General features: G+C 45.0%; 1 protein-coding gene across 1 annotated transcript; it reads left to right on the top strand.

The window, feature by feature from the left end:
* Window positions 1-30175: 30175 nt before the first annotated feature.
* pleca (plectin a) lies at window positions 30176-69823 on the top strand. Its single transcript, XM_061093022.1, has 34 exons — window positions 30176-30281; window positions 36570-36631; window positions 38880-38969; window positions 40606-40683; window positions 40777-40869; window positions 43975-44141; window positions 45975-46090; window positions 46325-46431; window positions 46679-46798; window positions 46885-46980; window positions 48426-48553; window positions 49080-49173; window positions 49328-49482; window positions 49790-50168; window positions 50257-50334; window positions 50422-50583; window positions 50676-50780; window positions 51292-51387; window positions 51523-51648; window positions 51841-51993; window positions 52273-52427; window positions 52509-52635; window positions 53226-53409; window positions 53542-53562; window positions 54071-54228; window positions 54446-54624; window positions 54723-54861; window positions 54943-55299; window positions 55546-55629; window positions 55727-55831; window positions 56091-56189; window positions 57891-61238; window positions 61815-68812; window positions 68908-69823. The coding sequence occupies exons 1-33, from the start codon at window positions 30197-30199 to the stop codon at window positions 68070-68072; spliced, it is 13704 nt and encodes a 4567-aa protein (XP_060949005.1). The 5' UTR covers window positions 30176-30196; the 3' UTR covers window positions 68073-68812; window positions 68908-69823.
* The last annotated feature ends 2266 nt before the right edge of the window (window positions 69824-72089 follow it).

Here is a 72089-nt window from a genome sequence, read left to right as displayed (position 1 = left end):
GATTCCTCATTCCAGTTTAATGGAAAAGGAAACGTTAAGTTTTCTCTTTGAAAACCTTACAAAATCCGGGTCCAGGTTTGCAGTTCTGTCACTGTGGTTGTGTTCATACATAATTCATTAATACAAGCTTGTGCGTGTGTGTGAACTCCGGTTTCTGTTTGTCTGCTTCACTGAACGCAGCTCGTGAAGTCAAACGAGTCGTAACTTTAATTCTAAATGAGCTGTCGTCTCGCTGTGAGCTGTCAATCATCTGGTTATTAGTAAACCTAAAACGAATCAGACAAATGAATCTGTTAAACACAGAATGTGTGATTTGAAGTTGTAGTTTTCTCTTTTATTCATTGATTCTTGAGTCTCTCTGAGCTGCAGTTGGATGGTAAACTGTGTGTGTGTGTCTGTGTGTATCTGTGTGTTTGTGTGTTTGTGTGTGTGTGTGTGTGTGTGTGTGGCTCCAGAGGAAAGTTTCAGTCATGGAATATAATGAATAAATGGACTGAGACATGAACAGAGTGTTGTTATAGAGAGGAAACTTGTTCCCTGAAGGTGTCTCGTGTTTTCTGAATGAAGACATCATATTTTTTAATCACGAGGGTTTTCATGGTTAAATCAAAACGACTCAAATCCACACAGGCCTTAAGGTAATTTACAGTCTGTGTTATTTGAGGGTCTCTGTGTGTGTGAGGGTCTCTCAGTGAGTCTGAGGTTCTCTCAGTGTGTGTGATGGTCCCTGGGTGTGTGTGAGGTTCTCTTGGTGTGTGTGAGGTTCTCTTGGTGTGTCTGAGGTTCTCTCGATATGTGTGAGGGTTTCTCAGTGTGTGTGAGGTTCTCTCAGTGTGTGTGAGGTTCTCTCAGTGTGTGTGAGGTTCTCTCAGTGTGTGTGAGGGTCTCTCATTGTGTCTGAGGGTCTCTCGGTGTGTGTGAGGTTCTCTCGATATGTGTGAGGGTCTCTCGGTGTGTCTGAGGGTTTCTCTGTGTCTCGGAGGTTCTCTTGGCTGTGTGAGGGTCTCTCGGTGTGTGTGAGGGTCTCTCGATGTGTGTGAGGGTCTCTGGGTGTGTGTGAGGTTCTCTCGATATGTGTGAGGGTCTCTCGGTGTGTGTGAGGGTCTCTCAGTGTCTCTGAGGGTCTCTCGGTGAGTCTGAAGGTCTCTCATTGTGTCTGAGGTTCTCTCTCCTCTCGGTGTGATGACCACTCGGTGTGATGACCTCCACTGACAGAGGACACGCTCATTTATTATCTCCACATATGTTCATACCTTCCCTCTGTCCCACAGTTCACTGCCAACAGGACTTTGTACTGAACAGGATCCAAACCTCTCACCTGTCTGCTACCTCACAGGAGTCTGTCAGACGACCTCTGTTTGTTCACATGTGCACCTGAAACATACTGAGTGCATGCTGTGTGTGTCTGTGTGTGTGTGTGTGTGTGGGTGTGTGTGTGTGTGTGTGTGTAAAAATACCTTAATTTGATAAGAAAGAAAAACAAAGCAGCAAATGTGCCCATTAGAGAAGTTGTGATCAGTAATTTCAACTTGTTAACATTGAACCTGTTTTATCAGGATCCTTAGTTTCTGTCAGATGAGTTGATGAAGGTCACATGACTCGTCTCCTCCTGATGAAATCCTCAGATTCGGCTCCGACCTCCAGCTCCGTGTCCACTGGTCAGACGAGTCCACATTCCTCCACCGAGTCCAAATCCCCTGTGAGGATAAACGATGTAGTCGGTGTCTCAGGCGTCTTGTGAGAAACTGTTTCGACTCTAGAGAACTTTTTAATTAATCAGAATGAACCAGTGACTCTGCTGCAGTCTGAACTGGCCGGAGACGACCCAGTGGAGACGACCCAGTGGAGACGACCCAGTGGAGACGACCCAGTGGAGACGACCCAGTGGTGATGCTGTAACTGAGATGGGATTCGAGCTCGAGCAGAGGATTAGTGTCGAGAGCAGCTGACGTTAATTATGTCACGACACTGCAAAGTATTCACTCTACTGAGGGATTTAATCTAAACTGGATCTAAAGAGCTTATTACCATTCATTTGTCATTGTTCAGACGTGTAAGTTATTTGACATCTGATGAAATCAATAGATAGATTGATAACAAATACCCTAATGTAGTAATAATAATAGTGACATTCCCTCATTGTCCGGATGCTCTTGTTCCTCCAGCTGAAACAGTTTAATTATAGGTAAAAATATATATTTTTATTAGATTAATGAAGGTGAGTTACATCCTGAGTGTTTACTTTCCCACAGTGTCCAGAGATCACAGAGTTCTCAGCTTGTCCAGCAGGATATTGACTGATTGCAGTGACACTATGAGGATGTGTTTGTGATGAGTCTGTGAGGATGATGTCACCTGCAGAGATTTCAGTCTCTGGGATTCAGTCCAATAGAAACTGTCCCTTTATCCCACCTGACTTTGTCGACCTATCAACGAGCTGCAGACAGGTCGACATGTCCATGTCTGCACTAACAACAGCACTAACACCCGGGTCCTAGCTGCAGTGAGCCACGCTAAATACCAGGAATGTGAGCGGTGAGCCGGTGGGCACAGTCTGGTTTTCAGGAGGGTTCGAGAAGTGACATTTTTCACGTACCCAGACCCACCTCTGCTGATGCTCCCACTCTTTACTAAAACTCACAGAGGAACGAGCTTGAAACAATAAACAAGGACTGATCTAATAAAAATATTAATAAAAATGTAAACGATATTAAGTGTTGGGAGGAATCTTTTTAAAGTAGCCCCAGGGATTAAGACAATAAACTAAAAATATTGTAATGTAAGACGTAAACATAAACGTAAGCCTTTTCCAGTTTTCATATCTCTCACACAGTCCAATAAATAAGGCCTAGTTTTTAGTTCACGTGATATATTAAATACCTTATATGCAAAATACTGTACATGTTAATATCCTGGTGTCATGGTCGTCTGTCCACAGTGTGTCGTTGATAAACTCTTCTTCTCTCGGCCTCGGAGCTTCTCAAGGATCAGCTCCTCTCAAAAACAAAAAAAAGAAACGTCCTGAATGCGTCTGAGATCTGGAGGAGTAGCGGCCTCACGGAGCATTTTTCATCATGACACTATAACAACTATAAAACACTATTTTATTATCTGTGTAATAAGTACTCTGCAAGTATTCATAACAACCAGAGCTTAAATCTCTAGTTTCAAATCCTCTTCATGTTCATTTTTTATATTTTGTTCCCATTCAGAGTCAAATAAAGGATAAATAGTATATGCATTGGGGCGTGGTTTCCATGTGATTGGCAGCTATCATCAACCAATGGTAGCAGGTGGCAGGTGGAAGTGGGCGTGCAGTGTCGTGCAGTGGCTCCACCCCTCGCTCGTCCAAATATGGTTACTTCTGTTTTGCAGCTGATAAACTGATGTGTGAGAGCCGGCTGCTTGAATCTGTGAGGATCAGTTTTCTGATGTTTCTCCAACACGATGGTTTGGTAACAGGTTATTTTTATCTCTGAACAGCTGAGGTTTGTTGTTTATGTGCAGATGAGCTCGAACAACTGCACATGGAGTTTGATATCACTTTAATTAATATGGACAGCCCTCACCGCATTCACCCTCCTCCGGTGTGTGAGAGCCCCCCCTCCCCATCAGCCTCGGTCCTGGTCCCAGTCCAACTTCTGAATATCTGAGTTCCACCGGTGGGACAAGCACATCCCAGAGAGGGGTGGAGCGGGGGTGTATCAGGTCCTCCACCTCCGATTAAGAGGGACGTGAGACGTTGGTGTTGACACTGTAGCTCCGAGCAGCTGAACAGAAACATCAGCTCGGCGGGGGGGGGAGGAGTCAGGTGGCTCCCGACGCCACGTGATGACATTTAACAAGAAAACCTAATTTTCTGCATTTCTGAAACTCTTGTGGCTTTGGGAGGAACGTGTGTATTTCTGGAGTCAATTCCTGTGTAAAAAGCATCTGAATGTTAAATTGAATTGAGCAGCTTCCTGGTTGTGTAACAGTGAGACTGAGACATGAATCATTTCTTGCAGTGTAACTCGTATATTTCTCACTTGTGTACCAGGGCGAGCCGGGAATTCTTCAGGTGTTATGTAAGACTTGGTTTTTGCACAGAGACTGAGGTTCATGTGTCTTCTCTTCTATCAGGAAATTAGAAACACTGAAAGGTTGTTTTGTGCATTTTAAATTAACTAAAGACACATTTATAATAGAGCTGTCCATGTGCTGTTGTTCTGTCTCCTTATAGACGGTGATATCTTTATTAAGGTGACGTGTTGATCTCCTGTCATCACCACAGGATTCATTCCTCCTCTCTGACTTCTGAGTGCTGAGGCGTCTGGATCCTCACGAGCCGAGTTTAATGAACGGACTTTAGTAAAGTGATAACCTGATAAATCTTCTTCAGCCTTCATGATGGCGGAGGAGTCGGGTTCGTACAGTTCTCAGTCAGCGCACGTTTGTTACGTTATGAAGGTTGTAGCTTCCACAAGAGGCCTGATGGGAGGGGGCGGGGTTTATCGGTTGTAGCCTTCTGGCTTTTCCAGGATCACCAACCTCAGCTTTAATGAGGCTGTGGGTTCCAGGACTGTGGGATAATGTGATGTTATTGATCCACGGCCACGGCTCCAACACACAGATTCATCACGAGTGACATTTGTCAGATTGTCAGATGCGAAGAAGTCTCGTGATTTATGAGAATTACATGCGTTACCTACTTTGATTATTGCTAAAGCAGCGTTCAACGATGTTTACTGCCCACTCATGAAATGCTCTGAGCTCACGGTCTCTATGTTTGGAGCATTATTGGATTTAGAATCTGAGGAGACAGGATTTGATCCGAGAGGAAGCACGTCTCCTCTTTGAGACAAAACAACGAGAAATATTAGATTAAGATGAAAAGAAAGAGATTAAGGAGAAACTGGACGTTATCTTGAATGATGAATGGCTGCGTTACATAAAGAAGCTTCTCAGCCTATGAAAAGAGAATATTTAACTAATTTAATAGACTTTGATCCAATGTTACATTTTGTTTTTCTGTGTCAAGTTTTAAATATTCGCCCATCCCTCTTTACTCTTCCTCCATGTTTATCTCCTCACTGCTGATGTGGCTGAAACTGGATCTGATTCCTTCAAGAATCCATTGATTACATATTGATTGGCAGAGAAGGGTCGTTACAGCCATCCTGAATCACTTCCTGCCCCCCCCACGACATTACAATGCCATTCCTTATGTTCTCCGCTTCTGTTTTCTCACTCTTGACCTGATTATTCCGCAGCTCAGCCCCAGGAACAGGAAGGAGGATCTGTGTGTGAGGGAGTTGAAGGTCAGAGGTGTTGAATTCAACATCTCAGTGTGAGGAGAGACAGGAGAGCCGACTTTTCCCTTTTTGATTTTACATGATCTGCTCATCCCTGAATGATTTTCCTGTTCGTATCTGACTGATTTCTTACTTCAACCTCAGTTGTTTAGCGTAATTTATTTCTCGTGTTTTTCTGACTTGCGTCACAAAGGGAGCTTGTTTTGTCTCGGAACATTTCTAAATTCTGTTATCGTGATTAAGCGTCTGTGCCGGGTTTGAAGGCAATGTGAAATATTTCAGCCGTTTGTATCACGTTATAAAAAGCAGCTGTCAAAAATATGCCCTTTGGATCAGTGGAGCGTTTCAGACCTGCAGCACGGAGAACGTTTTAAACAGGATTGAACTGTAAAAGGTGCTTTTAACCATTGGACACTTGTTTAAGTGTATTTTGACATTAGTCTCGTTATGTAGACATGTATACGTCTTAATCTATTGTAGATTTGAAGCTTTTGCATTTGACTATTTCAGTTTCGGGTTTTAAATTCCAGGTTGTAACATCCGACGTGAGGTTGACATGAGTCATAATCAGACAAAGTAAAAGCCGATTAGCAAAACAATGGCTTCACTGACTCAGTGCATTGTGAGGTGGATGATCTGTGCTGTGGAGATTCTTGTATTGTGTGTTTCAGTGAGTCGTGGAATTCACCTGTTGCTGATCCAGCTTTTCTCGTAATCTTTCCCAGACTCTTGTCACCTTGCGTCAGCTTCAACGAGCCGAGCAGAAAGAAACTGTAACACAATGAAGGTGTTAGAAATCTTCCTCTTTTTTAAACTCGATTGTCTTCATCTGTTGACATTTTCCCATCTTTGGAAAACGAAAATATCAATTTACAAAATCTGCTACTTTGCAGCAATGCAGAAATCTGAGACGAGATAAAACAATGTGTGCACGATAATCATTATGTCATCAACGCTTTAAACAACCGTTATTATTTTGTATGTCTAAATCGGAGAAGACAAAATACAAATTTGATCCATTCTGGCTGGAAAAATTCCATTTCTGCACAAAGTGTTATCGATGGATTCACTTCCCGTCACTCTGCTCGTAGGAAAACTAGCTTTGTCTGTTCTGCTGACTTCAGCCACGACGAAGCAGAGAAGCATCAGACAGCCACTGGAGCCTTGAGGAAACTGCTGAGTCAGAGTCAGTACAACCTTGACTGTGATCTAATATAAAGCAGTCCAGGCTCTAACAGTATAAACCCTTTATGAGACTTGTTTTATTTACAATATTCACTTAGAAGTAAATGGATCGGGCTCTTTTCTTAATATCTTATATGCATCGTCTCGTCCTGTCTCTTAGAAATTATGTTTAAATATTCATCTGAGCTGCAGAATATTTAAAGAGTGAAGCACAGTGTTTCTGAGCAGGAGCAGAGTCCATTGTCCCTTCTGAGGGAAAAACCATAACCACAGTACAGTGGTTACGGTTAAAGAAAGACTGAGGTTTTGGGTAAATATAAATATCTTCACTGTGGAACGAACACCAGACCTAATGTAAGAGTCTGGATATACAAACGTTTGATATCGCAGGTTCAGCTGCCTGCAGAGGTCGGTAAAAACATTATGGATGTTTTAAAGGAACACCGACACAGACTGCTGATTCACAGTCTGCCTCTGACAGACAGGTCCGTGTGTGTGTGTGTGTGTGTGTGTGTGTGTGTGTGTGTGTGTGTGTGCATCATTCTTTTCATTCTTATCAATATTTTTTGCAAACTGTCAAATATGTAAATAAAAGAAAGATAATATTCAAATTTAATTTTCTTTTGATGTTTGGTGACACAGACAGGTTTTTTCCTGGGAAACATGTTTGTCTGCAGTTCCTCTGAATACAAATGGAGGCTCCTCTTGTGCAGCGGCAGTGATGGAGCAGTTTAGGACATAACGCTGAGTCACTCTCGTCCTGATGGAGTTTTCTTTGACTCCCAAAATCAGAGCATTTAAACCTTTATTTAGACAAAACGTGTGCGACTTCACGCTCCCGGTGTCGGTTGCTTGAATCCAGTGATGTGCTGTGTTGTGATGTGACGGGTGAGCGTGACTGTTACGGGTCCGGGCGCCTCCCCGTGAATCACCAGGAGGACGAGACGGGTCGACATCAGGGAGGGGACGGAGGTGGAAGGGGAGGGAGGTGGGTTTTTCTTTCCTTTTATTTCCTCTGCTGACAGGATTGTGTGTGCGAGCTGGCAGCGGAAAGAAAGAAAGAGAGAGAGAGAGGAAAAGAGGGAGAGAGAGAGAGGGAGTGAACAAAAACACTGAGCTGCCAACTCCTGTGGCAGAGCAGAGAGAGAGGGAGGGATAGACAGAGGCTGCTGGTAGAGAGAGAGAGAGAGAGAGAGAGAGAGAGAGAGAGAGAGAGAGAGAGAGAGAGAGAGAGAGAGAGAGAGAGAGAGAGGTTTGCATCCTCCAGCGTTGTGCTGCTGAGCTGAACCGACCTTGCAGAGCTCTGACTCCACCGAGCCTCGGGCAGGAGAGCAGACCGGGAGCATGGATCCTGGGAGGTCCATCCAGCACGAGATCAGCTCTCTCAAAGGTACTCCTCTCCTCTTTTCTCTGATTCTGCCTCCTCACGCTCCTGTCATCATCACCATCATCATCTGCTTCTCAGGACCGCCCTTGTTTTCCCACAATGCCTCCCTGGCGAGGACTTCCTCATCCTATCGATGCAGGCAGGGAGAGAAAGTTCAGCTTTGAGGAATTGTAATCCTCGGTGCTCGCTCGCCCGCTGCATGTTTCTGTGGATAAGAGGGATGAAAAGCTTTTGTTTCCCTTTGTGTCCGGAGGGGGGGCACGGGGTCAGTCCAGGGGTCGGGGGGGTGATGGTTGTGCTGAGATGCTCTGTTTTTATGAGGTGCAGTGGGAGGCTTCTGCTGCTGCTGCTGCTGCTGCTGCTGCTGCTGCTGCTGCTGCTGCTGCTGCATGCGGCAAGGGTAAATGCGTCTGCGCCGGGAGATGCAGGACGGCTGCTGCATCGCCGCGGTAACAGCGGTGATAAAGTGGTGATACAGCTAAGTGTTGCCCTGCCCATCAGTCAGGGATGGGATGGTATTGGATGGGATGGTATTGGATGGGATGGGACTGCTGCTGAAAGCCTGAGTCTCTGTGTGTGACGTGAAAACATGTCTGTGTGGTCTGTGCTGCTGCAGCGTGGTTCCATGTTTGCTTACATTAGTGTTTACATCAGCAAAGTTAGTCCCCCCCCCCCCGTCTTCCCTTAAAGGAATCTCGCCACTTTGCTCCAGCGTCACAGAAACCCAACGACTCTTCTCCTGCAGTTTCAAATCTCAGGGCTGTTTTGGTTCAGAGCATCGAAAACCTTTTGATTCATAATCCTTAGTACCTATTTTATTTTTATCAGTTTTCAGTGATTCATCCCTTTTTTTAATACTATATAATGACATGTATAGCACAAATTCTTAATTTCTTTACCAGAAAAAGGCCTTCATATCATTTCATCAATATTTAGTCAAATAAAAATCAATTAAATATTTTGTTTTGGTATTTTAAAGATTGGTTTTCAAGTATTGATGCAAGTTTGTCATGTTGGTGCTGGAACTAAACTTTACTCAGTGCTAGGTTAGCGTCTTACCTCTTTAAAGAAAGTGACAAATGTCCCCTTGTTTATCCAGATCTGCTCCAAAGGTCAACGAGGTCAACTTCAGACCAAACTCCATCCTTCATCCTAGATTTTGCATAATCCTGCAAACAAACAGGCAAATGGCAATAAATCCAGCTTCCTTGCCAGAGGTAAACTGCATTATTACTTTTATTTAAAGCTCCACTTGCCAATTCAAACATCCTTTAGGCTTTTCATGAAGACTTTAGTTAGACAAACTAAGTTGGGTGCATTTGCATTCCCTTAATTATTCTGTATCCAATAGACATCTTCATATATTCTACTTTGCCACCCGCAGGTATCACAGTCTGCACGGTGGGTGTAGATTCATGTTTTCAGGCCATGGAGAACGAGTTGCTTTCACTCTCATCTTCTCTTTATCAATGTTCTCCATCTGAACTGCACTGAGGAAAGGATTAAAGCGGCCTGACAGACATCTATATGGACAGAAAGCTTTAAATCTGCAGAGAGCAATGAAACTGACTCAGAGACCTTTTTAAAAGAAGCTCCTCTGATTTGTCTGGAGGATTCTGGCTGGGACAGAATGTGGTCACAGGTCGGAGAAGTGTCTAACTGATCCTGGATCTGAAGGAGTCCTGCCCACTCAGAGAGGCTGAGAACGTTTCCCGTCTCGGCTGCGGAGACAAAAGCTCCCTCGCCTCACTGAACGCTCCCTATGGAGTGACTTAATACCTCGGCCCTGCTGCAGACTCAGTTCCTTTGTGAGCCCGTCGTCACCTCGACACCACTGATCCCATTGTCCAACTCCTCAGCTATGTTCAGGCACTCGGTGCAGAATCAGCTCTGGAGCCCGGCAGCCTCCTCCTGAACGTGTTGAGACGTGTGAAGCTTCTGTAGATCTGTGACATGTCGCTGGCTGACGTGAACTTCATGTTCCTGCTCAGGGACCTGACCCAGATAGACTGAGCTCCTTTCAGGCTGGGGCACTTTTCTGAAAAAGCTTTTAGGGAGAATTGGGAAAACATCCAAGAAGCTGCATTTGGCTGCTGAACATTTGGATCAGAAGTATTTCACTGGCAGACGATGATGAAACTCTGCTTCTGGTTCTGTTTGCTCCCCTCTCAGTTTGTTTGTTTTCTTGCTTGTCAGCAGGATTATGCAAAAAATACTCAATTTATTTCTTCAGAACTTGGTGGAAGGATGGAACATGAGCCAAGAAAGAACCATTTACACTTTGGTTTCTTTAACATAGTGAGATCGGGCTTTTTCAAGGATTTCTCGGAGAATACTTCTTGAATGTTGATGAAAGAACTCGTGCAAATTAAGGAGATTAATATACGAGAATGTGTAATTTAGTGCGATGGGTCCAAGCTCTGTTGTTTTCAAGATGCCACAGTGATGTGTCTCTTACTAATTGTGGATCTCAGATGGTGGAATGTTCTATTCTGGACCCGGATATGAATATTTCATCGCAACGTGCGACATTACACTCAACAAGCAGATGGTAAAAGTTGCACTTCACTGTTGCCAGTCACATTCTTCATTTAGTTTCCTTTGTATCGGCCTTTTGCTTCGATTCGGTTTAACTCTTCTGCTGCTGATGAACTCATCCATCGATAACAAAGTTTTCAGCCTCAGCAGGAAGATGAATAAAAGTTACACAATCACCAAAACAACATGAAAACACAGTCGAACCCCCGTTAACCTTCAGCCTTTGTGTAAATCTGTTATTTATTGTGTGTTTGGAGTCCCCCCCCCTACACCTCCCTCCTCTCCAGGGTTTTTCTGTTTAGCCCTCATCAGACTGTTTTTCACCAAAACACTGTCTGCTGTCTGAAGGTTGTGTGCTGGTGAGAGGAAACGTGTCGTGACCTTTTCAGCTGAGCAGCAAAGCTGTGACATCCAGTTCAAAAGCAGCTGAGGTCAGAGGTCGCTGCACTTGACCCCTCGGAGGTTTTTCATTTTGCAGAGAGATGCAAAGTAGCTTCAGCTCTTATTTTAGATTGTAAGGAAAAAAAACTGTATTTTGTATATAAGTATATTTTACTTTTAATGTAAAGACACTGCAAAACATATTCACATTATAAGTGATCAGTTAAACACGTGTAAACCAGGAATCTGTAATGAATGCCGATGCAGATTCTGATAAAGCAAATGAATGAATGTATTAAATACTGTAGGTTTGGGAAATCTCCATGTTTGTGGTCTGTATTTCTCTTCTGTTATAAGTATCAAGTGTCGTCATTCAGCTGGTGTGTGTGTCTGTCTGTGTGTGTGTGTCTGTGTGCATGTCTGTGTGTGATGTTGCTGATGCACACATCCTGTGTCTATATTTCATACTGGGAGATGATCGGCTCATGTGTCGCTCTCCCAGTCTCTGCAGCAGCAGAACATATCCAGTAGCTCTCAGATGCTTCAGCTGCTATTTGAGCCGCAGGAATCGGTCGATGACTGAGCTTCACATTCCTCACCTGTTTCTTCCCACTCCCTCCAGATGGGACCAGTCAAAGTGGGTTCAACCCCATGCAGAGACAGAAACGTCCCCCGTGATACAGTTTAAGGCATTATCTCTACATTAACTCCGGATCACGTGGCTGCTTGTGTGTGTGTAACGAGTGTCTCATCCGGACAAACTCATTGTTTTTGATGGGATTTGAATGTTTTGGTTCACTCGTGTTATCAGTGTTGTTTTCAGCCGCAGCAGACGGCCTCATGTCATCATGTCTTCATGTCATCACGTCCTGCAGGATCACACCATGATAGCAAGTAGAATTTAGCAGCTTGAGAGCCACTTATAAGCAACCAGGAGTTAATTAACACCAAAATCACAGCAAAGTGAGAGTGAACAGACGTATGTGCAGCAGATGGAAGGAAATATATCTTCAAATCTTTACTGTCCTACTAAAATAAGGGAAGATTCACATTTGAGAACATGAAACCATAACAAAAGATGATTAGCTGATAATCACCACAGCTCCTCCTGATTGATTTGTGATGAGGAGTTTTTATGTGATGAATAATTCAGTCTGAGGACGTCTGTTTGGCTTGGAGTGTGTGTTTGTCAGTATTAGTTGTTGTAATCCTGTCAGGGAGGCTGTCACTCTGCTGCTGGATGAGTCCGACCTGAGCCGCCTCCGGACTGATGTGATTACATGATGTCATTAACCTCCGGGTTCCTGTAATTCAGGAGGGCGAGCGCCTCCCTAATTTGACACATCCTCGGTAATCGTCGTCCTGCTGAGATGTGATCACACGTTTGTTTTGTCAGGAGGAATCAGTGGAATCTTAAATCACTTGAAAGTTTAAAACCAGTTTCAGTTGGAGCTCTCCCTCCAGCGGCCAGTAGGTGGCACTGGTAGTGAAGCCACTGCGGTCTGAGAGAAATGAGCAGAATTGAGTCTTAATAAGATCGACTGAGAAGGAAAGTTCTTTCCACAGTTTTTACCATTAAACGGAGCTTTTTTTGGACTTTATTGAATTCTTCAAAAAGTCCTGTGGTCGACAAAAGAAATACAATTAGAGGCATTTTCTCAAATGACTCCTGTTCTGTTCAATCTATTAACAAACGCTGCTGTTCTTGTTTGTGTATCAACTTCGCTCCAGCTTTTTAAATGTTGTTCTTTCCATCTTTACTGCCAATTAAATTGTAAAGCCTGTTTTTGAAATGGTGTTTAATTCTCTTTGGAACAAACTTCATCTTCACTAACTGTTCGTTCTCCTTTCTCTTGTGCTTTTCTCCTTCCAGGTAAGTGGCTGTTGGTGACGTCAGTTCTGTTTGTGGGTTTGAGTTGATGAGGTCCAGCCGAGGCCGTCAGGTGCCACGGGACAGGGTGAGCTCCTCCTGAGGGATCAGACCCGGTTCAGACCTGGTTTTAACCTCCGTCCTGAGGTGGTCAGCGCCAGGTTCAGAGTCCTGAGACTCACACGTGTCCTGGGCTTCATGTGACGGACCACTGACCTGACAAATTAGTCAAATTCATTTTCTTTACGGCCACAATATCAACGCTGAGCAACACATAATGATTCATACTTTTCTTGCACATGGGATTCACATAGCTCATCCCAACACACACACACACACACACACACACACACACACACACACACACACACACACACACACACATACACAATCATCCTCATTCTGTCTTCATGAACAGAAATGACGAACATGGTTATTTGCATGTAGAGCGGCGGAGTGAGATCTGATCACATGTGGTCACAGGAGAGGAACTGTATTTTAAAACCGGGTCTGAACAGAGCGGCCATCTGCTCCTCTTCCTCTCTGTGTTTTACTGTTGAGTCGTGTGGTTCCAGTGAATCCAGTGGTTTTCCTCAGACAACAGAGTTTGATGTTGGTTCGTGTCCTTGTTTGATCTCTAAACCTTTCTGATGACACACACCACTACTTGTTACCCGTCGGCTTTGTGTTTGACCTGAATTGAAATGAATGCAGCCTCTTATCTGACACAATAATGATAATAACTGGTGAGACTGGGCTGCTGTTGTCTGGGGCTAGCGGCTGTGGGATGATTGTCTTCGCTCTGAAGTGAATCAAATGGTCGTGATCTGGAGCTCGAGGCTTCGTCTGCGCCTCTTCTTCTCCGCTGCTTGTTAACCCCTGGATGACGAGAACACCAGTCGGGGGCCGCATCCTTCCGAGGCTGCATTTGAAGACCGATTGTGTCATAGTGGCTTGATGAGATTCGAAAGGTCCTTCCTATCCCATGATACACTGCGTTTCAGTGATGAGGTGTTCTCAGCATGCAAGGGCACACATGTTAATTAAAAACATATTTTCAGAGTTTTTAAATTAAACTGAAGAACTTCCTCATCTGTAGCTCTGTTGCTAGGCGACGGCTGTAAGGGACTCAGTCTTTACACTGTCTTCTATAATTTTCCTAACTTACCAGTGGTTATATTCGAGCAGCAGAACTATATTCATCTCATACTCTTATCCTTTTTTTAAACCCTCCCACTGACATTTAGGCTTGTCAGTAATTGTAACTTTCTAAACCCTCTCTCGCCCCTTGTGCCGTTTCCAGAGTTTCCTCGGCCTGAAGTTATATGAAGTTTTAAAAGCTGCAGCGGCTGTTTGTTCGCCAGAGCTCGCCGCAAACAAACAGCCAACGACAGCCAGCGAGACGCCGTGTGGGAAAAGAAAGAAACTGCTCGGGACACTTGGTCGTTGCCCTCGTGCATTTTTCTCTCATGGTGGTAAAACGTGTGATGTGGAAGAGGCCGGACGAGATTCACGATCACTCGTCAGAGGGTTTATTTTAAAGCTCTTTCACACTGTCAGCGTCGGGTTTACGAGGAGGCCCCCCCGACGTACATCACTCTGACAAAGTGGCCTCGGGGTCTTTCCTGAACCCGGCGCTGCTTCAGGACTTTCCCAAAGTGCCTCTAACTGTTGTTACATTACATTACATTACATTTCATTTAGCTGACGCTTTTATCCAAAGCGAATTACAATGAGTGCATCAACCCCGAGGGTACAAACCAAGAACAACAAGAATCAAGAAAGTACAAGTTCTTCAAAAATAAAGCAAAACTACAAAATGCTATAAGTAAGTGCCATTTAAGTGCTACTAAATTGTTAGTTTCAAAAATTGTTATTTTTTTTTAATTTATTTATTTTATTCAAGGTATAGTCTGAAGAGGTGTGTTTTTAGTGTGCGGCGGAAGATGTGTAAACTTTCTGATGTCCGGATGTTGATTGGGAGCTCATTCCACCGTTTAGGAGCCAGAACAGCAAACAGTCGTGATTTTGATGAGTGTTTAGCAGTGAAGGAGCAACATTGTTCTCTGGCAGTCCAACACTCTGTTGTTGCACCACGGTGGAGAAACGACCTCACAGGGACAACGTCTCCTATTCATCTGGTAGATAGTGAGCGACTGTGAAGACAGTGAGTTAGGTCTGACAGTTAGGGAACTTTAATGAGCCGTCCCTGACTCCCCAACAGAGGAGCTGGCTCACTGAAGCCCTGAGACCTCCGCGGAGGAGAAGTCACTCCAGTGTGATTGTGTGAGCTGCTGTCAGACACCAGAAGCTCAGATGAGGACGCACATCTGGGTTTATACGAGAGGAGCGAGGGGATTTCAAAAGGAGCAGGATCTTACGGCTCTGTTTCTGAAGGAGCCGGAGAAAAGAACAGTTCATTCATTCTTTTCTCTTTTCCCTCAGGGGGCGGGAGGATAATGATATGATGGAGTAAAGATTTGGATCAGAATCAAACTTTGACATCCAACTTATATGTTCGTGCACGTGTAGATTGGATTTAACAGCACAAATTACTTTTTATTGCAAGACTTAATTGTATCTTTAGACATAATCTCTATAATATCTGCATCATAACTTTCTAGATAATTATAACAATTCTAAAAATAATGATAGCAAAACTTTATTTCTATAGCACTTATCTAAAGGTTTCAAAGGGCTTTACAAACAGATGGGAAAAAATGTATTATTTATAAGAGGATGTTAAAATTGAAAAACACAGATACGTAGCTGAAGGGCCTCGGGGTCCTGAAGGCATAAAGCTGGACACCTCTAAGTTATCAGCCAGTAAAGATTTATTTTGTGTAAATAGTGCATTACAGTAGTCCAGGCTTAACTAGATCAGGTTAAGACAGAGCTGATTTGATTTGTGTTGTATTTCTTAGGGGAAAGTAAAGATTTAATAAGGTTTTTGACAAGATTTTGCCGTGAATCCAATGTGATTTGGAGAGTTTTTTTGGGGTGTGGATTTAAACGTATTAAAGGGCACCAAAACATTCATATAAATTCCTCATACCACTCCCGCAGAATATTCCCCTTTATCTGCTGTCGACTGGAATGTTCAGTATGTTGTCAACAATCCTTCCTTTGCCAAGAAATCCCAAAACAACGTAACCTCCAGTGAAGCTTGAGAAGAGCTCGATGCAGAAGTCGTTTGTTTTCATACAGATCAGCAGCAGATTCTTTGGGATTTATCTGTAATTGTTCAGTTTGATGTGTTCTCACGCTCAGGAATGAGTTCAGGTTTTATAGACTGAAGATGAAGATGTTGAAAAACCCGCCTGTGCTCTCTTCATCCTGCCAGTTCCACAGTCTTCATCATGCTTTCACCATCTGAGAGCCTCTGAAGGTCAGTCCGGGTCACGTTGGTTCTTCACCATAAATCTGAAAAATGATTTAATCACCGTGATAAAAATCATTTTTGAAGTTCCGGAGGTCGGTTGTGTGTGTGTGGTGATGAGCCGCAGAGTGACTCTCACTTCCTGGAAGCTTCTCTGTGTTTCGCGTGTTGCCAGGAGCGATGATAAGGCCTCTGACCACTGATCTTAATACTCATATTTCTATGGTGTGTCATGTTACTATGGTTACCGGGCATTCCGGGCCGGCCCCACCCTGCCGCTGGCTTCTGATGAGTCACACTCAGACAGTAACCATCCTCTCTTTCTTCCTCTTCTATTGCCACGGCGCAGTTCCTCTTAATCACATGATGCCCGTCTGATCCGATTTGGCAAACCGGCAAATGCAAAGTGGCAAAGTGAAGTCAGATATCAGACTTCAGCCATTTTAGATTCAGGAACCATCCGGGACAAAAATAGGTTCTATTGCATTTTCACCCGAGCAGCTTTTCAACTCCTGTTCTGTTGACGCCGCGGCTGCTTTTCTCATATAACAGCTTTTAGATCTGGTTTTGCCGAATCATGGTGAGCAGCCTCGGGGGGGGGGGGGGGGGATCCGTTAGAGTGTCGGCCATTTCAGCTCAGGACAGCTCATGTTCCAGGGATTTTGTATTGAACATTTTTAGCGTGAGTGTGGTTTGTGCAACTGGAACTTTTGTCCCTTTGTGCTGCTTTGCTTCTTCAGGTCCAACTTTCTTACTTTAAAGATTAAGTTTGGGACAAATCTCCCTAAAGCCCAAAGCAAAAACATGTCACTAGTGTTGCAGATTAAAACTAGAATGTCTGTGAGTAGAGTTCAGACTGCACCTCTGGCCTTGTGTGGCACGTTGGAGATAGGGACAAAATAATAATTTTTGCAGATCTATACTAAGATAGAATGTCTTCTCTCCTGGCCGATGTCTCGTCCCTCCACCGAGTTTCATGGATTCCATTCAGTAGATCTTGCGTAATTCTGCTGAAAAATAAAATATGGCATTCAGTAAAATGCATGTGTCCGTGCACACAGAGGAGTTCTCACGACAGAGCCAGAGCTGCATTGAATCCTGGCTTCAGTTGTGTATTGAGCCACATTCTGGATGTTTGCGTGTGAGAGTTTATCACCATGTGTGTGTTTGTGTTGAAGCAATACTCCCTCCAGGATCTTTCCCCCCCCAACGCCTTGTTTCCAAAGACGCAGAGTTGCGTTTAACAGTTTGGAAGACGACCATTTAGCTTAAATTACTGTCTATAAAAGTAAGTCCTGGAATCCAGGGAACACTTCATCTGCCAGCAGAGCTGAATGGGTTTGTGTAACAGCAGCCACCATCACCTTGGGTTGTGCACATTCTCTCGTGTTCTGCCACCTCCACCGTGGAGATGAGCTTTCAGAGAGGGACACACACACACACACACACAACTCATTTTGTGTATATCCGGACCAAGGCTGAGGAAGCAGGCTGTGATTCATGGAGACTCACGGTCACAGAGGAGCTGCTCAGAATAGCTGAGGGTGATTGGAGGCTCCGGACTCTTTGTAGAAAGGTTTCTCTGCAGGTTCATGTTGTTTCATATCTGGTTGTGTTTTGGTGATAGCACCTAACAATCCTCTGCTGCTGCGGCTGTTCCTGGTTTGATGAGGAGCCACAGGACAGGTAATGGAGAGCACATGCTGATAACTTCTCTGCAGCCAGTGAACCAGCGCAACACAGACATCAAGGTTTCACATGAATATATATAAAAATGAAGAAAACACTGGATTCTTTTGTTGCGGGAGAGGTTCAGTTCTCCCACATGTGATTTTTATCTGCAGTCGTACATCAAATTCGTTATTGCTCCACAGGCAGGAGTTTAACCATGTTTATGATTTGTGATTCCGTCTCCAAGATAATCTTCTCTTACCGCGGCAGTCGATCATTTCCACTGGTATCATGACAGGCCGTGAACATACCAGGGAGCTGGCAGCACATCGTTGTGCTGGTGAGATCTGCAGCGGATCGGGGATTGTTCCCACGTTGCCGGGCCGCAGAAGGGTGGGGCGATCCATCAAGTTGTCAATCACAGAAAGAGAGAATGTTAAAGGAGACTTATTATGCCCATTTTACCACATTTGATATGGTTCATTGGGGACTTAATGAAATGTCTGTAACATATTTTGGTCAAAATACCACAAGGATCATTTAAAACAGCCCTCCTCATATTGACCTGTTTTGAGTGCATGATGGTGACCCCCCACCATCATCTCACCGGCTCCGGTGGTGATGATGGTCCAAGGCCATGTAGCGAGACTCTTTACATAAGCATGGTTTCGAAAATGACGTGTATATCGCTCGTAATCCCATTGGACGCAGTCTAGCGTACCGTTTCTGACAGAGAGGAACCACAACAAATCGCGGGAGTTGTTTTTTTTTCCAGAGTTTTTGGGACGGTAGACATGCCAGATACCCACATTAACGTGTATAAGCACTACAAAAGTGGAATTTCATAATATGTCCCCTTTAAAGCACTTTCAAATACATCTTATTTATAGCCTGTTAAAAAAAAAGATGGACTTCTTACAACTACCCAGAAATTGAGCTAAATACCTCGGACACGAACGGCACCATCTTGCGCTGCTTGGAGCCTTGAAGGAGGCGGGGTTTAATAATGACCTATATGTTAGCCAGCCAGCAGGTGGCGATCAAAACGTGTTGGCTTCACTTTTGGGGACCTAGCATGTCGTCCATCTTTATATACACACTATGATCTTACTGTATTCATGCACAGGGGTATGATGCAGTCGAAAGAACCAATGAAACTATGAATTATTTACCTTAATCCCCTTTAACCCAGACATGCAGGAGTCGTTACCCAACCTCCGGCCTCCTCTGGATTCTGCTCCTCCTCCTCCTCCTCCTCCTCCTCCTCCTCCTCCACCTCCTCCTCCTCCTCCTCCTCTTCCTCCTATCTCTAATAAAATACTGCTCCCACCAGAGAAGGAATCTGCTTCACATTCATCCTGTTGACAAAGGGAGCGACAAGTAAACAGGCCAGAGGTGATACTAGTGTAGAGGATTTAGAAATGTTATGTGGGATGAATTACTGCAGCCGTGTCAGATAGAAACAGACGAGCGACACCAGATGTTTCCCACATTTGAGAAACACGTGTGAGATTAATCCTGGTAATAAAGTTAAAGGGTGCAGCTGTCATATTCTCCACCGTCCCCTGCAAACAGTTTCCAGATCTCCTGTTTGTAGTTTCACCCGCTCTGTCGGGCGTGGCCGTCCCAGACTCCTCTCGCTTCCCAGTGTCGCTCGGTTGAGCAACAGAGACTCGAACACAGAAACAGTTGTCTTCTCTCAGAGGAAAGAAATGACTCGATGGCTTTTCCATTGACGGATGCTGAGTTGGCCGGTTGGAGATGTTGGACTCGTCAGTTCTCTCCCAGTCGCCAACCATTAAGTTTGGTGTTTTCAAACCAAATATACAAAAGCACTCAGGCATCCCAGTCGTGACTTTGACAGTTTCTAACGACTTCAGTAGTTTAACATACAGATAATCATGTAAAACGCTATGAACACGTGGTCAATTCAGCAGGATCACGTCTGTTTGGACGATCTGCTTCATCTCAGTCAAGCTCCAGAGATCAATGTGTAGCCTCTGGAATCCATCAGGACGTTTACTGCTGGCTCTGTTTACTGTAGTGTTGTGAAATATGTTATCATTTATTTTGCACCAAATTTCAGTGAAGCTAAATATATATTAATATGGTCGTGAGGGCTTTGTTGAATTTAGCTTTTTTTTTACTGCATATTTTATATTTTTGATTGATCCATACAGACTTTATGAGACTTTTTCAGGGAATAAAAAATTGAAGAATATCTAAAATACTTCTGCCTACCCAAATGGAATCAATCTTTCCCTTTAGCATTGTGCTGCTCTTCCAGTGAAGAAACTATTGTTGCATATGTTTCTCGTATTTGTCGCCTCCGTGGATTTAGGTTGTGTTTCCCTTAATGTTTGTGCATTTTCTTTAGTGGACACTCTAGCTAAATTTGTAAATGTTTTAATCTTTTGAAATATTGTACACTGCAAATACAAGTAGATATATTTATATTTGCATTTAAATGGCAGATGCAGGTAATTCTGCCATCTGCTGGGTAAAATATACGTTATTTAAATGCTCATCCTGCTTGTGAGGATGCAGAACTCCCTGGTTTTGTCCGTGTTACAGAACATGCAGCACATTTATAATATGAGACGTCAGCTCGGTGAAGATCTGTGCGTCTGTCCTCATATTAAACTGTCAGGTTTGAACCTTAATTCACATCCTGACTGAAAACTTTTCCGTCTTCGAGGCTAAGATGTGACTAAGCAGTGGAAGGGAAATGTGAGTCCCATTAAGCCACACTCAGCTTTTCCTGAGGGCGAAGCTCCGAGCCGTCCAGAGCAGAGCCCGGTGCCACCTTTCATCTGCCCTCCAGTGTTTCAGCCCAGCCTGCAGTGAGCATAAAGACCACACTTCTGTTTGAATGGAAAAGCCTCAGCAGCTCCCAGAGCAACCGACCTGCTGCCTCACAGCTTCAGTCTGACATTTAACACCAGACACACGAGAAACCGGCGAGAACCAAAAAACCCAGTGGAGCTGCGATGGAAGTGAGTTACTCTAAAGACTCCATGGAGGCTCTGATCCAGCACGGCCAAGGTAGGACGCTCTGCTTGTGGGAACAGTTCTGTCTTCTGACCATGAGGTGTCAGCACAGAAGAGCTTTGGGCTGAGGCTCCTCTCGGGTGGGTGGGTGGGGGGGCAGAGAGGAGGATGAGAAGGTTTGGGTGTGTCTCTCTGGCTGAGCCTTCAGATAACGGTCCAGGACAGAGCTCGGTGTTCCTGATGTGCTGGAGGCTGTAAATATTTTTTTTTATATTTTTAGTTTTGTCTGATTCATTCCAGCTGCACAGACGTGTTCATCTAGAGATTTAAAAGCAGTGAAGCAGATTATTGTGCCTAACTTTTCCGCTAATGACCTTGTGTCAGATCCCACCCACGCTGCCCACGGCCGGGTGAGGGATCAAGTTCCCTGCTGGTAAATCATGGGGGGGGGGGGGGTAGGGGGGTGTGAGCAGGAGGAAGGATCCTGACTGGCTCCCTCACGACTCGCCCCCCCCCCCCGCACGAGAAATGTTATGAAACAAACCGAAGCATCACAGTGGAAATTATCTTAAAAAACAGCTATTTCCTTAAGTATTTAACTTGTCCTCTTTGGCAGTATTTAAATAATAGTCTCCTTATTTATAAAACATCTTTATCAAGGTCCTAATGGGGACATGGTCAATCTGAGGAATTTACAAACAACCAAGGACATTCAACTCTGCTGTGAGACAAATCAGAACATGTGAAAAGTCCTGTTTGATAAGCTGGTGCCAGGGAGAGCTTCGGGGTTTCTTGATAAATGACTCAAGTTATCAAAGACACTTTTAGCCCAGTTTGTTTTAAGTGTTTGAAAGTTCATAGTTTTGAGACATTTAAGTCATGAAAAGACTTTTAAAGAAGCCAGAAAAGAAGCACATTCCATTTATTCAAAGCTGCTCCTGTGCAGATTGTGTTTGTGTGACTAATATGTCAGATCATATCATGGAGTTGTGTTATTATTGGAGCTGATTGTTCCTCTTGTTTTGGATGTAAATCAAACACAGTGCGGTGGTCGTACGTTATGATCCATATCCTGTGTCTCCAGCTTTATTTCTTTTTCATTGACTTCCACAGAGAAGTCTTTGTTATGGTAGCTCTTTGGCAGAAAGTCCTGTTTTCCGCTCTTTGTCTGGATCCTGCCCCTGAGCAGCGAGTGTGTGTGTCCCTGGGAGTTTCTGGTCCAGTGGTCGCTCGTCAGAACCCACCGGGCATGAGAGGCTGTTTCCACAGAGGGAAAAAACCTCGCAAATTAAATCAAACTCTCCGCGGTGCTTTCGCTCCCCAGCCGAGCCTCCGCTTCCCTCTCTCTCTCTCTCTCTCTCTCTCTTTCTGTTTTTTCCCCTGCTTTTTCTCTCAACACGCCCCTCTCTGGTTTTTTGATGCGAACACAATGTCGTGGGGTCAGATCTGACTCCCGGGCACTTCAGTGTTTCCTCTAAAAGTTGTGAAGACACTGAGGGGAGATGGACTTGTGCTGCTGTGTCTGTCCCGGACGTCCACACGGTAGGTTCTGATTTTTTTCTCCATTTCTCCTTTTCTCTGTCTCGCTGCGGTTTAATGATGACTCGGCAGGATGTGGATTTTGACATTCTTGCATTTTGCATGCCCTGTGAGGACAGTGCCACTCCCAGCCTCTGCAGCGTTGTGCAGGACTGCGGATTCTAACCATCTCTCCCTCTGCTCTCCCTCCTCTCACCTTCACTCTGAGGGGGATATTTGTATGAATTATTCAGGTTCTAACTGAAACCCAAAGAGGTTTTTTTTTACCCAACGACTGCACCGTGCACGTGAATCTTGATTGTATACATGTGGGTATGTGGAGCATGCATCACAATATGGGAATCATTGAGCACACACATGTGAGTGAGAGTGGGAGGAGGCTGACTCCTCCCCTGAGTTGGTTCCAGACATCTGTACGGCTCCTCTGGCTTCATTCTCCTCTCGTGCCAGCTGGAGCTGCCAGCCTCCCAGACTTCTGGGATTCGTTTGACATTTTCAGACTGAGAGGATTTAAGGTTTTTGCCCAGAATCGAGCTGCCAACACCTCAGAGCAGAAGGAGTCAGACACAGTGATCCTCTCTTCTCTGCTGCCAGTGGACTTCTGCTTCTCATTCCAGACACCGGCTCTGAGGCTTAGACGTTTTCTTCCATTACACTAAACCGTGAAATTGTTGAATAGTCATGTGACTCGGCCAAAGATGATATCAAGATAAAAAAGTTCCACATCAGTCGAAGAGATGAAATAGTGTGAAAAATGTGTCTTGTGATTATAATAAACAATGAAAAATGTTTTTAGGAAAGAAGCAAGTGAGGAAAATACATAAAGAGCATTGCAAACTCTTTTCATTGCAGACAAAGGAACTATTGTAACAAATACAGTTTAAATGAATAATAATAATAATAATAAATGAAAATTCCTTCAGAATACGTAAATTTTCACAACTTCCTAACTTTCTGCAAATTTTGGTAAGAATTTGAGAATGGTAAAGCCCTCAAAAAGGCAATTCATTTGCCTGAATAATAATAATAATAATAATAATAATAATAATAATAATAATAATAATAATAATAATAATAATAATAATAATCCTTACAATTTCAATAGGGCCTCACCTGACCTTTGATGTCAGTGCTCGGGCCCTAATGACAAGTAATTTCTACAAGTTTTTTATTCAAGCAGCATCTTTATTGCTTATTTAGTGAAAGTTTGACAATGAAAACTTCCCATGATGCAGATTTTAATTAAACTTTATATAGCAATACTAGGTAAGTTAAGAGTGCATTTAAAAACTACACAACCATTAACAATTAAGTCTGTGCATGTGACAACAAAACAGCCCCAGGTCAACAAATCCAAGCTCAACACACAACACAACTGAGTAAAAAAGGTTTCACAAAGTGTGTCAAAGGTAAAATCAGAGTTACATCATACAAATGTAAAAACAAACACACAAATACACACAGTCCAGTTAGTACAGCCCATAGAGAGACAGACCTGCTTCACATGTTAAACAAACACGTTATATTTAAATATCTGAGAGTTTACACAAAATATCAGTTTTTTAAATAATATTTGGCCACATTATGTTATTCGAGTCTCAACCAAATCAACCCGTCAGGAATCTGAACCACAGTTTTCCATTAGTCTGGGAACCGTTTCATCCCCAGTGGCTCGATATTGATAATTATCACGATAAATGTCACATTATTATTTCTTTTAGGTTTCAAGACTGATCTCCTGAGTGAAGTTTTAAACTCTTCTGTTGTGGACACAGAATAACAAACTCCTGATTGGGTAGTTTCTCCTCTTAGAGGATCTCGCACCTCATCAAACCCTATGAGATCCAAACTATTGTATATTGTGTATTGGGCTTGTGTTGTATTATGTTGCTTTTGATGAAATCTATATTGGTATAATTGACATTGTTTTATGACGTCTATCTCCGGCCTGCAGGCCCCAGGCTCTGATTTCTCCTCCGTATAGAACACGACCCTCCTGCGGCCGTGTCTTGAGGTCGAGGTTGTGTCTATTTCTGCTTGTTTTATGGAGCCGGGTTGTCGAGTGGCATCACGTTGCCGTCGGTGTGCGATCGTGACACCGGCGCTGGTGTTGGGTTTCTGCACGGCGACTCGTCTGAAAGTGACACCGGCTCCGCTGCACGCCACCTTCTGATCCGGGGAACAATGTCCTGACGTCACTGGCGGCGGCAGCAGCGGCGTTCTGCCTGCGGCGACACGGGTTTGATGCCTCAACACTGATGTCAGCAGGTGTTGTGTGTGTCTGTGTGTGTTTAGCAGTTACAAAAGGCAATTGTTTTTAACCACGTTAAACGCTCTGAGGTGTTTCTGGCGATCACACTATAAGGTGTGGTTTGTCTGATTGACAGGTTTGAAGTTTAAAGTGTCAGAAGTAGAAAGACATTCCCCCTCAGGGCTCCTTAATAACAGGGCCCGTCCAGAGGGAGAATCACCCCCCCCACCCCCTCCCTTTGTGACTTAAGGGTTAAATAAAGAACTTGGTATTTTGGAGATTATGAAACAGTAGATTGTAAAAAAAAATACTTGTGTCTCGTTAAATACGTTTCTGGGAAGCGTATAGACTCCGGTGGAGCCGTCCAAGAGTATGGAAGCAATTAGCGTTTAGGGAAACATACCGAAGCTGCATAATGGGAACGAATTGATAGAGAGTGGGCTGGTTGTTTTTTTTTGTGAGCGGAAAAATAAAACGGGGAGTTGTGGCTTCAGTTTAAACATTTGGAACAAGGGATGAACTTGGATGATCTCTGAATCCTCCAAACCAGCATGGAAAATAACTGCACTGGGTTTCAGTGGGTAGAAGAAACTCATACGGAGAGAAAGAGATGGAAAGTTCGAGGAGTTTTGCTTCTTATCAGGGCTGAGCCGAGTGTGTGTGTGTGTGTGTGTGTGTGTGTGTGTGTGTGTGTGTGTGTGTGTGTGTGTGTGTGTGTGTGTGTGTGTGTGTGTGTGTGTGTGTGTGTGTGTGTCTGTGTGTGTGTCTCTGTGTGTGTGTGTGTGACACAAACTGCCCTCATATATTATTAACTCCTGCAGATAGGCAGCAGCAGCAGGAGTGTGGAGGCAAAACCAGTAGAATGACTGGAGCCTCGGGGGGGAAGACACAACTTCTGTTTCACCACCGCAGAGTAGAGCGGGGGGGGAATTAGACCCCCACTTAAAAACAATAAGTGCAAAGTTAGACAGTGGAGAAGTGAGCCGAAGACAGAGAGTTATTGTAAAAGTACAGGAGGAAAAGGGGGAGGGAGGGAGAGTGGCCACCTCTGCCAGAGCTCTGAGTCACAGGGCCGGGAGGCGGAGAGGGAGGAAGGGAGGGAGGGAGGGAGGGAGGGAGGGAGGGAGGGAGGGAGGGAGGGTGTGGGGGGGGTGAGCCTTCCTTCTTCTTCTCTCTCTGTCGTTTAAAGTCACGGACAACTTGGCTGCAGCTCCTCTGAGAGTCCGAGATGGCACCACACCCCTAGAGGCCGCCCGCCCCCCCCCCCAGCCCACGACCACTCCCCCTTTCACCTTTCACCCCTCCCCTCCCCTCCCCTCCTCCGGCCCGGCCCACCTGGCTTCACAGCTCGTGGGACTCTCCACTTTGAAAGCAGGCCCAATGCCGGCTAGCCCCCCTGGAAGTGCGTTCCCGGCCCTGGTGGTCGTGGGCCACGTCGTCACCCTGGTCGTGGCGTGGAGGTGGAGCCTGCGCCGGAAGCAAGGTAAGAGCAGGAGGTGAAGAAGGAGGAGGTGAAGGAGGAGGAGGTGACAGCAGGAGGAGACAGCAGGAGGAGACAGCAGGAGGAGACAGCAGGAGGCTTCAGGAGGAGAAGGAAGTTTCTCTCCGTCCGTCCTCATGCGTCGTCTCTCTCGTCCTGTGTGTGTGTGTCTGTGGTGAACACTCCTCCTCCTCTTCCTCCTCCTCCTCTTCCCCCTCTGGTCTCAGTTTCCTGTGGAATGGAGAGGTTCCAGTTAACCCTGTAGATGCTGACTGTGGACCGGAGCTCTGTGAGGGGCTTCAGGCTCCGACAGGGGTCCGACCCTCCTGCTCCTCTGCTGGTGTCTGTGCTCCAGGTTGTGTGACTTGTGTCCCCGGGCTCTTTAAGGTCTCACAGTGTGTGTGTTATCACAGTGTGTGTGTTATCTCGAGCTTCAGGGTTAATCCTGTGTTCTTAATGGGCTTGTTCGGCCGGTTTTACTCTTCAGTCTTTTAAAAGGATACGAACCCTTCATGTGCTGCCAGTGGAAAAAGCATTACAGCGTCCGACCCGGTGATGAGCCCCAAAGGGAAACTCCAGGCATGTGTGTTGCTCTTTAATGTCACCTGACACACCTACTCCGGGGTTGTGTTGTGTGTTGACACAACTTGTCACGTGGCGGCCGGCGGCCACACGCCTTCAGGCAAATGATCTGTGAATGTCAGACTGCAGGTGCTGATAAAAGAAACTTGTTTTCCCTCTGAGGAACCAGTTTGTCCAGGACGGACTTGAACAACTCGGTGAATCCACAATGAAGACAATGAAGCTTCATTATAACTACTTGTTACCCTGGAGCCACATTTAAACCTGCAAGGAGCCGGTAGTTAGAACGTTGTTAAGGATACAGTATTGTATCCATATTGACTCGCCTGAAAACAATAATAGCAGCTTGAGACTGAACGTTTAGGTCTTGACCTGCGGCCGAGACTAATTCTGGTTGTTTGACAGAAACCTGACAAATCAGTGAAGGCTACGTTACACCTGAAAAGACCTGATCAGCAGGAAGTCGTTTCTACATCATTGTTCCCAAACGTCTCAGTTTCTGCTCGTCCAGATCAGAACTCAGCCCCGGAGTTTTCAAATTAAAACGGGACCAGCAGCGTTTCCAAAATTCTCAGTTTCAGTGTGGACGTGTCTGTCGCAGAGTTGATAAATGAAAACGTATTATTGTGGATGTAGCCAGAAAGAAGAAACACCATCTATGAACGTGTTCTTCTGCTGAAGGTGAAGCCGGAGCTGCACTCTTAACGTTATCTCTCCCAATCGTCTATACCTGATGTTATGAAGTCTCCAGGGAGTGGATAGGGGAGGGGAGTGGAGGGGGGGGGGGACACACCCTGAGCAGATAAGAGCTTTTCACAACAGTGACGTGTCTGAGTTTGTTTTGACCGGTCGAGTGACTTTCAATGTCAGGTCAGCAAGAAGAAACTTTCTCCTGCTCGAAAAACAGAGAACCAATAAAAGAAGAGATTTAACTCAAACGTCCGACCTGGTCACCCGGACTCTGTGTGTGTGTGTGTGTGTTGTGTAAACTTTGTGTGCGCCGGGCGATTGAACGTTTCCTCGGAGACTTGTTTGACTGGCAAATCGAGGGCGAACCTAATCCTCGTGTTATCTCTACTGTCAATAATCAGCTCTTTAACATCGGAGGAGATCTGCTTCCTGCTGGGTCGCTGCCGCAGTGCGGACGGAGAGAATCAGCAGCGCTCGGGTTCCCTCTTCCATCTTTCTCTTCGGAAAGTGATTCTAAACACAGGAAGGAGGCGTCGCCATAGATTGTGTTGAAAGTGCGGTCATTGTTTACATTCCGGGTCCATTACCAGCCTCACATCTGCAGAGTCACATGCTTGTGGAGGTGTGGAGGTGGAGGTCTGGTGGAGGTCTGGTGGAGGTCTGGTGGAGGTCTGGTGGAGGTCTGGTGGAGGTCTGGTGGAGGTCTGGTGCAGCAAGGTGCCTTTGACACACTGGGAAGGTGGAAGCAAGTTTAAAAAGAGACTTCACCCGGAGCCAGGTTTATAAAAAGCCACACATGCCGTGGGGCTGGTGGGAGTGAACTCGACACTGGGGACGCTGGGACTGTGTCTCCTGGAGACGCTCACAACAAACTGGAGGAGGAGGAGGAGGTTGGCGTGTGTGTGTGTGTGTGTCGGGGGGTTCACGCAGATCCTCGGGACCTTTTAAAAGGGAATCTGATCTCTGTGTGGGCCGCACTGATAAAGAGACATTTACACAAAGTGATAATTAACCACAAACGGCTTCGAGTTCCGTCTGTGGATCCCGAGCGCTGTGTGACGTCTTGTCCCTGGCAGATCTTTGTGTCCCTGGCAGATCTTTGTGTCCCTGGCAGAATCGGCGTTATGCTTTTGCCTTTGTTGCTTATGTCCGATTATTTCCGATCCGTCTCGGACGCCGCGCCCCAGTCTGTCCCAGTGTCCGTGCTCCTCCAGTTTGAACGTAAACCACAACATGCCTCACACAACGCTCTGCAGGACCGGGTTCAGTTTCTGGAAGCTGTGACTCACTTTCCTGAGTATTTTCACCGTGGCAGTAATGACAGACTTTAACTGAAAAGTGGAAAAAGAACATGCCAGCGTCGAAGGACTCGTGAAACAGTGAGAACAATGCCCAACGCCCACCGTGTCCCCACATGCCCTGAGCACAATAATGAGTGTAACATGAAACACATGAGTTTCTTTGTCTGGCCTGTCACCTGCTGCAGTACAAATACTCTACTGTACAAACATGGTACAGTACAGACACACTACAGAATCCAAGGTCATCAGATAATGACACAGATCAGATATCACTGCTCCTCATGTGCAAAGCAAATCAACTTTACCTCAAACTGCTTGAACGAGTTTTCCTGATTCTTTTATCCTCTGCTGCTGCTGCTGCGGAGGAGGAGGAGGAGGAGTTGAGCTCAAGCAAATATTTGAGGCTCCGACTCTTTGTGTGGATGAATTGATGAATTGGTTTTTGTCAAGAGTCAGTTTGAAGAACAAGGAAGTTCTTTTATCCTTTAGCACGTGAACAGTGAGATAATCACATCGAGGTCGAGGAAGAGATTCTGATGAAAACTGCTCAAAAGAGACTTTATTAAGGAAAGAATTATCCTCCCGCCTTCTTCCTTATAGTTTTTGGCCCAAATACTTTTCCACAATTTAGTTCGCTAAATAAAAGGCAAACAACTGGGAAGTTAATGAAAAACATGTGCTGGTATTGAACGTGTGCAGGTATGATGATCTGGCAACTTTACTCTCGTTAAACTAACTCTTAAACAGCTTTTTGTGCTTTCGTGAAGTCATCAATGTATGTTTTAAGTTTTGGAACTGGTTCTTCTGACTGGAAATGTACAGACAATAGATCTGTTTATCCACCGAACACACTACCTGTGTGTTCCCACTCTGTCAGAGCCAGGTATGTATATAAAAACCACTCCCTGGCCATAAATGACATTTTACTGCCGTGACATCAAACCCTTATTTGCTGTCAAGTTGTTGATCTTTGTCTTGACTCGAGAATGAGCCAACACCTGCTCATGAATGCAAAACACGCAGAGAGAGAATGTGGGAGGAAGGTGATGATGAGTTATTGAACTTTCTCTCTGGGAAACCGTCACCTCTCGACTCTGGGACGGTTTGAAAACCAGTTGGAATAATAACCACACATCCATCTGGAGTGGTTCTGCTTTGCGTTGAGGGGCCTGGGGCGTTGTGTAGCTCTGGGAGAGGCACAACACACACACACACACCACATGCAAAAATAGAGACATGGCGTGCACCGTTACGTTGTGTGTGAGTATTTCGGGGATGTCCCTCCTCCCTCGCTGCGCTGTGATGGCACAAATCCTTTTTACGCACGGAGCGACGACGCAGCAGCAGATCCACTGAACAACACAGAAGGGGGTTGGGCTTGTGTGACACAGATTCTGCAATCGGACCCGACCCCGTGTTTTCTTCTTCTGCTCCATGTGGCTCGGGTAGAGGAGAGAGAGGGAAGTGTCCGAGGGCTGGTTCCTCAGGCGAGAGACGCGCGAGTCCAGGGGGGCGTTTTTGGAGACGTCTGTGGCTTTTACGCGCGGCACAGTGGCACAGCGGGATGGCCGGACTGGGGGAGAGGACGCACACTGGTTCCACTGGTTCCGCTGGTGCCGGACCAGTGCCGAACTGGGTCGGGCAGCCGGAGTGGGAGATGCAGTACCGACGGTTCAACTACATCCACGAAATGAGCTGCGGCGAAGTGGGCGCGCATCTGTACAGCCGCATGTGCTGCGCGGGTAGGTTCGAGCGCCGCGGGTCTCTCCATCTCCCAGGGGGGGGGGGGGGGCTGCTGGTGACGGTGTTAACCGTTTCCTCTCCTCCGCCAGTGGACGGAAAGCCCCGAGGCGGAGAGGAGGGGGCGTTCACCAGCCATGTTTATTATGATCCGTTCAGATCAGACTTTTATAGAGATCAAAACAAAGGACATATTGTTTATTCTCAGTGACAATACTCAGTGAAAAATGAATGATGTAGAGGAGAGATGACGAATTGTGTGTCTGGAAATTATGAAGCAATTATTTTTATTATGACATTTTTATAACATGATTCAGCTTCTCAGACAAAAATGGAAATAATTTTGTCAATTTGTCAAGTTTGGGTGAATGAACTTTATATAAGTTTATTATTATAAGACTTGTATTAATAAGAATAATTAATGTTTTAACCTTTTCCAAAACCTCCACCACTATAGAGCAAATTATTTTTATTATTATTATTATTTATTATTTTATTATTATTATATTAAATATAATATAATAATAATAATATAATATATAATTATATACATTATATCTATGATTCATGTTTTGTGTCTTGTATCAAAGACAATTTATTATTATTAATAATAATAATAATAATAATAATAATAATGTAAACCAGAAATTATAAATTATAAATTTTCAAATGTAGCAGCAAAAATTGTCAAAAATGTAGCAGCAAAAATTGTCCTGATCATTAAATTAATTGTTTAAATACATTTTTGGGCCAAAATTCAGCTTCTCAGAAATAAAGATTTTAAATGTTTTGGCCCAAAAAAATGTTTTAATATGTTCCCTTTCGGCTTTTAATCAAAAGTATTTTTTATCATATTCTGACTTAAAAGATAAATAGATTAACCAAAAATTGTATAATTGTCAGATGAGTCGATAATGAAAAGTAACATATTTGTTGAGGCTGCTCATTCTGACATCTGGAGATGATTCTGTGACGTGAGTGACTCAGTCTTTTCTCCGCTGACTCATCCTGAACATGCAGATGAAAAGTAAACATCTCTCTCTGTTTACCCTCCTGAGTATTCGATAAAGATTATCTGACATCTCTCAGATCCGGCTCTAAGTGCTGTGAGAACTCGTGTGTTTCTCCTTCTCTGAGTTGTAGATTCCTCTGGAGGTTTGAGGCCAGAGCTGCTGGTCTGGAAAACTGGCAGCATCCGTGTGTTTTTGCTGCGTTGTCATAGCAACCACTCTCCCAGTAGTGACTGGTCTGTAAACACAAGTCGACTCTGCAGGGCCCAGACTGACCCTGGACTTTCCTCACAGTAGCTTTGTTCTCTGATGATTACAGACAAGACTTTGTTGGCTCCTATTAAACTTTCAAGTGGATCATATACTGAAGAGCTTTCTCCTGCACTGAAGCCTTTCCACCAGTAGAGGGAGACAAACGAGTGATGAGCAATTAGCTCCTCTTCTCTTTTAATTGCTCTCATCTGCAGAACATAAATCCAGCAAATATCCAGTCTCATATTCTCACAAGCAGATGACTGTAAACCGCATGTGGGGCTGATTATGTGTTGGGGTGTGGAGATGATTTTCATATTGGGAAAGAAAGATTCTTTTTAATTACTTGAGGGAGGATCTGATGTGGGCAACTTAAAGGAAAACTTCAGAAAGCAGCACTGCCCCATGAATCCCTCTGTGCAGCTGGAGTTCTCTTTGGTTTATCGTCCACGTGCATCTCCCTTGTTTCTCTTCTCCTCTCACTACTTGTTTTTGGAATAAATTCCTCACAGTGATAACAGCAGACGGATCTTTGTCTCCTCTCGGAGCCGTGCATGCCTTCCTGCCCTCTCCTCTGCCAGCTCCAGGCCTGATCTGACCCACAATGCCCTGCGGCGCCTCCATCATTCCTCACCCCTGGCAGAGTTCCTCTCCCTGAAACCCATCCATCGCTCATCCCTCCCTCCGTCGTAAATCCCGCCAGGAGCCGCGAGCCAGATGGCGTCCCGTGCTCCTGTCAGAGGGGCTGACGCTGCATGTTGTCACTTGTGCAGATATGAAGTCGATGGTGCAGATGAGCACTGGGAGTTCTGGGGGCCCGGGTGGAGTTATCGCAGAAAGGCGGCGCCCCCTGTGTCTGCGAGCGGGGGGGCGCACCCTCTGCAGGAATGCGTAGACTTGCTTCGCTGTCATTGTAAAAATCTGCTATCAGCTCACTCAGGTTTATCTGTGCGTGTTATCAGCAGCAGATAGAAGAGAACTAACCACACAATACCTCCCTGTGTGTGTGTTTCTGATAACAGACTATGTTTTTAATAACGTAATTATATCATGAAAGAGCTTGTTCCTCTTTGTGCAGCTAATTCCATGGTAATGTTTGACGGCATCATGGGACAAATTTAGTTTTTTTGGTTTGGATCTGCACAAAATCACAACAAAACTAGAAATGCTCCGAGGCAAGAATATGAATATTAGCAATTTGCCGTCAGTAAACATTTGCACAAATCATCTCAACCGTAGAAATGTCTCCAGCTGTGATTTGCAAGACTCAAACAAATCACTTAGTCACTTTTCAGTCACACACACATATATATATTTTTAATTCTTGGGTTTCATGTTTATGTGCAGCCTGCAGGGTTGAGGTCTGCAGGGAAGGTGCAACATCGACAGCTTCCATTTCTCAAGCCCTGACAAGCCGCCTCCCTCCGCTGGCATCCCAAAAATCTCTCTTTTACAAGTCTGATGTCAGTGTGTGTAAAAATTGATGCACCAACGGGTGAAAGGTGCTGCAGGTATTCAGGCAATGATCCAGGAGCTTCAGGACATGTACATGTTAGAGTGGATGTGTGAGTTCAGAGCCCCTGGACATCTAGAGCTGGCTGCACAACTAAAAGCAAAGTTTAGATTTAGTCTGAGATGTTGTTGTGTTTTTAGATCATCTTGTACAAATCCAGTACGAATCCTGCTTTTCTTCTCACGCACACAGACACACACTGTTGCCTGCGTCCACAATGAGACACAATAGCTGCTTTGTGTTGGGATCGTTCTCTGCAGCAGTGTGGTTGCTCCATTAAGAGTCTTTTTGAAAGCTGTTCCTTTTGTCTTTGTTTGTGCGTCTGTGGCCGAACTGAAGCTTTTATCCTGGACTGCAAAACGTATCCGAAGAAGAATAATCCAAACCCCATGCTTCACTTTGAGGCTCAGCCTGGCAGGTTGTTCCCATTAGAAAACCTCACTTCTTTTCCTCCTGCTGCTGGATTCTCTCCTGTAGAAAACTCAGACGTGAAAACAAAAAACCCCTCTGTGCTGGTTTGTCTTTAACTTTGTCCTGATGTGACGTTTTCTTGTGGTTCCTGAAGGTCAAGGTCGTTGTGTCCTCTCCTCTGCTCTGCTGCCTCCTGGCAGGTTCTCTGTGTTCAGGCTCATCACTGAAACTCTTGTTCAGACGTCCGGCCTCAGACCACAGACGTGGATTTGAGTCGGGGGGGCAACAGGCTCCAGTGACCTGACGCCCTGCAGCTTCGTCTGTGTGAGGGAACGTCTCCTTTGTCTGCATTAGTGCTCTTGTTAAGAGATAAATGTCATCTAGAAGTTAATTGGGGTTTCTGCACTTTCGTAAGATTTTAGTTATTTACCTCTGACTCTTCTTCTGATGAAAGTGCCGTTGTTTCATTGTGAACGTTTCGTTGTCTTTATATTTTTGGAAAACTATTTGTTAATGCACAGATAGTACAACAGTTTTGAGCCGGAATACCCCCGGTGTCTATGGGAAAATGTTGCATTCACAAACACATTTAAAATGAAATGCTGGATGTCGATTCGTTCCATTAAAATGCTGAAATCATATATATCAGAGAATCTTTGCACATATAGAGCTTGCAAATTAATTATCCTGCAGCAATTAATAGGAGAATAAGAGTGTAAAATGTTTGCTGTGATGGATTAAATGTCTCAAACCATTGGCACTGGAAATAAAAACAACAAAAAACTAAAAGAAACATTGGAAAATGCTAATTATATGTCATTTGTGAGCGAATAAAAAACGCACAAATTCTTCTCTTTCGATTTTAGCTGCTCATAATTACTATAGTGACTTAAATAAATATATAATAATGATAATAACAAACTTAGAGACACGTGAATGTAATGTAAGGTCTGTACAGTTGGATCAGTGCAGAGGTGTGTTCGCTCCGAGGGTCTTTACTGTAACATCTCATCACAGGGCTGAGTCCTCCTCCGCCCGGTGGTGAGTGACACACACTGACATTGACATTGGCCCACAGGCAGGCATGTTGCAAGAGCTGGTGAAACAGAATAAGTGACTGTCAGAGAGAGAGGGAGCGAATAAAGACAGGGTGGAAAAGAGGGAGGAAGACTGAGGGACACACCCACGTAACGACAGGCTCCTCCACTGGAGCTCAGGAGATCACAACAGTCTCTCCAGGAGACGACGTGGCCCCAGGACCTGCACAGGCCGGTTTCAGATTCTGATTGTGATCACTGAGTCGACAGCAGCGTGAGGATGGAGCCGAGGTTCAGGAACTACTCCTCCGACAGTGTGGGCAGTGACAGGGACTTCATAGAGGACTCGTACGGCAAGGGCCGGCTCTGGGCCATGGATCACAGGAAAGGTAGAGTTGGTCTCAGTGTTCACTTTGTGTCTGAAGCTGGTTTCATCCTGCTGGAGTCTTCAGATCAGGAGAAACATCAAGGATCAGTTTGTGGATCAGTTTCTCCTCTTTGTTATTCCTCTGACTGTTTTTTATTCAGGAGAAAAATGTGTATAAAGGAAATTTAACGTTTAAATTTCCACCGAGGATATTTTTGTCTGTGGTCGCCTCCCTTAAATCAAATGGGCCGCGCCTCTCTATGTGTCACACATGTTCCTCTTTTTATTGGTCGACTCTGCTGACTCCCACCGAAAAAGGAAGAGCAGCAGAAATCTTTTAGATTTCCATGTGACGACTTTCTATGAAAGAGACAGAAGAACTGAAAAATGCAAAATGCAATTAGACATTTATAAATGGAGTATGAGAGCATCATTTAAACATCATATTTAAAATCACGTCTTAAATATAAACCGTTGCCTTTTTTTTGTCGTTGAATAAAACTGAAACAATCTAATAAAAAGGCAGAAATTGCATTAAAGGTAAAAGTTGCATTAAGAAAGTAGATTTTAGAAGATATCATATCCTGTTGTCTCCTCAGGCAGGAGCTTCAGTGTCGAGCAGCGAACACATGATACTTGTCACCTCATCTGAAAAACCTTCTTTGACTCAGAGGATGAAAAGAAAACAACCCTCTGTGGCTCCAGGCCACGAAAAACTCCATTTGCAGGAGGGATCAGCGAAGTTTGTTTTTCAGTGGCGTGCGTTTCACAGGTTTGAGTCTCGGATCGTAAAGATTCAGCCTCTGACCTCGATTCCTTCTCCTGGTTTTCAGAAGCAGATGTTTCCTGAAATAACAGTTAATGAGAGAACAGGCTGTTTTTATAATTTGAGTTTTATTTCCCACTTTTCGTGAGTCATCGACATGATGCCTCCCTGAGATTGTCATCATCTTCTTCTTCTTCTTCTTTGGTTTCTCTGTTCCCTTCTACATCTTTATCGCTTGTGTAACTCGAACTTTGAGGCTGAAATGTGGTTGATAACATTTCTGGTAAACATGGCAGAGCCGAGACAATAATCAGGCTGTGAAATCAAATCTACTACAGCAGATTTCCTGCAGGACGGGACATGTTCCTGTGGAGGTGTGAACCTGTCGGAGGTTATTTACTCGTTTCCTCGACACCTTTCTGTTTTGGTTTTGATGGACAGGTTCCCTCCCGAGTCATGGGAGCATCTTCAGCAGTTTATCTTCATAAATATGTTTTTATCAGTCTGTGTGAAATCTGGTGAAGCTTTTCTTCTGTTTTTAAATGAAGAGATTTGTTTCCCTGTTGGGTCTCGAACCAAACGGTGGTTTTGAATGTTTCATAACTGTCTAATGAAACAGCTGTTTGGGCTCCGGGCCATTCTGAAATAGATCTTAATGGAAAGACTGTAGGATTTCTGAGGATAATAAACAGAAACAATAAACTGACTAAAAGCAAAATCATCTTAAAAGCAACAATTTGTGGCTTTTTCCCACATGAATTATCTTTTCTGCTCTCGTCCCATTAAAACTGTTCAAAATCAATAAACTTCCATCAATGGAAACATGTGGGGGTCTGGAGCTGTGAGACAAAATGTTCAGCAGGAACACAAAGAACGAAGTAGCTTCTATTTTACCACATAATTCATGTTTCTTGTTTTTTCTGTCTTTCTCCAGATGAACGGGACCGAGTTCAGAAGAAGACATTCACAAAATGGGTCAACAAACACCTGATGAAGGTCAGAACCAACTTCTTCTACACTCAACGACACAAATACTTTCACATTTGGCTCGATTGTAAAAACCCAGAAACGATTATACAGTAATTTCTTTACTTAATTTTGGGACATCTTTAAAAATAGAAACTCCAGACGTCCTAAAACGACCCCGAAGCTTTTTACTGTTCCAGTGGAATTCCAGCGATTTCTTTTCCATCACATCTGGTTACAATAGATTAAATGACTCAGCAGTTTCTCCGGAGGTTCTCAGACATCTGACGTCTGCTCGACCTGCAAGATAATCTGCAAACAGACGACACGACAAAATCAGATTGTAATTCCCTGCAGCTCGAGGAAAGTGAAGTCCACACACACGCTGTTTATATTTAACCGTCGGGGGGGTGAGTCACTCATGAACACCTGGTCTCACTTTGGCCGCGGTGCCGTCGGCCCGGCCGCGCTCGGGTTTCACATCTGGACTCCAGAGCGTCAGCGCGGCTCGGCTGGGGAACAGGAAGCTTCCGGAGCTGAACTCCTGCTCAGAAACACGTCAGCTGTCGGGGATAATGTAAAGAAATACCCGTGAAGCTTTCTGGCCCGTGACCCTTTAAAAAGAGGAAGCATTCCAGTGTGGGATATGAGGAATAAAGAGCCTCAGAGAGAAATTCTGTTTGTTTCACTTTCTTAAATGAGAGGATTACCTGCTTTTTTTAGTCACAATAAACTCAATAAGTTCAAGTTTTATACTGTTGATTCAAATCATGGACAAATCAAGCTATCTGAAGACATCACCCTGATCTGAGAAGCAGTGAGTGGTATTGTTTTTTGTTTTTTTTAACAATATATTTATTGAGTTTTACATATAAGAAACATACATTCAAACATTTATAAACATACAAACTCTTATGAACACCCCCCAACCCACAATCAAAGACTCAGGGTAAAGAAAAAGAGGCAGAAATCAAATAACTTAAAATAAGATTAAATAAAATAATAATAAAAAAAATACATATATAAAATATAAGAATAAATGGAAGTAGATAAAGACATAATTATACAAATACAAATAAATAAAATTAAATTCCAATCAATCAAATCAAAAGCCTAGATAAAATGAGTGGTATTGGTTTTACATTATCTGCTAATCAATCAACAGCTCGATAATTCACTGTGTCACTGTTTGTTTCCTTTTCAGTTTAGTCTGTTTTTCAAATCACATAACGTCGTCACAGATAAAGACAAAGAGGTTCAAGAGAATCTAAAGTCACCTGGAGCGTGTCGAGTCCAGCTTTTTGTTTTCACACGGGAACTGACTCGTGTTTAAAAACCTGAGGAATGTCGTCGGTGTGCGTCCTGCGACCCGGACACTTTGTCCCTGATGACTCACAGGCTTTGTCTCCGTCTTTGTCGGGAAAAATCCCTCAGATTTGGGTCCAAAAGACTCAACCCCCCCCGAGGGGTTTTGGACTCATGGTCACGGGATTAAAATGTGAGGTCTTGAACGCTTCATGGTCGCTCTCTCGTGGCTCGTCAACGAAAACCAGACGTTAAATCTGTGTTTTAATGTTCGTATCGAATCAAACGCGGCAGAACAAGTGTTTTTCTTTAGTATTAAACATGAATTGAATCCAACTGTCTTTGTGTGACGTCTGTAAACCAGCGTCTTCTCCTCCTCCTGTCTGTCCCTCTGTTCTGTCCCGGCTCTGTCCCATCGTCTCACATGAATCTGTTTCTTCTTTTCCATCCTTCATCCGTCCACCAGCACTGGAAGACAGAGGTAGGTGTCTGTCTGTGAGCAGAGTGCTGAGTGGACACCGGTTCAGTTCCTCCTGCATGTTTAACCTTCACACCTTCTTTGGTTTTAACACCCATTGTTTTTTCTAACTGCTTTTAAGAGACTCGTCTGCAGTGCAGTGGTTTTTTTATGTTGTGTTACTTCGACAGTTACACAACGGACAAGTTTCATGGTCCTTCAGGTTTTAAACCAGACGAGACAAATGACACAAAACACAATATTAACGACCTGTGAGAAAATTTGTATTTCACTTTCATCAAGTTCCCGCCATGTTGTGTGTTTTCATCCATCCCTTTAAAGTCCATTTAAAGTTTCAGATTTAAGTTATTAAGTCAGACCTGGTTGTGGTGAGATCAGCAGCAGTTTGTATTGTGTGCGAATACAAAAGCAGCGATTTAACAATGACTCTGATTGATTATAAATAATTTACCTCCGTGAGTTAACGAACCTGTTCCTCCCTTCTCGTCCGTCCAGGCCCAGAGACACATCACCGACCTGTACGAGGACCTCAGGGATGGACACAACCTCATCTCCCTGCTGGAGGTGCTCTCCGGAGAGACGCTGGTGAGCCTCACTGACCTTTGACCTTCACACCCGAGGACGTGACCTTGTGTCTTGTTCTCCCGGGCTCTCCCGTGCGACCCCCTCTATGTCCCTGTCCTCTGTGTCCCGGTGTGTTTGTCCTGACTGTTCGGTGTTCAGTCAGATATGTTCCCCAGCTGGTCCTCTCCACTCTTGCATGTGTTGATTCTTCGGGTCACGCTGAGGCCCCGCCCACTTCTTTACTTTACTGACCTCAGCGTCTGGTGCTGTAGCCTTAAAAACACTAATTTTCATGATTTGCTTCCATCTCGTAACCTTTCTGCACTGACCTGTTTGACCCCTGGTTTTTTCCTTTTTTCTAATTCCTGTTTGCTGACCTTTGCCCTGACATTTCCCCCCCCCCCCCTTTTGCCTCTGCCTCCCTCTCTTTGCGATGCTCGTGCTGTGGTAGCCGAGGGAACGTGACGTTGTGAGGAACGTGCGGTTGGTGAGTGGCGCCTGGACTGTGGCCGGCCGCCTCCTCGGGCGTGGCATGTGTCACCCCCCCCCCCCCAGGTGGCTGCTGGGTTGTGCATGATGACTGTCACACCCCCCCCCGTTCACTGTCCCTTGTGTCATCGTCCGTCCATTTGATCTGAGACAAACTTCCTCAGGTGTCTTGAATGAGTTTGAGCTGGTTTGAGGAGCTGGTGGTTACAGGTGCATGTAGATTCTACTGTAAGTAGTAGAAGTGGGTAAAGGACCATGTTGCACATCCATGTAAAGTTCAGTGTTGTCTGCATAATTACAGAATTATGATGAACACAAGGTTCTATACACACGTGATGAAAACCAGAAGATTATGAGAAGTCCTCCTACAGATGTTTTATTTTTCTTCCCAATGTTGGAAGTGAAATAAAAGCGTTTGTTGGGGCAGAAGTTGACAATCATTCGAGAAACTTCCCCGAAGAATATGTGATGAATTCAAAAATGCTCGTCCTAGATCGCACTGCAAACCACGAGATCCAGACACAGCTAAGATCCCAGTCTGCAAAGCAACCAGAATACAGGAGGACACTGAATTCACCAGTTTAAAACATGTAAAACCACCGGGTACAGTCCTGGAGTCAAGACTAGGACTATTACAACAGATATAAAAGGTTAAAGAGCTTCCTCTGTGTATCGACAGTGAAAAGTCTTCGTCACTGCTAGCTGATAAAATAACAAAGCGGCTGAAAGCTTAACATGTGGAGCACTGATGCATGTCACAGCCATCACTGCTCGATTCCACTGTCACACGTCAAATCTGAGACGCTACAGATGTTCCTGAAGTTGTTTGTCGGCCCCGGAGAAGAGATGTGAGACTGATGATCCCTGAGTTTATCATTCATCCTCATGCTTCCACCTGCAGACGTCCTGGCTGCGTCTCTAATGCATCTCTGGGTCACGGAGGGTTAGATCACAGGCACGCAGAATTTGAATCACACTTCAAATTTGGTTTTAGGTTTGGAAGCCCATTGCCTGTGGAGCTTGTAGATCCAGTAGAATAGATCACTGACGGAGCTGCTGGGCCGTGACACACCTGCTCCCTCGGTCCCGGGTTGTGTTGCTGTTTGTTGGTCTCTCTCTCCGACCTCATGTGTCGTCTCCTGCTGATGTTTGCTCTCGTCTCTCGTAGCCGCGGGAGAAAGGACGGATGCGATTCCACAAGCTGCAGAATGTACAGATCGCTCTGGACTTCCTCAAACACAGACAGGTCGGTGAAGGAAATCTGCTATTTGATCCGTTTGACTCTACATGTATAAGTATAAATACCTAAATACCTGTATTTGTATTCACACACCTTCAGGTGAAACTGGTGAACATCAGGAACGATGACATTGCAGATGGAAACCCGAAGCTGACCCTGGGTCTGATCTGGACCATCATCCTTCACTTCCAGGTAACACACGATTCCCGTCACCAGAGCCGGACCAATTATTGGTTTAACGATTAAAATCATTAAAATCAGCATTTCACATGTTTGCCAACATGACAACTTTTATTTTTTAATTTTTTTTATATATGATTTATTTGTAGAAATGACAACTTTTATTTTACCGAATAAACATTACTATATTTAAATTATTTTAAATATAGAAAGAGTTTTTTAAATGATGAATATCCTATTAACACCTTTAAACACTCATTCCAATCGATTCAACAACCCGGGTTTGTGATGTCACAAACCTAATGAACCAATCCTGGCTTATTCGCTCCTCAACTGCAGGGGGCGCTGTGAGGGGGTGGAGGTATGCTATCAAATGAGGAAGGTGTACAGTTACATTCAAACCATTTTTCATGACAAACTTTTTAAATATGTATTTACACAGAAAAGCCAAAAAAAAAATGTAGATTGTTTTTACTCCAGAAATCTAAATCGATCAGGCTCCACTTTTTCTGTAAATCCATTTAATTTTGTCTTTGAACTTAAACTGGGAAACAAGACAGAATAACATTTGGACCTATTATTTAAATGGATTTACTTTTGTTTTGCCTGGATTCAAGTTGAACAGAGCCATGTTGTAAAATGGCTGAATCATATTTCTCTTTCTCGTGTTTATTTTTCAAACTTCCCGTTGGCACTGAATCCAGATTCTCCCTCAATTTGACCGACGTGCGTTTTTTCTTTTTATGGTTTACATCGAGTGATTAGTTTAGTTTCTGCAGCGGTGATGAAAATCAAAGTGCTTTTCCCTGCGTGGACTTTAATCATCGGCCTTGTGTTGACTCAGCAGTTTCAGAACAGAGGAGTTCGGCTGCCAATCGGTTCCAAACGAGCGATATTGGACATTTGGCAGCACTTATCCTCTTCTACACAAATACCTCTGTGCTGCAGCCCCGACTGCACCCAGACTAAACACTGAAGAAAGACCTTCATTCATGGTTTTTCTGGAGGATTTTCTTTCGTTTCTTCATTTTTCCTGTGAAGCTCGATTGGTTTGAATTAAATCTAAATGTAGAGACGTGACTCCTCTTCCTCAAACGTAAACAAGTTGAAATCTGGTCTGTGATTCACGAGCTGCTTCGGAGGAACTCGTCCGTCAGTGGGTGTTTCCGATGAGATGGATTTCCACTCGGCAGATGGTTCTGTAGATTTTGGAAAAGAACGTGTGGGAGGACACGATGCTTCTTTGATGCCATAATGATTATGATGGTTATGTTGGGATGTGGGATGGTTTGACTCATCCCTCAGCGTGACTCAGCGATTCCCACGGGACGGCTAGCAGGAGACGTGGGACGGCACCAAGTCACACTCTGTAAAAAAACTCTTTCTTTGTGTGTTAAACGTCGCTGCAGCTGGATTTCTAACCTGGAAATACGTGTTTTTCTGTCCCCGTCAAAGTAATAAAACCCAAAACGTCCCTGATGATCTGCCCTCAGTCGCCAGGCAGCTTTTATTTCCTCAGAATCAACCCATCATCTCTTTGTGTCGGCACAAACAATGGTTCATTTCCTCCGGGCTCCTGCAGGTGCAGCTCCCAGCTCGTACTCAGGTGACCGGTGGGAACGATGGGAACGCTGGGCCGCTCGGAGCTGGGATTCTCTCAGCGCTTTAAAAAGCGAGTCTCAGGGCGGAGGTCCTGTTTCCATTCGGCTTCTGACTCACACGTTGCCCACGTCCACAGCGAAGCACCGGGGTTTCCCTTCCAAGGGGAAAATAGCAGAAGAAAGAAATGCCACATTCTTTCCCTCCTCCACCCTTTCCTGCAGAAATTATTAGTTCTGCTGTGACTCACCAACGCAGCCGCACTGAAAATAGAGAATAGTTTACTTCTTCCAGGAAAAGAAACTTGAGGTATCAAGCTTCATTTAATAATTCAACAGCAGCAGCTAATGTGCTGTAGATTTACCGATGCACGGACGTTTAAAAATCACATTAGGCAGACGTTGAAAACTCTAAAAGATGTTGCAGATGTTTATTTTTATTAATTCTAAGATGGTTTGAAACACTAGGTGGCGAATACCTCTTAATACTGTACTATTCCATATATATTTCTTACCTACATATCTTATTTATTTACATATTCCACTTTAAATATGCACAATACTCTGTACTTTTACTGCCTTTTTTGCACTTCTGGTTAGATGCTAAACGGCATTTTGTTGTATAAGTACTTGTACTGTGCAATGACAATGAAGTTGAATCTAATCTATGAGCTATATTGAACCCATAAATGCAGTTTTCTTTATTGAATTTCATAATAAATGGGATTTAAAACAAACATTTAGTTTTCAGCTGAAAAACACATTAAATCTGCACAATCACTTGTGAGGTTTCCTGTGATTGTTGCTGGTTCTTACATCGTGTGCCTCGTTCAGAGAGCTCCACCCTCCTGGTGCATCAGGTCGACCAAAACAAACACCCACCTCTTCTCATCCGGTTCATCTGATTAAAGATCGGACACAGACAGAGAATCCTCGGTGGTGGATTCATGCAAAAGAAGCTAAACTCAGTGTCACTCAGCTGCAAAATCAAACCAGACTTTTCCTTCAAGACATGTGTATTGATTTAAATCTGCTGTTGGTTTTGTGGTCACACTCGAAGAGTTTCACTTCTGTGTTCTCGCGACTCACAGAATTCGCCCGTAGACTTTTGGTTGCACAGTCCAACTTTCATTCACAGCAGCCGAGCTTCATCCTGAGAGCTTCGGTGCAATTTAGTGACTCACAGGCGGATTTCTGTTTGTGCTTCTCTGAAGTTAATGGATCTCATGTGGCCCTCAGGAAACAAGTGGTGGTTTGTTATTTGGAGGTTTTGATTGTGACTCATAGTCCAGAAAAAAAATCTGTGGGCAAAGCGGAAAAAAAGCTTTTTTTAAGCCCTTCAACCAACACTTCAATTATATTCAACATACAAAGAAAAAAGTCATGTGGGACTGTGAGCAAATATAACATTTAAATAAACGTACAGCTTCTTATTTGACGTTAAGGAAGAATTCAGTGATATAGATACGACCCTGATGTACATCTCCTGCTCTGGTTTGAATCTGTGCTCGTCCCTCAGATCTCAGACATCCAGGTGAACGGTCAGTCGGACGACATGACGGCCAAAGAGAAGCTGCTGCTGTGGTCCCAGCGGATGGTGGAGGGATACCAGGGCCTGCGCTGCGACAACTTCACCGGCAGCTGGAGGGACGGGAAGCTCTTCAACGCCATCATACACAAACACAGGTGAGCAAACATCGAGGTCAGAGCCTGTTGATTAAAGAGAAGCACTACTGGGTAAAAATGGAAAGATGGGGAAACCTGGAGGGAAGGAAAGGATTGAAAAGAAGGCGATGATGATGTGAAACTGTGATTAAACCCAACTTTACAACAGCAGTGGCACAAAAGGGTTTTCTGACTTGGATAATACTTTGGCAAAGACTATTTATGCCTATAGCGTTTCCAGGATTCTTCCTCCACCTGTTCTTCAGTTATGGGGAAGTGTAAATATCTTTTGGACTCTGATATTCCGTCAGACCTGTCGTAGTTGACACAGGAATTACATTTCATCCATTACAGTCTTAAAAAGGCTTAACTGGAACTTGTTGAAACCTGCAGAAGCGGCTTTATTCATGTTTGCAGGTTTTCTATAGAGTGACTATAGATGCGTTCACAAACTTCTCCACCTTTCCAATGCAAATCTGCATCCTAATAAGAATAATAGTCTGTGGTATTTTTAGCCAGATTTGGGTTAAAAACATATACACATTTACAGACTGATCCCAGCCTTCAGTTCTTCACACTGAGGAAAGTCTCAACAGCCGAGAGGAGGCGGCTGTTTTCAAAGTCCTGGTGTTTTGGGTGGAGTGCCACTTGCTGTTTGTGTGTGTGTATGTGTGTGTGTGTGTGTGTGTGTGTGTGTGTGTGTGTGTGTGTGTGTGTGTGTGTGTGCATGCACCAACACAAACCACCCTGCAGCATCGCTCACCACACGACACACAAACTCCATGTCGAGCTGCTGCAGCTGGCCTCTCTCCCTGGGAGGAGACAGGGCGTAGTCTCTGTCGGGGGGGGGGGGGGCTGGATCTCACTGGTTAGAGAAAAGGTTGCCCCGGAGGCGTGTTCTCTGGAGGCTCGGCAGGTCGCAGCACAACGCAGGTGCGCCATCCACATTCGATTCTTAGTCGGAGGAGGAAGAACGATGTGCTGAGATCTGCAGGACGAAGAGGACTTTAATTTCAATTCAAGGATGAAATCGATATCACTGCTGGAGCCTCAAACGATTTTATAACTTCAGTTTTTGCCTGGAGACCTTTTTAGTGCTTTTGATCGTGACCACCTGCAGCCATGTTGAAGCTGAAGCGAAGGTTCAGCTCGAAGCGGCGCCTGAACAGCTCGTCCAGCAGCACCGCCGGCTCCGTCTCCGTCTCGGGCTCCGTCAGCGACCTGGAGGACCGGGTGGTCATGCTGTGCGAGGACATCCCGACCGAAAGCTCCTTCGACTCGGGCCGAGGGTCCCACAGCCCGGGTCTAGGGTCCCACAGCGAGGAGCAGGAGGCGGGACAGGGGCTTCACGTCTTCCCCCTGAGCCGGGACAGGCCGGCCTACAGGCAGGCGTCCCACCGGGAGAGGGAACCAGCTCGGCCCTACAGGGACTACTACGTCCAGCGGGGGGTGGAAGTGTACGCCGACTTCTGAACTCTGCTGAATTTACCAAAGAATTCTGTGAAATCTTATTAATGACATGTGCTCACACGTTATATAACTGCACTCGTCCTTCCAGCAAAGTTTCTGTTTGGTTTAATCTTCCCCGCGAGTGAGGACTCTTGTTTTTTCTTGCCCTCTCTGGTATTAGTGGAGACATCCCATGAACAACCTGCCTCCGGCAACATAAAATATGAATTATGTAAGATAGCGTTTCAAACCTGTCAGCTGTCAATGTGCAATTATGGCTGGCAGGTCGTTAAAAATGAGCGAAATGTTCGGGGGCTAAAGTTTAAAAAATTGTAATTACCAAGTCATTCCTTCTCAAAGGTCAGGACCTGTTTCTAGTCTGACTGTTGTGGTGTGCGTCCGCAGGCCCGGGCTCATCGACATGGATCAGGTTTACCGCCAGAGCAACCAGGAGAACCTGGAGCAGGCCTTCAGCGTGGCGGAGCGGGAGCTGGGCGTCACCAGGCTGCTGGACCCCGAGGGTGAGACCACCGACCTCAGACAAGAGAGAAACACTCCAGGGATAGTTTGAGCTTGTGATTTATTTGCTCCTTGAGGCACATGAACAAAAAATGTGTTACTGTGTTGGCCTCTGAGGATCACTATGCAAGTTATGACAGTTCAGGATTAACTGGTGCAAATCACCCAATTCCCAGAAAACACCAGATTCAAGTTACATCTCCATTTTTTGGATTGTCCTTTTCCTCTCTTTCCAGATGTGGACGTGCCTCATCCAGATGAGAAGTCCCTCATCACGTATGTCTCCTCCATGTACGACGTCATGCCCCGGGTGCCGGACGTGCAGGACGGTGTTAAAGCCAACGTGAGTCGTCCTCTTCCACGGCATCGAACCACCGACACATCGGGATGAAGCAGCAGAGACAAATAGTTTCTTCTTGAAATTAGTATTTTAAACACGATGCAAGTTCGTCAGGAAAGGTCCAAGATCATCATCAGGGCTATAAATCAACATTTTGAGACTTTAGCATTTAGAATTTGTAGTATTTATCTTTCTGTCCGTGCAGTAATACTTTGTCCTCCAGGTGTGAACATGTATGTTTGTGTCTCAGGAGCTGGAGCTGCGCTGGCAGGAGTACTACGAGGTCGTGACCGTGCTGCTGCAGTGGATCCGACACCACATCCTGGTGTTCGAGGAGAGGAAGTTCCCCAACAGCTACGAGGAGATCGAGGTGAGCGGCTCAGATCCGTGAGAACTCATTGAATAAACAGCAGAATGACATCGGAGAAGCTGACTCGTCTCTTTCCTGATCTGCAGGTTCTCTGGCGTCAGTTCCTGAAGTTCAAGGAGACAGAGCTTCCTGCGAAGGAGGCGGACAAGAACCGCTCCAAATACATCTTCAAGTCCTTTGAGGTGAGCTCTCGTGGATCTGCTCACAGGAAGTGTTGAAGCAATTTGTACCGAGGATCCTTAAAGCTGCTGTAATTAAATGTCCCCGAGACCAATTACACTTCCACACTGATAGTTAACCTGTAACGGTTCTGCCTTCAGGCTGCAAACACAGAGCAGGACAGATTCACTTTCTATTGGGATTCAAACCGATAGAAAGTGTCTCACCACGTGTCCAGGGTTCCTTTAACCAGACGAGACTTAACAAAGGTTCCTCAGCAACAGCTTCTCTTTATTTTGTGTGTTTTACAGCAACTCTCAGGAGACACACAGCCTCATACACACAACCAGGCGTTAAACACAGTCTGTTCCATAGCTATGCATTTGTTAGATTCTCGTCTTTCATTTAAAAAATTGCAGATGATTGATCCAGGTGCAGTGCAAAGTAGAATTTACTGCTTTCACATTCTGGGAATCTAAACAACACAATCACTCGTGCAGTTGTTTTCATCTCAGGTGGAACACACCCACATGTTTGAATGGCTGAAATGATTCTACTGTCATTGTGAGAGTCAAGTCGAGTTATTTATACAACACGTTAAAAACAGCAGGAGTTGAGCCAAAGTTCTTCACGAATGTAACAAAAGTTAAAACGTGTGAGATGAAGATGAAGATGCAGTAAAAGACATGAAATAAAAGTAAATTAGATTTTGAAACCAGTCAAGAATCATGAGACAAAATCAGACTGAATCAGAAGCAAGATTGAAAGAAATCAGATTTAAAATGAGCAGAAACAGAGAAAAGCTCTTTTGTTTAACCAGACGAGACTTAACCAAGGTTCCTCGGCAACAGCTTCACTTTATTTTGTGTGTTTTACGGCAACTCTCAGGAGACACACAGCCTCAGATACACAACCCGGCGTTAAACACAGTCTGTTCCTTATCTATGCATTTGTTAGATTCTCGTCTTTCATTTAAAAAATTGCAGATGATTGATCCAGGTGCAGTGCAAAGTAGAATTTACTGCTTTCACAGTCTGAGAATCTAAACAACACAATCACTCGTGCAGTTGTTTTCATCTCAGGTGGAACACAACCACATGTTTGAATGGCTGAAATGATTCTACTGTCGTTGTGAGAGTCAAGTCGCGTCAGAGTTATTTATACAGCACGTTAAAAACAGCAGGAGTTGAGCCAAAGCTCTTCACGAATGTAACAAAAGTAAAAACATTTGAGATGAAGATGCAATAAAAGACACACGAAATCTAAGTAAATTAGATTTTGAAACCAGTCAAGAATCACGAGACAAAATCTGACTGAATCAGAAGGAAGATTGAAAGAAATTAGTTTTAAAATGAGCAGAAACAGAGAAAGTCTCTTTAGTTTTTAGACGATAACAGAAGAAATTCAGAGGAATAACCTGAGGGCCACAATTGACTAACTCCAGTGGATGAACTTTCCTCTGTCTCAGGGTGCGGTCCAGGCCGGTCACGTGAAGGTTCCCCCGGGTTACCATCCCCTGGACGTGGAGAAGGAGTGGGGTCGTCTGCACGTGGCCATCCTGGAGCGAGAGAAGCTGCTCCGGACAGAGTTTGAGAGGTGAGTCGACCAGGAAACTAAAAAAACTCATCACATGCTCGACCGCTCCCACCAGACGTGAAGGAACTCTCCCTGTCTGCGTAACCACGACGATGACTCATCCCAGAATGATCGGGTCCACTTCTGTAATACATTCACACTGAGTTGGCTTTGTAGAGTGGAAAGTAAAAACAACCCCAAAACCCATGACAAGCGTGTCATCGCCGCGGCAACAGCATCACAATAACATGGTCATTTGACCGCCGCTGACGAGCTTTTTCCTTTTTTTCATCACATGGTGGGTGGGGCGTTGCTTTTTTATTTTGCTTCTCGGGACAGTTTTGATTTTAAAAAGCCATCGTCTGTAGTTCAGTGATCACACACAGAAGCTCCGTCATGGCTTTCATGACTCAGGGATACGACTTCAGGTTCTCATTCCGCCGCAGGACGGAGTGAGTGTTTGTGTTTCACTTCAATCCATTAATTCGGCTTTGATTAGGTGTGTCTGACCTTTGACCTCTATCTCTCTCTCTCTCTGTCTGTGCAGGCTGGAGCGACTGCAGAGGGTGGTCAGTAAGGTGCAGATGGAGTCGGGGGTGTGTGAGGAGCAGCTCAACCAGGTGGAGACGCTGCTGCAGACGGTGAGACAGCAATAAAGTTTCATTTCACCCAAAACAAAGAAATCTGTCAGAGAAATGATGGTGACCACACGCAGAGCTGTAATTCCTCTGTGTGTGTTTGTGTGTGTGTGTGTGTGTGTGTCTGTGTGTGTGTGTGTGTGTGTGTGTGTTGCAGGACGTGAGGATGATGAGCTCGGGGAAACCTGCTCAGCACGCAGCAGAGATGGAAGCAGATCTGGAGAAAGCCGAGGGGATGATCCGCTTCCTCTTCAACGACGTGCAGCTGCTCAAAGACGGACGCCACCTGCAGGCGGAACAGATGTATCGCAGGTAAAAAAAAGAAGCAAACTCCACAACATTTGAAAAGACTAAAGATGAACAATTTCTGGAATTATTAGGTGAATTGATGGCTGTAGCTCCTGCTGCTGATCTGTGCATTTATGAATTTGATGGATTTTTAATACCCAAAGTTGTTTTGTCCATTAAACAGTAACTAAACAACCTTAAATCTGTGAAGTAGGAACAACAAATTACGTGAAACCTTTGATTGATAAGGTTTAAATTACTAATCACACATATTAATTGTTGTTAAGTAATGTTCAACCTCTTCAGCACTAACTGGAAGTCTTTATTCTAGAGTGTACCGTCTCCACGAGCGTCTGGTGAACCTCCGCAGCGAGTACAACCTGCGGCTGAAGTCCGGCGTGACCCTGACCCAGATCCCCATGACCCAGATCTCCATGAGCCAGATCCCCATGAGCCAGATCCGCACCACCCAGGCCCAGGTCCAGGTCCTGCAGCAGGCCCCCATGAGGCTGCGGCCCGAGCTGGATGAAGTCACCCTCCGCTACACCCAGGACCTGCTGGGCTGGGTGGAGGAGAACCAGCGGCGCGTGGACCAGGGAGAGTGGGGGTCCGACCTGCCCACGGTGGAGTCGCAGCTGGGAAGCCACCGCGGCCTCCACCAGTCCGTGGAGGAGTTCCGCTCCAAGATCGAGAGGGCGAAGGCTGACGAGGTACGAGACAGACCAGAGGAACCAGGACAGAGATTTTCTACTGGGTTCATTCATGATCATCTGACCTTTGACCTCTTATCTTCTCCAGAGCCAGATCTCTCCTGCCAGTAAGGCTGCGTACCGCGAGTATCTGGGGAAACTGGAGCTTCAGTACGGAAAACTACTGGTAGGTTACAGCAGATAAAGAGAAACCTTCACATTAGAGATATAACAAATCTTATTCATATGTTTCCTGACGTGTGTTTTGCTGCAGAACGCCTCGAAGGCCCGTCTGCGCTACCTGGACCAGCTCCACGCCTTCGTCACCGCGGCAACCAAAGAGCTGATGTGGCTGAACGAGAAGGAGGAGGAGGAGGTCAACTACGACTGGAGCGACCGCAACCCCAACATGGCGTCAAAGAAAGAGAACTACTCGGTACAGAGACAGGGAGACGATGTTTCACACACAGCGACGTAACTCTGGATTCTGCTGTAACCAGTGGGTGTTGTTGTTGTTGTTGTGATCAGGGTTTGATGAGAGAGCTGGAGCTCCGGGAGAAGAGGGTGAACACGGTGCAGACCACCGGAGACAAGCTGCTGAGGGACGGACACCCTGCCAAGCAAACTGTGGAGGTAGGAGTTCACTAATATCACAGGAAATACTTTTAGAAATATACAAAAAAAACAACACACAAAAGAGGTTTAAATAACCTCTATTTAAACTTGCACCTCTTAACTATGATATGCACATATAAAGTGTAAACAATGTGAAACCATCATAATTTAAGCTGCTTAGATACGTGAAATTTTACAAATAGAAATATGAAGAACTTCAAACCAGGCGTGTTTCAAGGGCCAAAGTGTATTATTTTGTTCATTATCGTTCTTATTTCATACAATACCTCTTAATACTGTAATATTCCATATATATTTCTTACTGTACAGATCTTATTTATTTACATATTCACTTAAAATAATGCATAATACTCTGCACTTTTACTGCCTTTTTTGCACTAAACTGCATTTTGTTGTATAAGTACTTGTACTTAGCAATGACAATAAAGTTGAATCTAATCTAGATTCAAATCTAGACCTGTACCTTGTTGTCCTCTTCCTCAGTTTGTCTCCTCCTCTTCCTCCTCAGGCGTTCACTGGAGCTCTGCAGACTCAGTGGAGTTGGCTCCTCCAGCTGTGCTGCTGCATCGAAACCCACCTGAAAGAAAACACGGCCCATTTCCAGGTGTGTTCACCGACTTTGTTTCTTATCAACTCCCTCAAGGCCAAACTTCATGTGACCAGTGCATCTGTAAAGAGTTAAAAAGCTCATCTGGAACAGATAGGGTAAAACTTAAATCCTCAAATTCCTTTCTCCCAGTTCTTCTCTGACGTGAAGGAGGCAGAGGAGCGGATCAAGAAGATGCAGGACACGATGAAGAGGAAGTACACGTGTGAACGGAACATCACCGTCACGCGGCTGGAAGACCTGCTGCAGGACGTGGCCGTGGGTTCATTCATCACTTTAAACAATTTAATATATTTCAACTGTTGATTTAAATCATCACGAGACGCTAAAGTTGACGATGAAATATATCTACAGATTTTAAATCCTAACTTTAGAGCAACTTCACAACAATTTAGGAGTTTGTGTTTGTATTGATTTAATCTGACATTTCATGACTTTCCTTTTCAATAGGAAGAGAAAGAGCAAATGACAGAGTTCAAAACTCACCTGGAGGGTTTGAAGCGAAGAGCCAAGACCATCGTCCAGCTGAAGCCAAGAAACCCCACCACTCCGCTGAAGGGCAAGCTGCCCATCCAGGCTGTTTGTGACTTCAAGCAGATGGAGGTGAGAATCACAAGCTGAGGTTATCTCCTCTCTCACTGTACATTTAGTCTGTTAAAATGCAGGATTATGCAAAAACAATCACACTGATTTTCACTAAACTTGGTGGAGGGATGTGAGATGGGTCAGGAGAGCACCCGGTGAATTCTGGTTTGGCAGGTTCCCTCATTGTGTTGATTAATTTCTAATAAAGAGATCACCCACACAACTTTCTATTTTAAAATGAGCTCAGATACTTTACAGGAGTCGGTTGGACGTCAGCGTGTGTTTGTGTTCCTCCAGATCACCGTCCACAGAGGAGATGAATGTGCTCTGCTGAACAACTCGCAGCCTCACAAGTGGAAGGTGCTGAACGATAAAGGCTGCGAGTCCTCCGTCCCATCCATCTGCTTCCTGGTCCCGCCCGCCAACAAGGAGGCGGTGAACAGCGTTGCCGGGTGAGCTCAGTTAGATCCGTCACTGAATCCACGCCATCACTGAAGCACGCATTTTCCTAACGTCCACGTTTCCTTCCTCAGCCTGGACGGAAACCTCCAGCGGCTGCAGACCATGTGGCAGACCATGTTCGTGGACATGAAGAGTCTGTTGTCATGGCAATACCTGATGAGAGACATCCACATCATCAAGACCTGGAACATCAGCATGGTAACATTCAGAAGCTCATACACGGAGACACATTTCTATGAAATCCCTGAAGATTTGGCTTTTGTTTCATAAAACATCACTAGTTAATTAACTGTAAATCATTTATAAAAGTTTATCATTTCTGCATTTATAAGTCCCGGCACGGTGGTAAAGTGGTTAGCACCATCCAGGTGACCCTGGCCTCTTGTGTGGTATTCTTAATGAAGGGATATATTTATGTCATACCATAGATTATAGATAATATATAAATACTTTAGTTATACAGTTTATATTCACTTAATATTAGATTATCTTGTATAAATGCATCTTGCTGTTTTCCTCAGTGGAGCAATTTCCATATTTATATCTATTCATGCAAGCTTATGTTTGATCTATAATGACATTATACTTGTTCATCCATATATGAATGAACTGACTCTTTCTATGTCCTATAACAACTGTTTCTACACTGTTTTCATGTGGAAATCACTTTGCTTAACCTTGATAAGTGCTGTATGAAAAACTCTATTACATTAGTATTACAGATGAAGGCAAAGCTTTGTGTAACTGGTGTTTTCCTGATGTTTGATCCCCCCCCCCCCCCCCTGCAGTTTAAGACCCTGAGGGTGGAGGAGTACCGCCTCTCTCTGAGGAACCTGGAGCAGCACTACCAGGACTTCCTGCGTGACTCCCAGGACTCACAGATGTTCGGGGCCGAGGACCGAATGCAAGTGGAGTCCAACTACAACAAGGCCAACACGCACTACAACACCATGGTCAGCACCGCAGAGCAAGGTGTGTACCGCTGGGGTTTAAAAGCTCATTGAGGCAGGAAACAGTTTTTATTATTTGACATTTTCTCACCGAAACATTTGTGTTGACATCCATTCATCTGTGTGAAAGTTGACTGTCGATTTCATGTTGCAGGATACGTGCCACCCAGGACAGGTAAGGGCTTCGGAGGAGTAACAGGAGCGTCTGATTGGCTGATTGTGTGTTTCTGTGTGAGTGTGTGTGTGTGTGTGTGTGTGTAACCAGGGCTGTGGTACTGTCTTGTCTCACTTTATTCATTAACTCAATCAGCTTCTTCACTTCCTCCCTAACTTCTCTCAGTTCTTGTTGTAGTTAACCACGATAACAGATAATCAAAGACGTAGATTTGTACAGTAGCAAAGATTGTAGTAGTAGTTTTATCAGATTATTTGTTGTTAAGTGTTTGAGGGTAATTTAGATTTTAAAGGCTTCAGTTATTAACAGCACAATATACAAAATAATAAAAATTCTATGTCACTTTAACTAATACTCTTTTCAGACTTTCCATGCAGTGGTTTGATTGTTGGCTAAATTTAATCCTGACTTGAACTAATTACCAGCTCCTCTTCTTTGCAAAAACAGATTAAATATGTTAATAAATATATTAATATATCTTCTATACACGTTATTCTGAATCAACCAGGTGAGCAGGATGAGTCCGTGTGTAAGACCTACCTGACAAAGATCAAGGAGCTGCGTCTGATGCTGGAGGGATGCGAGAATCGAACGGTGACACGTCTCCGTCAGCCGGTGGACAAGGAGCCGCTGAAGGCCTGCGCCCAGAAGACCCAAGAGCAAATGGTACAGTCGTACGTTTAAACCAATGGGACATGACAGGCCAAAGCGTCTTGATCGCCCCCTGGTGGCTGGTTGCAGTATAGGTCATAACCTCCACCTACTCCATGTTAGCGGCTGGGACATGGACCAAAATATAAAGACTTGACTTGATTCTAATTCCAGTAATATGTGCATGAAATCGACTGAAATACTGAATCTTCTCCTCTGTGCTCGGTGGCAGAAAGTTCAGTCTGAGCTGGAGAGCCTGAAGAAAGACCTGAGCTCCATCGCTGAGAAGACGGAGGAGGTCCTGGTGTCTCCTCAGCAGTCCAGCTCCGCCCCCATGCTGCGCTCGGAGCTGGACGTCACCCTGAGGAAGATGGAGCACGTCTACGGCCTCTCGTCCGTCTACCTGGACAAGTGAGGCTCCGGGACTCTCTCTCTCTCTCTCTCTCCCTGTGGGTTTACAGCTGTAACTTTGCTTTGTTTTTAACACGACGTGCGCTGTTCGGTTTCAGGCTGAAGACCATCGACGTTGTGATCAGAAACACCAAAGACGCTGAGGACACGCTGAAGAGTTATGAGACTCGTCTGCGTGACGTCAGTAAGGTGCCGGCGGAGGAGAAGGAGGTGGAGGAGCATCGCACTCAGCTCAAGGTCTGTCCTCTTTTATCTACAATCACATTTTTAGTTTGCTTTTGAAGGAACCGGTTGTGACTCGGTTCTTCTCCGTGACAGACCATGCGTGACGAGGCCGAGGCCGACCAGGTGGCGTTCGACCGCCTGCAGGACGAGCTGAGGAGAGCCACGACCATCAACGACAAGATGACGAGGATCCACAGCGAGCGGGACGGCGAGCTGGAGCACTACCGCCTGCTGGTCAGCGGCCTGCTGGAGCGCTGGCAGGCCGTGTTCGCCCAGGTGGAGCTGAGGCTGAGGGAGCTCGACCTCCTCGGGCGTCACATGACCTCCTACCGCAGGAGCTACGAGTGGCTGATCCGATGGCTCGGGGAGGCGCGGCAGAGGCAGGAGAAGATCCAGGCGCTGCCGGTCGGGGACAGCAAGGCTCTCAAGGAGCAGCTGGCAGAGGAGAAGGTACTGGAGGAGAGAAGCCGTTACGCCCCCTGGTGGTCACACTGGCAGCACAGATGCAGAATCAGTTCTCTTTCTGTGCATAGATTCGTCTCTTGCTGTCATAAATTTGAGTTCTTGTGTTTTTGATAATGAAAACAAGCCTTGTAGCTGCAGCTTTCTGTTTTTGCTGGAAATAATAATTCAACTATGATTTAAAAATAAATAATTTCCATACTCACTGTGACATTTATTCATTTTAACTTATAGAAACTCCTGGAAGAGATCGAGACCAACAAGGACAAGATTGAAAACTGCCACAAAGATGCCAAAGCCTACATCGACTCCGTGAAGGTTCGTGCTACTAACCTCAGCTTGCAAGAAATTTCCATTCCTGGCTCGACTTGTTATTTTTTTGGGCTTGTCTTCATTTTGTTTTCGTTCCTTTTAGGATTATGAATTCCAGGTTTTGACCTACAAAGCCCTGCAAGATCCAATCGCATCTCCCCTGAAGAAACCCAAAATAGAGTGTGCGTCGGACAACATCATCCAGGAGGTTTGTTTCACACACACAACTGCAGCTGGTGGTCGCCTGACCTTGTTAACAATAGTTTGACCTTTTAAATACGTTCACAATAGTTTGACCTTTTGGGAAATAGCAGTAACTGGGACCTAAGTGTCATCACCACGATAAAAACACATCTAAAAATGCTGATAACAGTTATAAACACACTCCTGGTAACTAAATCTACTGTAAAGAATAATATCATATCATGTTTTTAAAGTTGAATAACGATTCTGTTGATTTCTTTCAGTACGTCACCCTGAGAACCCGCTACAGTGAACTCACCACTCTCAACAGCCAGTACATTAAGTTCATCATGGAAACACAGCGCCGCCTGGAGAACGAAGAGGTAATTACACTCACTAACGACAAGCCGCAGCTTCACTAACGCAAACCACCGCTGCCTGTTAACAGAGTCATGAACGGGAAAATCCTTTTACATTAAATATGTTCTGAATATGACGAGAGCAAAGAGTGGTGAAGCAAACTGTTTCATGTTGCATCACATCCCCACTCTGATATCTGTCTCTCATTTCCTGACTCTGTGTATTTTAGTCAAATCATATCACGTAGATTGTACACGTCAGATTCAGTCACGTTTTTTCTAACGGCTCAGCTGCTTGTCCGACTCTTTTCTTTTGGTACCTGCTTCTTCATTCCCTCTTGAAATCACTCGTGATTTGAAGTTTTACTGGCTCGGCTCCTTTCTTTCAATCTGCTCCTCAACCGTTCTTTTCTCCCTTTTCCTCTTTTCTAACTTTCTGTTGTGTTTGATCCTTTTGATCCCTGCTCGCCAGTGCTTTGTCATGACGAATGTTAATCACGAGCTTAAGAGATGAAGCACCAGGTATTTAACAGAAGAACCCTCTCAGTTATATCACATCACCCGTCTCCACTTCAGACCCTCGTTACTGTCATTGAAGAGGAAGGTTCAGGATTTTTTAGGAAATGTTTTGTAGCTGAGAACTGATATTTCTTTTGCTTGTACTAAAACATGTTTAAAAAATCTATTACATTAGCAAAATATTCATGTTGTCTTAATTTGACATTTGGACACTTTTTGAAGGAGTCATTAGTCTGCAGATTCTTTAAATTTTAAATTTAAGGAGGAAGGTAAAAATGCAGACGTCCTCAGATGTTTCTCATGATATTAAGAAGATAATATAAAGCAAAACAGCAGAACCTGTTTTCTGAGGATCTGAAACCAGGACATTTGCTGATAACAACGATGTTCCAAACAAAAGCTCAATTTGAAGTCAACATGAGTTTTAAAAATACTGAACCTTCCTTATAAAGATCAGTCACCTGCACTTCAACATTCTTGATATCTCTTGCTGTATATCTTGATCCTGGATTTGTGTCTCGTCGCCGACACTGAATCCAACCTTCATTTGTGTCGTGTGTTGACATCCGGTTGTGTTTGCTGCATCACTAAGCTCATCTTCATAATGTGGCTATTCTGATTCCTACACCTTGAATTCTGACTTGCTGTGATGTAAATCCATAAACAACTGTTTTGTGGGTTCTTTGTACAGTTGTGGTATATTTCACACCGTGCTTTATACTTTTTGCATGCTCACTATTATCGATCCCCTTAATCCTCCTTGGTTATTTTACTAACAGAAAGACGCTGACTCAACACATTTTATGAACCAGAAATATGAATATACAATATATTACAATACATACACATTATTTGAACAATACTCTTTGTGCAAAATATGATAAAGCCTAATTTAAACTGTAACTGTTTAGATTATGGATCAATTAAATTACCTAAACTGCATGAAGTCACAGTGTCACGCTGTGTTGTGAAGTAAAGTGTTGTTCTTTGTGTCATACACTGATTAAACATCACAGACATTTCCCAATACCGTATTTACCCCTAGTCTAAAATAACTGTATATTTTCTGTTGCTGTAACATATCATCATGTATTTACATTTTTATGTACCTACATGTATTATTAACGCAGAAGATCTACTTCATAGAATAGCCCCTCTAACATGCTCTCAATTCTCTTTGCTCCCTCTTTGCTTCTACTAATACAGAAAGCTTCTGAGAAACTAAAAGAAGAGGAGAGGAGAAGGCTGGCAGAAGTACAGGCCGAGTTAGAGAAGCAGAAACAGTTGGCCGAGGCTCACGCTAAATCTGTGGCCAAAGCAGAGCAAGAGGCGCAGGAGCTGAAGCTGAGGATGAAGGAGGAGGCCGGCAAGAGGCAGGACGTGGCTGTGGACGCCGAGAAACAGAAGCAAAACATACAGCAAGAGCTGCATCACCTGAAGAGTCTGTCCGAGCAGGAGATCAAGTCCAAGAATCAGCAGCTAGAGGAGGCGCTGGTCAGCCGCAGGAGGATTGAGGAGGAAATCCACATAATCAGAATCCAGTTAGAGACGACAATAACACAGAAGACGACATCGGAGTCTGAGTTACAGAAGCTCAGAGACAAGGCCTCTGAGGCTGAGAAGCTCAGGAAAGCTGCTCAGGACGAGGCCGAGCGGCTTCGCAAGCAGGTCACCGAAGAGACTCAGAAGAAGAAAAACGCTGAAGATGAGCTGAAGATTAAATCTGACGCAGAAAAAGAAGCTGCCAAGCAGAAGCAGAGGGCGCTGGATGACCTGCAGAAATTCAAAATGCAAGCAGAGGAGGCCGAGAGGCGTATGAAGCAGGCGGAGGAGGAGAAGTTCAGGCAGATTAAGGTCGTGGAGGAGGTGGCACAGAAGAGTGCGGCCACACATCTGCAAACCACATCCATGTCATTCAATGCGAAGGCAACAAAGCTCGAGGAATCCCTGAAGAAAGAGCAGGGCACCGTTCTGAAGTTGCAGGAAGAAGCTGAAACACTTCGGAAACAACAGGAGGAGGCGAACAAAGCCAGGGAGCAAGCGGAGAAGGAGCTTGAAACATGGAGGCAGAAAGCCAATGAGGCTCTCCGCTTGAGGCTACAGGCCGAGGAGGAAGCCCAGAAGAAGAGTCAGGCTCAGGAGGAGGCCGAGAAGCAGAAGCTGGAGGCCGAGCGAGACGCCAAGAAACGGGGCAAAGCTGAAGAAGCTGCTCTGAAGCAGAAGGAGAACGCAGAGAAAGAGTTGGAAAAACAGAGGAAATTTGCAGAACAGATAGCTCAGCACAAGCTGTCTGCAGAACAAGAGTGCATCCGCCTCAAGGCCGACTTTGAACATGCAGAGCAGCAGAGGGGCCTGTTGGATAACGAGCTCCAGCGTCTGAAGAACGAGGTGAACGCCGCGGAAAAGCAGAGGAAACAACTGGAGGACGAGCTGGCTAAAGTCCGGAGTGAAATGGACGGCCTCCTGCACATGAAGATTCAAGCGGAGAAGGAGACGCTGTCAACAACCGAGAAGAGCAAACAGCTTCTGGAGTCTGAGGTGCTGAAAATGAAACAGCTGGCTGAGGAAGCCACCAGGCTGAGATCGGTAGCCGAAGAAGCGAAGAAGCAGAGGCAGGTCGCGGAGGATGAGGCGGCGCGGCAAAGAGCCGAGGCTGAAAAGATACTCAAGGAAAAACTGGCTGCCATCAACGAGGCGACACGTCTGAAGACTGAGGCAGAGATGGCTCTGAAAGCTAAAGAGGCCGAGAATGAAAGACTGAAAAGAAAAGCCGAGGACGAAGCTTATCAGAGGAAGATGCTGGAGGACCAGGCTGCTCAGCACAAACAAGACATCGCGGAGAAAATCACACACCTGCAGAGCTCGTCTGTTTCTGAGCTGGGGCGACAGAAGACTATCGTGGAGGAGACGCTGAGGCAGAAGAGGGTGGTGGAAGAAGAAATCCACATCATCAAGATCAGCTTTGAGAAGGCATCAAGAGAGAAGTCCGATTTAGAGTCGGAGTTGAAGAAACTGAAGGGTATCGCAGATGAGACGCAGAAAAGCAAACTCAAAGCTGAGGCGGAGGCAGAGAACATGAAAAAGCTCGCTGCAGAGGAGGAGAAGAAAAGGAAGGAAGCCGAGGAGAAGGTGAAAAGGATTACTGCAGCAGAAGAGGAGGCAGCGAGTCAATGCAAAGCCGCTCAGGAGGAAGTCCAGCGCCTCAAAAAGAAAGCTGCCGACGCCAATAAACAGAAAGACAAGGCAGAGAAGGATGCAGAGAAGCAGGTCATTCTGGCCAAAGAGGCCGCACAGAAATGCACGGCCGCAGAACAGAAAGCTCAAGATGTTCTCAGCAAGAACAAAGAAGACACTCTCGCTCAGGAAAAGCTGAAAGACGAGTTTGAAAACTCCAAGAAACTTGCCCAGGCGGCTGAGAAGGCCAAGGAGAAAGCAGAGAAAGAGGCGGCTCTGCTGCGTCAGAAAGCCGAAGAGGCTGAAAAACTGAAAAAAGCAGCAGAGGACGAAGCTGCTAAACAGGCCAAAGCTCAGAAAGACACCGAGAAACTGAGGAAAGAGGCCGAGGGCGAAGCCTCGAAGAGAGCAGCGGCGGAGGCAGCAGCTCTGAAGCAGAAGAAGCAGGCGGATGCAGAGATGGCCAAACACAAAAAAGAAGCCGAACAAGCACTTAAACAGAAGTCTCAGGTGGAGAAGGAACTCACAGGGGTCAAACTGCAACTGGACGAGACGGATAAGCAGAAAGCCTTGTTGGACAAGGAGCTTCAGAGAGTTAAAGGTGAAGTGAATGATGCCGTCAATCAAAAGGCGCAGGTGGAGGAGGAACTCGCCAAAGTCAAGATCCAGATGGACGAGCTCCTGAAGCTCAAGCTGAAAATCGAGGAGGAGAACCGCCGCCTCATGAAGAAGGACAAAGATAAAACACAGAAAGTTCTCGCAGAGGAAGCAGAGAAAATGAAGAGCTTGGCAGAGGAAGCTGCGAAACTCACTGTGGTGGCTGAAGAAACAGCCAGACAGAGGAAGATGGCTGAGTCTGACCTGGCTGAGCAGAGGGCACTCGCAGAGAAGATACTGAAGGAGAAGATGCAGGCCATCCAAGAGGCCACCAAACTGAAAGCCGAGGCAGAGGAGCTCAATAAACAAAAGAACCAAGCCCAGGAAAAGGCTAAAAAACTCCAGGAGGACAAACAGCAGATCCAGCAGCGTCTCGATAAGGAGACTGAGGGTTTCCAGAAATCCTTGGAGGCTGAGCGAAAGAGGCAGCTGGAGGTTTCAGCCGAGGCAGAGAAGCTGAGATTGAAGGTGAAGGAGCTCAGTGACGCTCAGGCCAAAGCTGACGCGGATGCAAAGAAATTCAAGAAACAAGCCGATGAGGCAAAAGCTCAGCTTCAAGCAACGGAGAAGCAAACTACAGAGACTGTTGTGCAGAAGCTGGAGACCCAGAGGCTCCAGAGCACCAGAGAGGCCGATGACCTGACCAAGAAAATCGCTGACCTGGAAAAAGAGCGAGAGAAACTGAAAAAAGAGGCGGAGGCGGTTCAGAAAAAATCTAAAGAGGTATTGTGCCATGATGTTATCAGTTTGTAGAAGCCGTGCTAAACACACTAACCACAGAACAGGAACATCCCATGTAAATTGCAGTGTCTTTAATTAACAGCCAGCAATTTATATGAATGTCATTCGAAACACAATAGTACAGAACTAAAATGTTTATTTAATCTCTCGCTCAGATTAAACGATTGATGCCTTTTCTCATTTCTGTTTGTTAAATATGCAGCTAGACCCAGGGAATGGTTAGCTTAGCATAAAGACTGGAAACTGGAGGAAACACTTACTGTCCAATTCATGTTTTTTTGCTGATAAGAAAATAAATGATAAAAAATTAAGTTAGAATTTGAAGGTGTTACTGTCGGACAGAGCCAAGCTAGCTGTTTCCTCCTGTTTACAGTCTTTATGCTAAGCTAAGCTAACCCTCTCCTCGGTCCAGCTTCATATTCACTATGCAGTCATGTGAGTCATCAATCAAAGCTATTTCTAATATTGGTGCAATATTTAAGTAATTCATTAAGATGATGGAATGATTTGTGTTTTATGTCATTGTATTGATGTTATTTCTTCATTTTTTCCAAACAGATGGCAAATGCCCAACAAGAGCAAATTGAGCAACAGAAGGTCACACTTCAGCAGACTTTCCTCACAGAAAAGGACGTATTGCTGAAAAGAGAAAAGGCGGTGGAAGATGAGAAGAAGAAGTTAGAGAAACAGCTCCAGGATGAAATGAACAAAGCCAAAGCTCTGAAAGATGAACAAGAACGTCAGCGGAAGCTAATGGAAGAAGAGAAGAGGAAACTCCAGGCCATAATGGACGAAGCTGTCAAGAAGCAGAAGGACGCTGAAGCGGAGATGAAAAACAAGCAGAAGGAAATGGAAGTGCTTGAAAAGAAAAGGCTCGACCAAGAAAAGCTCCTGGGAGAAGAAAACAAAAAGCTCCGGGAGAAACTTCAGAATCTGGCAGTTGCCTCTAAACCGGTTGAATCCCAAACTAAGGATACAGAAGTCCAGACTGAGGAAGTCCCAGAGGACCAGTTAGTTGCCATGACCATGGTGGGAACAACGAAGAGTGTTTTCAATGGTTCTGTTGAAGTGGACGGAACAAAGAAAGATGGACAATCACCTTTATCATTTGAGGGAATAAGAGAGAAGGTTCCTGCCGAGAGGCTCCACGACATCGGGGTTTTAACCAAAAAGGAGTTCGACAAATTGAAAAAGGGCAAAGTTTCTGTGCAAGACCTGGAAAAGACCGATAAGGTCAAATCATGTCTCAAGGGTCAGAACTGTGTTGGAGGTGTCTTGACTCCATCCAAAGAGAAAATGAGTGTCTATCAGGCCATGACAGAGAACAGGATCACTCCCACCACTGCCACCATGCTGCTGGAGGCTCAGGCAGCTTCTGGTTACATCGTCGATCCAGTGAGAAATAAACTCCTCACTGTGGACGAGGCTGTTAAAGACGAGGTCATTGGACCTGAGTTCCATGACAGGATGCTCTCTGCAGAGAAAGCAGCCACTGGCTTCAAAGATCCATACACCGGAGCCAAAATCTCTCTCTTTGAGGCCATGAAAAAGGGACTTATCGAGAAGGAGCAGGCCACCAAATACCTAGATGTGCAGCTCGCGACTGGTGGCGTCATTGACCCGATCAATAGTCACAGGGTACCCCTCCAGACGGCCTACAAGCAAGGTCAGTTTGACGCAGACATGAATAAGAAACTGGCCGATCCCAGTGATGATAGCAAGTTATTCATCGACCCCAGCACTCAGGAGCAACTCACCTACAAACAGTTGCTGGACAGATGTACCAAAGATGCAGAGACAGGCCTGCTGATATTACCAGTAACCGACACAGCTGCTCAAAGTGAAAGATACACAGATGTGGAGGCCAAAGAGGTGCTCAGCAAGGCTCAGGTCGATGTGCTTTTCGGACGATTCAAGGGAAGAACTGTCACCATTTGGGAAGTCATCAACTCAGAATATTTCACTGAAGAGCAAAGGCGTCAACTGATTCGCCAGTACAGGACGGGCAAGATCACGGTGGAGAAGATTATTAAAATAGTCCTGACTGTTGTGGAAGACAAGGAGAAAAACAATGAAAATGTGTTTAATGGACTGAGGGCTCCAGTGTCTGCCAACGAATTGTTAGAGTCTAAGGTTATAAACAAAGACTTGTTCAACAAGTTGAGTAACGGCAAGATAACAGTTAAAGAGATCTCAGAGATGGACTCTGTAAAGAAAGCACTTCAGGGAACAGCGAGCATTGCCGGCGTGCTGAATGAACAAACCAAGGAGAAAATGCCTTTCTATCAAGCAATGAAGAAAGAGTTGCTGTCACCGGAAACTGCACTGAACCTCCTCGAAGCTCAAGCAGCGACAGGGTTTGTACTCGATCCCATCAAAAATGAGAGGCTCCCTGTAGATGAAGCTGTAAAATCTGGTCTTGTGGGTCCAGAGCTGCATGAACGACTTCTGTCTGCTGAGAGAGCTGTCAACGGCTACAAAGATCCATATACAGGAAAGAAGGTGTCTCTGTTTGAGGCGATGAACAAAGGCCTTATTAAGAAAGACCACGGCATGCGTCTGCTCGAAGCACAACTGTCAACCGGTGGAATTATTGACCCCGTTAAAAGCTATCGCATCTCACATGAGGTCGCCTGCAAGCGCGGGTATTTGGATGAGGAAACATCCAAGACCCTAAACAAGAGCACTGAGGAAACAAAGGTGTTCTATGATCCTAACTCACAAGAGGATGCGACCTACACACAGCTCATGAACAAATGTGTCACTGATAAAGAAACTGGACTCCCGTTGCTTTCCCTCTCAAAGAAGGCTGCTAGGCCAAAAGAAGACAAACAGATTACACAGGCTAAGGTAACTGAGGCTAAGATAACTGAGGCTAATATTCCAGAGGCTAAGATTACTGAGGCTAAAACAAAAGAGGCGCTTAATCTGTCAACAATGGAGCTGGAGTATGGACCTTTCAAAGGAAGAAAGGTCACCATTTGGGAGATCATACACTCTGAGTACATCACTGAGGAGCAAAGAATACAGCTTATTCGACAGTACAGAATGGGACAGGTGACAATTGAAAGGTTGATAACGATTGTTATGACGATGGTTGACGAAAAGGAGGACAAAACCAAGGAAGGCGTCTATTTTGAAGGCCTTAGGGCGCCGGTCACTGCCAGCTCATTACTGGATTCCAACATCATTGACAAGGCGACATTTGATCAACTCGAACAGGGTAAGAAGACGCCTAAAGCAGTCGGTGAAACTGACAAGGTCAGAAAGTACCTGCAGGGCACAGACCGCATTGATGGTGTCACTATGGAAGACTCAAACGAGAAGCTAAGCATTTATCAAGCAATGAAAAAGAACGCTTTACAACAAAACACTGGGCTTGCACTGCTAGAAGCCCAAGCTGGAACTGGTTTCATAACTGATCCAGTCAAGAATTTGAAATACTCTGTGGATGATGCTGTGAAGGCTGGAGTTGTCGGCCCAGAGCTTCATGAGAAACTTCTCTCAGCTGAAAAGGCAGTGACAGGGTACAAAGATCCATACACAGGCAACAAGATTTCTCTATTCCAAGCCATGAAGAAAGAACTTGTTCTAAGGGAGCATGCTATTCCTCTCCTGGAAGCTCAGATTACTACCGGAGGAATCATTGATCCAGTCAGCAGCCACCGTGTTCCCAGTGATGTGGCCATTCAGCGTGGCTACTTCAGTAAACAAATGGCCAAGTCCTTCAAGGAACCTTCAGGTGACATTAAAGGCTTCACCGATCCCAACACCAATGAAAGTGTCACTTACAAGCAGTTATTGGAGAAATGTGCAAGAGATCCCACCTCTGGGTTGTGCTACCTGCCTCTGTCTAAAGTCGAGGCCCCTGCTCCCGTCGAGAAATCCTATCAGTGCACAGAAGAGCAAGCTGAGACAGATCTAGCCAACACTCAAATCGAGATCCCTCACAAGAGCTTTGCAGGACAGAGTATGACCATTTGGGAAGTCATGAATTCAAATATGATTCCAGAGAAAGAGAGACAGCGCCTCCTGGAGCAGTATCGCTTGGGGCAAATCACAAAAGACAGAATGCTCGTCATCATCATTGAAATCATTGAACACAGAGAGACAATAAAGTCAGATCAGGGCATGTCCTGTGATGTCATCAGAAGAAGAGTTACTATTGAGGAGCTTTACAGCGCTCGCATTATTGACCTGCAAACCTACAACCTCCTCAAGCAAGAAAAGATGTCTATCCGTGAGATCATGGAGATGGAATCAGTCAAACAGTATCTCTTTGGCACTGGTTGTATTGCTGGTATTATGTCGGTCAGTCCACCAAAGATCAGCATCTACCAGGCCATGAAGAGTGGACACATTCCGCCCGAAGTCGCTTTGAATCTCCTTGAGGCCCAAGCAGCCACAGGGTTCATGATTGATCCAGTCAAGGATGAGCTTCTGACTGTTGATGAAGCTGTGCGTAAAGGTCTTGTGGGACCTGAACTCCATGACAAACTTCTCTCTGCTGAGAGAGCAGTCACTGGCTACAAGGATCCGTACACTGGAAAAGTGATTTCTCTCTTCCAAGCCATGAAAAAAGACCTGATTCCTGAGGATTATGCCCTGAGGCTTTTGGAGGCCCAGCATGCCACTGGTGGGTTCATGGATCCTGAATACTACTTCCACCTCCCCACAGACGTAGCTATGCAGCGTGGATACATCAACAAAGAGACACTTGACAGAATTTCTGAACCTACTGGGGATGTGCGTGGCTACACCGATCCAACAGCAGACGAGAAACAGTCCTATGCCCAGATGCTGAAAAGATGCAGAGTTGACAAAGGAACTGGTTTGAGGCTGCTCTCTCTGGCAGACAGGAAACTCCTCTTCAAGGGTCTTAGAAAGCAGATCACTGTGGATGAGCTGCTTCGCTCACAGATTATCAGCCAAAAGACGTACAACGAACTCACTGAAGGTATCATTACAGTGGAGGAAGTCAGCAGAGAAGTGAAGAAATACCTCGAGGGTACCAGTTGTATTGCTGGTGTGTACGTAGAATCTAGCAAAGATCGGCTGTCTATTTATCAAGCAATGAAGAAGAACATGATCAGACCAGGAACTGCCTTTGAGCTCCTTGAGGCTCAAGCCGCCACAGGATATGTAATTGATCCTATCAAGAACCTGAAACTTAATGTCACAGAGGCTGTGAAGATGGGTGTTGTTGGCCAAGAGTTTAAAGATAAACTGGTCTCCGCTGAACGAGCTGTCACAGGCTACAAGGACCCTTATTCTGGCAAAGTCATCTCTCTCTTCCAGGCAATGAAAAAGGGCCTCATTCTCAAAGACCATGGCGTCCGTCTGCTAGAGGCTCAGATCGCCACTGGTGGGATCATCGATCCCCAGGAGAGCCATCGTCTGCCGGTTGAATCGGCTTATGAGCGTGGCCTCTTCGATGAGGAAATGAATGAAATCCTCACCGACCCATCCGATGACACAAAGGGCTTCTTTGACCCCAACACTGAGGAAAATCTGACCTACCTCCAGCTGATGGAGAGATGTATGATAGACCCGGAAACAGGCCTGGCTCTTCTGCTGTTGAAGGAGAAGAAGCGCGAGAGGAAGACATCGTCCAAGTCTTCTGTTCGTAAACGTCGGGTCGTCATCGTTGATCCAGAGACCGGTAAAGAGATGTCTGTGTACGAGGCGTACCAGAAAGGACTTATCGACCACCAGACCTATCAAGAGCTATCAGATCAGGAGTGTGAGTGGGAGGAAGTCACCATCACCTCATCTGACGGAGTCGTGAAATCCATTATCACTGACAGGCGGTCTGGTCGGCAGTATGACATCGATGATGCAATCTCACGCGGCCTGATTGACAAGTCAGCTCTGGATCAATACAGAGCAGGAACTCTCTCCATCACAGAGTTTGCAGACATGTTGTCTGGGAACATGAGTGGCTCCAGATCACGTTCCTCCTCCTTTGGCTCCTCCTCTTCGTACCCCATGAGCCCAGTACCTGCCATAAAAACACCAGCCACTACATGGATCGATCCCACAGAGGAAACTGGCCCTGTAGCTGGAATCTTAGACACAGAAACACTGGAGAAGGTGTCCGTCACTGAGGCCATTCACAGAAACCTTGTGGACAACATAACAGGCCAGAGGTTGCTGGAAGCTCAGGCCTGCACAGGAGGCATCCTGGACCCAAGCACTGGAGAGAAATGTACTGTTGCAGATGCAATGAACAAAGGGCTTGTGGATAAGATCATGGTGGACCGCATCAGTCTGGCACAGAAGGCCTACAACGGGTTCGAGGATCCTAGAACAAAATCCAAAATGTCCGCAGCTCAAGCTCTGAAGAAAGGCTGGCTGTACTATGAGGCCGGGCAGCGCTTCCTGGAGGTCCAGTATCTTACTGGTGGATTAATTGAACCAGACGTCACCAGCAGAGTGTCCGTAGATGACGCAGTGAAGAAAGGAACCTTAGATGCACGCACTGCACAAAAGCTGCGAGACGTGAGTGCGTACTCCAAATACCTTACATGCCCTAAAACCAAGCTGAAGATCTCTTACAAGGACGCAATGGAAAGAAGCATGGTGGAGGAGGGGACCGGTCTCCGACTACTTGAAGCTTCCGCTCAGTCCAGCAAAGGCCTGTACAGCCCCTACAGCGTCAGTGGGTCCGGTTCCGCTAGTGGGTCCCGCTCTGGTTCAAGAACTGGATCCAGGTCGGGCTCCAGAAGAGGCAGCTTCGACGCCACAGGATCAAGTTTCACCACAACCACCTTCTCTTCCTCCTACACTTCCCCCAGTTACACTCGTCGATACTGATGAGGAAAGAATAAACCACAGTGCTCACAAGATGCCTAAATCAGTGGAATAGAGACTTCCTGTATTCTGCTCTGCATGTGGTTGTTACAATACTTAAAATATTTAATTTTTTTTTACAAGTGGCATAATTTGGATGTTTGTACATTTCACATTTACTTCTAGTTACGTTTATGCTACTTTATGAGACGTTGATTTTTCTGCAAGATTATGTAAAGGTGCATTATTATATCCAATATCTATCAGAAACATTTTTAACTGTATGTTTTTTGGTTTAATATCACATGCATACAATTTTCCACAAACATGAATTTAACGAACCAAATTAACTGCACACACAAACAGTTGTTTTTTTCCTCATGCATGTATTTCTGAATGGTAAAAATCTGGTTAAAGAAATATGAAATCCCCTCTGCAGAGCAGAATCAGGAGTCTCTCCCCAAGATGAATGACACCTAGTGTCTGCTTTATGAATGCCAAGCTTCAAGATCTTTTCTCTCCTGGGCCACGCTGTCACATTTACTCCACCAGTATCTGAACTCCAGTGCATTCCCAACGGGGTGTCGTCAAAACCTGCAGCTGCAGCAACATGCAAACCTTATGAAATGAACTCCCAAAGATAAAAACTCCTACAAATAGAAGGAATATTCAGCCTGATATGACCATTAACACCATCCTGGACTTAACCTCCAACCTCAAGACAAACACATGAAAGTCCCGGCCGTGTTGGACACTTACAACCGGTACGTAAAGACATGATTCACACACACACTGTTTGACTCTGTTTGTGTCTTTCGTCCTGAAGTCTAATGTCTGTGTTCCATGTGTCCTGGTCCAGGTTTCGTCCCCACAGCTCATCACGTCTCCAGCTCCTCTCAGAAGTCTTCCACAGACCCGAGGCTGTAATTCGGGCTGTGACCTTTACTGTAATCGACCACTTTATGCAACACTCCAGAGTAAAACTTGGTTTATTTTAACCGTGCAGCCATTTTGAACCTATAGCATCTACTCTTGAACTCATTTAAAGGCCTAACACCCATGCTTTGTAAGTGCCTGCAAAATACTGTTTAACACTGCACTGGGATGTGGAGTAGTGCAAGCTGGTTGGACTGGAAACTTGCATGACTGAAGGAGCAATGCTACTCATAAAGTATAATTACTGTGTTATCAGGTAAAGCTTTTGACAGTCCAGCTACAGTATGTCACAATCTGACTTTAAAAATACTAACAGTTTGTTTCAGTGTCTCGTCACACGGGGCTGTAATGTGTGGTTTGAATGTTCAGTAGCTGAGATTTGAATATTTTTCCTTCACAGACAGGTATTGTCTGTGCTGTATATTGATGATGATATAGAGGACTATTGCTGAAAGCCATGAGTTAACATTTCTTTGAGAAAGATCTACGAGCTCTGCCACCAGACCCAGTATTTGTATTTTCCACCCACACGTACTTGTTTTGAATTAAATTCTTCTTTGTAAAGCAGCACCTTTTGATCTATATCATTTTATTTTCATACTCTGTCGTGTATCTCTGCTTTGCATGATTTACTAACATTTACAAGGAGCTGAAAAAAAAAAGAAATAGTTGTATTCGTTTCAAGCACTTGTGTTATTGCTACGTTTCAAGAGGTCTGAAGGATGTATTTTAATCAGGGTCGTCGAGCCTTGTTAAAAAAATGGTGTATTTATAATAAAATGGTGACAAGGAATTTTATTGTAACACCCTACGCTATGTAAATAAAGATGGAAATTACAGGTTGTGTGTTTGTGTTCATTACAACTTTACACTCAACTTTGATAGTGTTGACATGTGTTTAATGTAGTTGAATGGGAAAGTGACCCTAATCTAGATGAGAGAGAGAGAGAGAGAGTGTGTGTGTATGTGTGTTGTAGTGGAAATATTTACTTTAATTTGTGTGTATGTGCTGTATAGTGACCACATAATACAAATAACCCATACATAATATTTATTGGTTGTGTTATTATATCAATTCTTTCTATCCTTTTTTCTCTATTCACTTTATTTATTACCTTATTCTATCCATTCTATCTTTTCTTTCTTTCTCTCTTTCATTCTGTCTGTCTGTTTCTCTCTTTCTTCCTGTTCACATTATTAATTACATTATTATTCTCTCCGTTCTGTGCATCCAGTCTCCTCAGCCACAGGTCAGCACCGCGTGATCTGATTGGATGATTGGTGTCTGCATGTTTATTCTATCAGCCAATGGCAATGTTTCTGTCAATTATCATCAGTTAATATCAGTTAATATCAGTTATTAGCAGCTACCATCACTTCTCTTCACTTCTCTTCACTTCTCCTCACTCCTCTTCACTTCTCTTCATCTCTCATCACCTCATCACTTCTCGGACTGATGTCTTCATCCAAACCTGACCTCCGGGAGCGCAAATGTCTCCGCTGCCTCTTCCACGGCATCACGGTCTCGCAGAGGAACCACAAGAGGACCTGCCCGTTTCTCCGGTGCGACTGCTGTAGGTGTGTCCAGCTGAGGACAGAGGTCAGGGTCCCCCAGCCGAGGAGACCCCGGGACCAGGAGCACCGACCCGGGGCCCCCAGCTCCGCGAGCCCGCCCGGAGAGGCGCCTCCCTCGGCTACATCCCCCGGACCCGCCGCTGAAGAGCCCCTGGACTTCAGCTACAGACCCCCCGGGGGAGAGGGGCCTGTGGGCCGGGTGGAGAGGAGCGAGGAGCCGGGCCTCGATCCCACCGAAGCTTTCAGTGAGTTATCATGATTAATAAAGTTTTATAAAGACATTTAAATTACAGATTCACACTTTTAATCTGTGTGTTTAGAGCCACGCAGGAGACCGTTAGGAAAATAAACGGCTGACAGGTCACGAGACGATCTGATGTCATGTCACGGTTTTATCATTGTTAATGTTAATTATCAGATATGTTATTAACGAGTAAAAATATTAAAACCATATTGGAGACCAGAAGTTAATGTAGTTTTACTGAGTTTGTCCTGAAGAGACAAACATGTGTTTTCTGGTCTTTTATTTTCATGTCTTGTCTCGTATTTGTGATATTTATATTTGTGTTTTTACATTTAAATGATTACTTATTTAACGTCCAATCATACACGCAGCTCATATTGTTTCCATTCTCCTTTCAGATGCTCTGTCCTTTAACGAAGTGTTGGAGACTACACCTCCGACGTTCTTCCCCCTCCCAGTCCTGATGCCAGTTTATTACCCAGAGTCCTTTGCTCCGTATCCACCCTTTATGTGCACCATCCCGTGGGTGACCCCTGTGCCCTTCTTCGACCCTGCCCCCCCTGCACCATACCCCATGCTCCCACCTGCAGCAGAGGCCGCACTTCCGGCTGTGAGTGGCTTCTTCTTCTTCACTCGGTACAGATTGAATTTAGAACATTATTCATGTCGTGCGATATAATCATTCTCGTTTCTTTTTCATGTGTCAGTACTGGAGACGGTACCTGCTTGACCCTGCACCTCCTGCACCTCCTCCACCTCGAATGAACCCCTTCCATTTACCACCTCTAGTGAACTACGTCTGTCCTCCACGTCTAATGCACCCCCACCCTTCTCCACCTCCTGAGGCCCTGCAGCCTGTTTCTCCTGAGGACCCTGAGCTGGACATGCTGGAGGTGGATTATAGAGTCGGACGGATCCCAGAGGACCAGGAGAGTTGAGGTGTTCACAGACCTGCACGTTCTGCAGATCGTTCCCATCAGGGTTCTGCACTGGTTCACGTTGATGTGCTGATAAAGGTTCAAGACTTTGTTTGACGAAATTAGCAGAATTTATTAAATTATTTTGTATTTACATTTTCAGAAATTCTAATAAAAGCGGTTCGCTTCAGACTTGTCTCTTGTTTAGTTATTTTCTGAAATTTAATGTGAAGAGAGATTTTGGTAGATCGATTGTAAATGAGCTGTGTAGTGTAGTTTTGTATATTTGGGGAAATGTGTTAATTTATAAAGAAAAATAACTACTTAACTATTACATTTATTTCATTACCAACACCACCATGACTCTTA

The sequence above is a fragment of the Limanda limanda genome, chromosome 19 (genome assembly GCF_963576545.1).
Source record: "Limanda limanda chromosome 19, fLimLim1.1, whole genome shotgun sequence".
NCBI classification, from domain to species: Eukaryota; Metazoa; Chordata; class Actinopteri; order Pleuronectiformes; family Pleuronectidae; genus Limanda; species Limanda limanda.
This window is presented reverse-complemented; position numbering and strand designations above follow the sequence as displayed.

Coding starts and splice junctions, on each gene's coding strand:
- pleca (XM_061093022.1), top strand. CDS start 30,197: ATGCAGTACCGACGGTTCAACTACATCCACGAAATGAGCTGCGGCGAA. Junction 46,799..46,884: donor ACAGCTACGAGGAGATCGAG/GTGAGCGGCTCA, acceptor CCTGATCTGCAG/GTTCTCTGGCGTCAGTTCCT. Junction 51,649..51,840: donor ACCTGCTGCAGGACGTGGCC/GTGGGTTCATTC, acceptor CCTTTTCAATAG/GAAGAGAAAGAGCAAATGAC.